The sequence below is a fragment of the Engystomops pustulosus genome, chromosome 3 (assembly GCF_040894005.1).
Source record: "Engystomops pustulosus chromosome 3, aEngPut4.maternal, whole genome shotgun sequence".
Classification (NCBI taxonomy): domain Eukaryota; kingdom Metazoa; phylum Chordata; class Amphibia; order Anura; family Leptodactylidae; genus Engystomops; species Engystomops pustulosus.
The window spans coordinates 176,842,186-176,914,274 of record NC_092413.1 but is presented as its reverse complement, the minus strand read 5'-3'; the positions used below and the strand labels follow the sequence as shown (position 1 = coordinate 176,914,274).

The 72,089-nt window shown below is 41.7% G+C and overlaps 1 protein-coding gene across 1 annotated transcript; it reads left to right on the top strand.

Moving 5' to 3' along the window:
* The first annotated feature begins 39,509 nt into the window (after positions 1 to 39,509).
* LOC140122332 (phospholipid scramblase 2-like) lies at positions 39,510 to 66,340 on the top strand. Its single transcript, XM_072143087.1, has 9 exons — positions 39,510 to 39,770; positions 57,873 to 57,911; positions 59,231 to 59,404; positions 61,673 to 61,869; positions 62,063 to 62,105; positions 63,822 to 64,042; positions 64,453 to 64,614; positions 65,559 to 65,720; positions 66,010 to 66,340. The coding sequence occupies exons 2-9, from the start codon at positions 57,899 to 57,901 to the stop codon at positions 66,046 to 66,048; spliced, it is 1,011 nt and encodes a 336-aa protein (XP_071999188.1). The 5' UTR covers positions 39,510 to 39,770; positions 57,873 to 57,898; the 3' UTR covers positions 66,049 to 66,340.
* Positions 66,341 to 72,089: the final 5,749 nt, after the last annotated feature.

Below are 72,089 nucleotides of genomic sequence, written 5' to 3'. Positions count from 1 at the left end.
TGTAGGCATGCTTAAAATTAATTAGCGGTAGAGCATATTTTGCATGTTGCATATTTAAAAAAGCTTTTTTCTACTCAATGCGGTGGTTCTAAAACATACTAAAATAAGTTTATTGCTGGCCAATCAAGCACAGTGAAAATGTGATTATTAGACCAGGTATTTGTAGTTTCGGCAGTGTGGACAGTTGACAAGTCATGCTGGAAAATTAAAATTCCATCTCCAATAAGCTTGTTGGAAGAGGGAAGCATAAAATTTCCTGGTAGATGGCTGCACTGACTTTGGTCTTGATAAAACACAGAGGACCTATACCAGCAGATGACACGGCTCCTCAAACCATAACTGATTGTGGAAACTTCACACTAGACCTCAAGCAGCTTGGATTGTGCCCTTCCACTCTTCCTCTAGACTCTGGGATCTTGATTTCGAAATGGAATGAAAACATCACCTTGGACCACTGAGCAGTGAATTGAACAGTCCATTTTTTATCTCCTTGGCCCAGGTAAGATCCTTCTGGCATTGTCTATTGGCCAGGAGTGGTTTGACACATGGAATGTGTCACTTTTAGCCCATTTTCTGGATTGAATTTTTGAATGGCCTTTTCTATACAATACTATCAAGGCTGTGGTTATCTCCATTGCTTAGGTATCTTTTTCTACCACACCTTTTCCTTACACTCAACTTTCCATTAATATGCTTTCATACAGCACTTAGCAATGACCTTTTGTGGCTTACCCTCCTTGTGGGATAAGTCAGTCACTTCCTTATGGACATCTGTTAAGTCTTCCCCATGATTTTGGGTTGATTATTCAGATTTTCTGAGAGAATGACTTTAGGGTTTTCCTTGGCTGTAAGCCGTAATCATCAACATTAACATAAATAAACACTCGAGTTTTACTTTTTGAATTGAATTACTGGAGAAATATCTTTTTTAAGATATTCTCCCTTATCCTGTGATTAGAGCATACATGTCTTTAGTAAATAAAACTCCTTTAAATTACTTGAACCCCTGATGACGCACATAAAAGCTCATTCAAGTTCGAGGCTCTGATTGACAGCTTTTTAAATATAGATTTCAAAACTATACTAATAGCCTAAAGAAGAGCTTTGTGAAACACTGCAAAATGTGTCATGAGAAATATTTTACATCAAGCATGTATGTTAAACATATTTTCTAAGAATAATTGGTGATGCATTCTTACATTTTCTACATCAATATCTATATATGAAAAATATTTTTAAAATTCCAGTTCTCATTCAATCAATTAAAACTAATAAAACAAATACCTACAAATACAGATAAAGGTATATATTGCACACATATATAGTTTACATATTTATACACAGTACACATATATACATAAAAACACTGGGGCTGGGTCGGCACTTAAGTTGGATTTTCCGACATTTTTGGGGATTGCGCAGCTGTGACAGGTAATTAGCAAGGGATTTTGCGCACGTTATCGGATTTTGGCGTAGTTGCGCCGGCTTTCATGAGACAGAAATCGGGGGCTGTGGCATCAGACGATGTGACTGATTCGGACTGATTGCAGGATTTAACTTTCAAATTGTGTTGCAAGACAATGCACTTACATGCAGCAGGAAGAAGATGGTGAACTCCAGCGGACCTGAGCGAGGAAGCGACACATCCAGGATATCGGGTGCACGATTTTAGTGATTTGCGGCACAGTGCATTATCGTCGGACAATGCACTTTCAGGGAACTCCTCCGGTAAGTGAATGTGCCCCATTGTGCACACACATGTATTCATTACACAAGTATAAATTAAGCACACAGGTACACATTAGGCATACATACAAACACCCTAAGCAAACATAAAAATAAACTTTGTAAATATACAACATTTGGCAAATCGGGGGGGGGGGTTCATTAAAATAAATCAGGACAGTCTTTAGAATGAGGGTCTGTCTCCATATAAATTCCTTACCATTGGCAACTGTTCATAACAGCATTAATACCCTATTACTATATCTTCCGGAAAACCAGATCTTAGACCCTGTCAAATCAATATTCTACCCCAGTGGTGGTAAACCTGTGGCATGGTGCCAAAGGTGGCTTTATGGTGCCAAAGGTGGCTTTATTCTGTGGGCAAGCAGGCTGTTGACCCAGCACAGAATTTGCCACATAGGCCTCAATTCATCCTACAAGGCAGACCTGTACATGCCACACTCGATATGTGTAATATTTTAGTATCAAACACATCAATTTATTGAGAGTATGGACTAGAAGATATAGGGGAACACAAAACGCAGGAGACTCAAGTGCAGGTGATAGATAGCTTATTACGACAAGAGATAGTAGAATGCTCACCTTCTAATGTAGGTTATATAAACATATAATAGGTGAAGTCTTGTTCTGAGGGAAGAGCAGCTCACATGGTTGTATCAGCACGGGTTAGAACCGTTTAGCAGTAGAATCCAATGAATAGCAAGCAAGGACAGTGCACTTTAAAAGCGCATCTTCCAGAAATCAAAGCGTTTTTTATTTTTTGGTACAAAAGGTATATAAGAGGTATATAAAACAATGGGGGTCATTTACTAAGGGCCCGATTTGCATTTTCCCGATGTGTTACCCGAATATTTCCGATTAGCGCCGATTTCCCCTGTATTGCCCCGGGATTTTGGCGCGCGCGATCGGATTGTGGCGCATCGGCGCCGGCATGCGCGTGACGGAAATGGGGGGGGGCGTGGCCGAACCAAAACCCGACGTATTCGGAAAAACCGCCGCATTTAAAAACGGAAAATGTGTCACTTGGGACGCGCTTACCTTCATTTGGTCCGGGTCGGTGAACAGCACAGCAGCACCACCTGGTGGACGGCGGAGGAACTACCTTGATGAATCCCGGCCGGACCCGAATCCACCGTAGAGAACGCGCCGCTGGATCGCGAACGGACCAGGTAAGTAAATATGCCCCAAAGTGTTTCTGCATTGAACTAATGCCTTCATCAGGTTAAAAATCAATATATGTACAACAAGTAGTATAGTCAATTCTCCTTTATACAAACAAACATAACCTCATTTTCACCCTAGGAAGTACTTCAGAGCCCCAGCTTAGGGATACTGCATTATAATAGGATGAACAACATGTCCATCTAGATGTTTAGTTGGTCTGAGCGAGGTAAAATGTATCAAATTAGGCATTCTATATTCAAAAATATATATTATACATCATGTGTAAACTTATATCTGTAGATGATGATATATAGAATAAAGGTAGATAATAAAAAGACATAAATATAAAAAATATATAAAAAATGGCCAAAAGATATAGAACGAGGGAAATTATCCTACATCACATAAGACCAATGTGTACATTGGTCTTATGTGATGTAGGATAATTTCCCTCGTTCTATATCTTTTGGCCATTTTTTATATTTTTTTTTGTACATTGGGCGGCACGGTGGCTGAGTGAGTAGCACATCTGCCTTGCAGCACTGGGGTCCTGGGTTCGAATCCCACCCAGGTCAACATCTGCAAAGAGTTTGTATGTTCTCTCCGTGTTTGCGTGGGTTTCCTCTGGGTACTCCAGTTTCCTCCCACACCTCAAAACATACTGTTAGGTTGTTTAGATTGTGAGCCCCATGGGGACAGGGACCAATTTGCCTGTGCAGCGCTGCGTAATCTGTGTGTGCTATATAAATAAAGAATTATTACATTATTATTATTACATTCCTATAAATAAATGGACAAGTGAGGATGCATACCATGAGGCACTCAGATGACAAAAATGTATATAATACTATAAATAAATTATATATATATATGTGTATATATATATATATATATATATATACACATATATATATATATATATATATATATATATATATATATATATATATATAAAAACCTTATTATAATGGTGTTGGGAAGTGGTATGTGGTTGCGATGTCAGGTCCGGAATAGTAGCGATTGCGTTGCTTATGGAAGCCGAGATGTTACAATTTTCTCAATGTTACGTGGTCCGGGCTTGCTGTAGATTCATACTCAAGAGTGATTGTGGAAGCCGACGCTGAGCCAATACTAATTCCCCATTGTGATGTAGCTATGTGATGGGTCTTTTTTTTCTTTCTCTCCTACCTCCTCTGGTTGTGGACCAGGTAAGTACTGCTGTAGATTGGAGATCTTGGCTTAGTTTACCGCAGTTTCAATGGCCTCATCGAGGCCTTCAGGAGTTAAGGTGTGTAGTTTATAAATCCAGTAGGCTTCTTTTTTGTTTAGTGCACCATCTCAATCTTTTACTTCTGCATGCATTTGTTCGATCGGGACAACTGAGATGTTATTGAGGTCTCTATTATGGGCTAAAAGTAGATGTTTGGATACACTCTGGTTTAAGAAACCTATTTTTGCTTTGTGTCTATGCCCATTCAGTCTTAGTCTGAGGGACTGTGTGGTACATCCCACATACTGCAAACCACATATGCAATTGATTAAATATATCACGAAAGATGTCATGTCATGCATTGTTTGATGGGGAAGGATTCCTTTGTGATATTCAATAAATAATGAGTCCATTTATCAATTATGGTTGTGCATAGGCCTGGTTGTTAAGCGGTTAAAACCAGGGCATAAGAAGCTAAAAAACCAATAGTGCCCCGGTATCAAATACACAAACACAGCTCTCAACAATTTAAATAGTTAATATCAGCGAGAAAAGAGCTAAGCGAGTCATTACTTGAAGAAAATACATATCTTTTTATTCATAGTATTCCAAGTCAAACACATATCAATATACAAATCATATTAAAAATATACCAAGGGAACCAGGTGTCCCAGATGACAATTGGGACCACACAGAATACCAAAACGGCCCCCCTCCGTCTAGAGCCCCATAGGTGAAAACATGTAAAAATTGTTAGTGACAGTGCCCAAAAATAGGGCCAATGGAATTAAGAAGGGTAAATAGCAATGCAGTTCTAGCCTCTTTAGTACCCCGGAGGGGACGAAGCATCAGCGAAACGCGCGTCGGGGTGTACCTGCTCGGCCTTCCTCCTGTCCAGCCCTCTGCCTGTTTTTACCATGCCTGCGGGTAAGTGCAATATGTAAAGCCAATAACTGTATACACCGGAAGGTACCTCCGGGGTACTAAAGAGGCTAGAACTGCATTGCTATTTACCCTTCTTTATTCCATTGGCCCTATTTTTGGGCACTGTCACTAACAATTTTTACATGTTTTCACCTATGGGGCTCTAGACGGAGGGGGGCCGTTTTGGTATTCTGTGTGGTCCCAATTGTCATCTGGGACACCTGGTTCCCTTGGTATATTTTTAATATGATTTGTATATTGATATGTGTTTGACTTGGAATACTATGAATAAAAAGATATGTATTTTCTTCAAGTAATGACTCGCTTAGCTCTTTTCTCGCCCATAAGAAGCTAAAAGCCAGAGCCAATCCTGCCAGAGGGGGCACATATTAGTATGTCAGTGTACTTGCTTTACAATTCTTTATCCTGGTGGTAAATGTCCTTTAAAGAGGACCTATCACCCCAAAATAGCCCCCCACCAAATGGGCGCCGGGCTTATTGACAGTGCCGGCCGAATGTTATATATATTCGGCCGGCACTGTCAATAGGCCCAGCGCGGCCGGCCATGTGAATAAGCCCTGCACGGCCGCATCGCAGAGAGCCGGCAGCAATACATGCTGCCGGCTTCTCCTATTGGTCCTAGGTGACAGGGGGCGTACTGGGGGAGTGTCGGCCGGACCCCTTATGAATAACGCCGACTACAGCTCACCAGATATGAGGATCCGACCTCTTATTTTGTAAGAGGTCGGATCTGTTTAAACCATGTTTCTGACCATAGATTTAAAAAAAAAAAATTTCTGGGGAGAAAGGGGCTAGGGAGAGGGTTATGGTGGGCCCATTTGTTGGGGGGCTATTTTGGGGTGACAGGTCCGCTTTAAGTCGGTGGCTCCCGGTATATGTAAATAGTCCCCTGGGTCAGATAATCCATGCACACATACTGTATGTATAGAAACAAACAAACAAAATAGAATCAGAAAATATAAACAGGTTACAAAGAGTAATATGCTTCACTTTAGGTCTTACAAAACCACAAATACTTAGAAGTGCCTGGTATGCAGTTGTTCCTCTATTGTGTCTATGACCTTTCCATGGATCTGTTATAACACGTCTCTTGTGAAAGCTCCGTAAATGTTCACTTATAAAGCTATAGAAATAGCAAAGTGAAAATATATATAGATCCAAACTAATGCAAAAAAACAATATATTTTTACGGCATTATTTTCTGAAGACCTACATTTTATATCTCCTGAAGTATGTATGGACTTTGAATATAACATTACAACCTATTGACTTTTTTATCGCATGTGCTTGCAGATAACAGGCTGTAGATAACCTGTAGTATATATAATAGAGTACTCAAGTGCATTGAAGTGTAATTCAATGTGCCTATTTATTCATTCCTGAGTATCTTTTCATTTTTGGATGGGACTGTAATGAAAAAGTACTGCAACAGAGAAAAACTGTTTTTTAGAGACATTAAAAAGTGCTGTCACAAGCATCGGCAGCAGCCAGTGATTTCCAGTGACAATGTTCAGAGTATTTCCCTAGTGATGTCACTGTTTTTATATGGACGGTGACATCACTAGTGACCTCCCATTAGCGTACACTCAGTGTAGGCTGGGGATGGATACAATTCTTTGCATCCATCTCCCATAGGCTCCAATGGCCTACACTAAGCATATACGTCGCTCAGCAGGAGCTAGTGCGGTTGAAAGACATAGCTCACTTTGTACTTCCCGCTTTATACGATTTACACTGTGCAGATGGAATCAAAAAGGAGGCCTCTGTCCATTAATACACTTCTATGGACACATTCAGTGTACACAACAGAAGCTTTCCTGGCATAAATGCTGAATGTAAACATAAAGCATGGTATGAAGGTAGTCGTGCAGTCAGTTGACCATTGAATAATTATATAAACTGAGTAGACACGCTGCCAGAAATAGAAAAACAAATACATGGAAGCACTAAACATGCACTAATGTAATTGGACCTGCACCTTCTGACAACGTGGCTGTGTACATTACTAACCATATTAAAAACTGAATCATTTTATTAAAGGGGTTGTCTGAGACTTCTTTAAAAAAACAAAAGGTGGACATGAGGGGGCTGCTTAAAAATATAAAGCTGTACTTACCTTCTGGCACCCTCCGGGTGTCCCGCACTGCTGTCACTCTGGTCCGTGAGCCATGCAAACAAACATGGTCGCGGGAGCAGTGCTGGATTCAGCTTCCGTCCGGACCCGACATACAATGCTACGATTAGGGACGGGTGGCCACGGCCATGTTTGTTTACATGGCATGCAGACCAGAGCGACATCAGCGCGGGACACCCGGAGGCACCGGAAGTTAAGTACTTATTTATTTATTTAAGCAGCCCCCTTCCGGCCATCTTTTGTGTTTTTAAGAAGTCTCGGACAACCCCTTTAATTTCTATAGCGCCAACAAATTCTTCAGTGCTGTACAGTGATTGCCATCACTCACATCTTTGTTTGGTCTCATTGGGCCTTAGAATCTAAACTTCCAATTATTCGATCAGTATGTTTGTGGAAGGTGGGCGGAATCTGGAATACCGAAGGACACTCACACTAATGCATTTGCAGGAATTTCCTAACATGTCTGTACAGAAAGAATTGCACCTGAAAAAAGGACATACTGTACCTTGAAAAATATGTGACCAAGGAAACATCACTAAAAGGAACACATGGAAGAAAAAACACTTGACAATGAAGAATTACAAGCACAATACTTGCACATAGAAAGTCACAGTACAGTCATGGCCAAAAGTTTTGAGAATGATACAAATGTTAATTTTTATAAAGTCTACTGCATCAGGTTTTATAATGGCAATTTGCATATACTACAGAATGTTATAAAGAGTGATCATCTTAACAGCAATTAATTGCAAAGTCAATATTTGCCTAGAAAATGAACTTTTTCCTGCCTTAAAAGGAGCTGCTAATATCGTTTCTCCATTGATTGCTCCATTAACACGGGTGTGGGTGTTGATGAGGACAGGGCTGGAGATCAATCTGTCATGATTAAGTAAGAATCACACCACTGGTGCTTGGCATCATTGTTTCTCTTATGTTAACCATGGTTATCTCTAAAGAGACACGTGCAGTCATCATTGCACTGCACAAAACTGGCCTAACAGGGAAAAGTATCGCAGTTGAAAGATTGCACCTCAGTCAACAATCTATCACATCATCAAGGAATTCAAGGAGAAGTGTTCCATTGTTGCTAAAAAGGCTTCAGGGCGCCCAAGAAGGACCAGCAAGTGCCAGGACCGTCTCTTAAAAGTGTTTCAGCTTTGGGATCGGACTACCAGCAGTGCAGAGCTTGCTCAGGAATGGCAGTAGGCAGGTGTGCGTGCATCTGCACGCACTGTGAGACTGCGGAGACTCTTTGAGCAAGGCCTTGTGTCAAGGAGGGCAGCAGAGATGCAAATTCTCTCAAGAAAAAACATCAGGTACAGACTGCTATTCTGCAAAAGGTACAGGGATATAAACCTATTGTTCATCTATGTGAAAAGGATGAGAAATCCAACAAAAGAAAATTGTAGGCAAGGAAATGTATGAAAAAATGTAAATACTTTATTTTACGCAAATTAATAATAACACACTGATTAAAAATGATATTGGCCTAAGTGAGACACAAAAAGAGACTTGTATTCCAAGCGTGTTGTCACTTGACTGCGATCATGTGGCGCATCATGTGATGGGTACTATCACATGATCGGCGCAGGAAATACCCTTTGGTTGTTAAGGTACATTTATTGTGGCTCGTCGCCCTAATGACTCCACCCTCAGACGAAAGCTGTATAACAGCCACAACGTACGTCGGGGCGGTTGTGTCTCCAGGCAGTGACTCGCAATACCATGGGTGAGTTTGTTTTCTCTCTTTGAATTATGAGATCTTCGGATATTACTATGTACTAATATACCCGCATTGTACCTCTCCCATGTATACTTATTACAAACACCATGGCCAGTGATGCCTATACATATTTATATTTTATATTGTAATATTGCTTCTTGGAATACAGCTCTCTTTTTGTGTCTCACTTGGGACAATATCATTTTTAATCAGTGTGTTATTATTAATTTGGGTAAAATAAAGTATTTACATTTTTTCATACATTTCCTTGCCTACAATTTTCTTTTGTTGGATTCCTCATCCTTTTCATATGGATGAACAATAGGTTTATATATTTGTTAGCCAACTAACACTATGGTAAAATAAGATATAGGGACATACATACTGACCAAAGTTCTTGATCATAGAACTAGTGTATCCTACTTTTCCCTATCTCTAGTGTGTTTGATTGTATTTCTAATAAAAGCTACAGGGAGTGGACTGCTGAGGACTGGGGTAAAGTCATTTTCTCTGATGAATCCCTTTTCCGATTGTTTGGAACATCTGGAAAACCGCTTGTTTGGAGAAGACAAGGTGAGCGATACCAGCAGTCTTGTCTCATGCCATGTGTGGGGTTGCTTCTCAGCCAAGGGAATCGGCTCTCTCACAGTCTTTATCCAATCTGTATTCATGGATGTGTTTTTACATCCATGAATAAAGAATGGTAACAGGATGTCCTCAAAAAGCAACTTCTCCAAACCGTCCAAGAGCAGTTTGGTGATCAGCAATGCCTTTTCCAGCATGATGGAGCACCTTGCCATAAAGCAAAGGTGATAACTAAATGGCTAAGGGAAGAAGACATAGAGATTTTGAGTCAATGGCCTGGAAACTCCCCAGATCTTAATCCCATTGAGAATTTTTGGTCAATCATCAAGAGACGAGTGGACAAACAAAAACCAACAAATTGTGACAAAATGCAAGCATTGATTGTGCAAGAATGAACTGCTATCAGTCAGGATTTGGTCCAGAAGTAGATTGAGAGCTGCCAGGGAGAATTGCAGAGGTCCTGAAGAAGAAGGGTCAACACTGCAAATATTGACTTGCTGCATTAACTCATTCTAACTGTCAATAAAAACTTTTGTTACTCATAATATGATTGCACTTGTATTTCTGTATGTGATAAAAACATCTGACAAACACACATAAAAACCAGAGGGCAACAGATCATGTGAAAATATAATATTTATGTCATTCTTAAAACTTTTGGCCATGACTGTAGAGCTAAGACTTAACAGTTGCTGTTTGTGCTGGTCCTTTAAATCAACAAATTTGAAGGCTCCATTAGAACATGTAGCATTGCATCAGTATTCAGATGCTTTTAAAGATCACTCTGCAGCATGGAAATGGCAAGAGGTCATTAATGTCACTCTACAGGCATGTCTTAAAAAGCCATAAATCACAGATAAGATTGAACAGAGCCTTGAGATCAATAAAAATCAAATTGAGACTTGTATTTAAATATCATAGACAATGCCTACACTATAACACAATGTTATAAAAATAAACCCAGGCAGAAATAGCAAGATTCTATACATACCATACATAGGAAATATGATAATATCTACTGGATTTTTTGTAACTCTTTAAGTCACATATCTATTGCATATCTTCTTACTCCCCAACCCTTTTAAAGGAAATCTGTCACTGCTAAATGAATTCAATATCTTGGCTTAGCATAGCATTTTAGCATGAAGAATATATTAAGCAGAGGTCTAGTAACGCATATCCTTGGGCAGAATTTTATTGCTTGTTTCCATCAACATGTATAACCTACCACTTCTACCAAATCCCCTTCTACCCTGGAATGGAAAAACATATCAAGAGACCAGACAAACGACCAAAACATTTGAAAAAAAGGGAATATATATAATCAACTGGACAACATACATTTAACATCACCATTTAGTTAAGCTTGTATGGAGACGGCTCATGGGCCAAACCTTCTCCTTACAGGAAAGGTGTTATATTACACAGCAGACACCTGCTGTTAACTGTAGTGACCATGATCAAAACTGACCAGGAAACCCGAACTGTGTCATATTGCCATTACGTCATCTGCATCTGATGTAAGTGATAGGCATATGGCTTTATTTGCAATGCAAAGTTTCGCAAGCCTAAGCCTTCAAAAAAAGCCTTAAAAAAAAAAAGGTTGTAAACTTATCTGCAACTCACCTGACGTCCAATTATAGAAATGGACAGATAGAATGATAGAAAATGCACTGCCCTTTCTCCCTAGTCCTGATTGACCTGAATCACTGCTACCAATACTTAGTGACCACATGCCAATATTTAACTACAGACAAATACAGCTCTGTAGTAAATATTGTGTCATGGAATGTTAAGAGAGAGCTCTATTACATCATTCAGTACTTCATGTCATGTGACCAGGGTGATGTCATTTAAGGTCTTTCACCCCCTAACATTTGCAAAATCTACATATATATGTATGATTGCTTGAAATCACAGCATACCTCCATGGAATTTTAGTTCTCCCCATGCCTCCGTAGAGGCATGCCGAAATTTCATGTGATCGGACACATACATGGGGTAGCCATAAGCCATCATAAGGCTCTGTAAAATTAAAAAAAAAGATATGGCTTTTGAAATGGGGGGAGTAAATAAACGGAAAAGCAGAAACTAAAAAGGCGTTGTGAATTTGTGTATCGCCAACATATTCTGCAGCACTTGATCTTTTTCACTCACATTGCTATTTGTTCTCATTGGTCACATGTCAGTATGTTCAAGGAATGTAGAGTACATGAAGAGTACATGAAGGACACCCACACTAACACAAAGGGAACAAACAAACTCTGTATAAATGTTGCTGTTGGTTGGAATCCAACACAGAACCGCAGTGTATTCAGTAACAATGCTATCTACATAGCCATCATGTTTTGACTTTAAAACTTCCAAGAAAATCCTAGCTGACCTACAACTAGTTAATTTGCATAAAGTTCAAGAAAGTGTAAAGGAAATATGAGAATTAGGAAATCAAAGAATATTTAACAATAGTAACAGTGTAAATGTAGACAGACTGTCTGCACATGGGCCTGATGTATCACAGAGGCTAAAGTTGCTTGATAAATCAAGGGCATAGACTGCGTGACTAAGTTTAGTTGGCGTATTATTATTATTATTCTTATTATTTTTTTTTATAAAACTTCCATAGTGCTATTAATTAAAAAATTTGGGAAAATAAAACGATACATCTGAATCCCTGTACATAGGATATCTCCCTATAGTCAATCAGCATTGCTATAAAGAAGACAGCTGTTTTCACTAAAAATAGGAGAGCTATACGTGTATTCGTCAACCAGCACGGATTTCACTTTCAGTATTTACATACAGTACTCATTACAATTCCTCAAATCTCCTGATCAGGGGTGCTGCCTAGGTGCTGGGTGAAAGATAAAGCAGGAACATTGTAAATCTCAACAATAAAGGGGGAAAATTTAAGGATTCACCTCTATATCTTACTCACTTATTGTCAGTTAATTAAGTGTATTATTTTAAATAAAGACCTTTAAAAAGACCCTGGTTTTTGCCCAAGTCATGCTTCTTCAAGGGCAGCCCCTGCTACTTCAATTGACTACAGGAATATGCGGTCTTATTCCATCTGCAGAGTACATCTGAAAGACGCTTCACACATTGTATAAATATTACAAAGCAAAAAAACTAGACTGAATTGGCATAAGTAGAATATAGATCCTGCTGTGAGGGCTCTATTGGAGTGGCTTTGGCAAATATAAACAGGTGGGGTTTAAGGTTACGTGTAGAGATTTGGTAAATGGGGGACAGTTTGATGTGTTTTGGTAGAGTTTGAAAATATTTTGTGTGAGAAATACTAACATTTTATGCCAAATACAATATTTCTACATATGTTAATGTTTTAACAATACGAGTGGATTAAACACTGTAGTGAAGAAAGCCTTTTTAAAGTTGCAAGTGCTGTCGCACAGGCAGGAATTGCGAATATTTCCCGCCTTATACCTACTTAGCGTGAATGGGCTTGTAGCGGGCAGTGCCCAGCCGCAGACTTGTCTCTCGCTTGTACACTAGCCCTAGCCTCTGCCATTTCCTGGGCCCGCTGGGCCTGGCATAGAATTGTCCAACATTGCAGCCGTCAATATACAAAAAAAACGGAGGCTTTTAATATATTTACCAAGAGGAAAGGGACAGATTTACATCAAACGTTGGAGAACAATGCACCAGTGCTAGATTCATCATCCTCTAAAAGTCTTTACAACCTGTTAAGAAGACTACCTTGAATATAACCATATTACTTTACTCTATTGTACTGGTAGTTTAATAACATTTTAAATATTTTTTCTTCATATAGAGCTGGAAAACTTAAATACGATTGTGTACATATTGTGGGGAATGTAAGAAATGAGAACTTCTAGGACTGTTACTCTTCCCCACCAAATAAGAGTATGGAGAGGAGAGGGGCTGTGTCAGGAAATACGCATTTTGTCAAGCATTGTGGTCCTTGTGTGGCGAGAGAGAATATATTTTTGATATATCACCAATGACTATGGTCGGTATATACCTCTAAATAAATAATAAGATTCAAAAATACAACTCAACCAAATCCCTTAAAGCCTTTTTCGTTTTTGCCTTTCTATTTTTAACTCCCCACCTTCAAAAATGAATAACTTTTTTATTTTTCCATGCAAACACAGTGAAAAACAGTTATTATATTTTGATAGATCGGTCATTTTCGCGTGTGGCAATACCTAATGTGTTTCTGATTTTTACTGTTTATTTATATTTATATGACTTCTTGGGAAGCTGCCACTTTGCCGGCGGCGATCGAAGGGTTAACAACCACGATCGGTGCCAGCACTGTTCGTGGGTGTTACCAGTAAGTGTTTGCAGCAATATGCAGAAAAGACTTACTGGTTAACGAGATGGCTCAGCCCGTGAGCACTCTCCATTCACCTGCAGTCGACGTGTGACGTCACGTGTCGGTAAGGGGTTAATAAAGTAATAGATTTAGGATTTAAACCATATGCAGACAAATTAAATTACATCATCTTTTCGGACAAAGTGTATTCACAGGTGACTCAATTCCTGGTTCCCAATGGTTTGATGCCAAGTATATGGTGTTGAGTTGTCATTTATCTGTTACTCTTGTGAAATTTTACAATCAAGAAGCCTTATGAAATCAGTAACTAATTTGCCTACAAAATTTGCATTTGTGTTGTAGGTCAGCACATAGAAAGCCTTATAGAAGTCTATGTAATAGTAAAGTGGATTGGTCATCCTCAAATATAAGGTCACATAAGAGTATACAAAATAAGAATGAAATATTTGCAGTCTAAGCTCCCACACAAATCCAAAGGTGATCATGTCATATCATGGATGGTCAAACTGATCAGCAACGCCCAATGAGATGTATAAGAATAAGATTTTGATGCAGAATATCCACAGAATTGTAAAATCGGGTGTCCAAGCATGTCCTTACACAAAGGATTGTCACAATCTCGGGGAATAGTCCCTTAGGACTAAAGTCTTGTGGACTCCCTGGACCACCGCAGCCCCAGGGGACTCCTGGTCTTCGACAGTATAAAGTATAGTGAGCTGGAGGGAATGAACCCTATAAAAGCTGTATAAGGTCTGTACCCTGTGCACAGCATGAAGGTGGCCGCTGGGATGTGAATCCAGTACACCAGGGCCCCTTAATAAAGCTACCAGTTCTTACCTATTATTCGGGATATTGCTCCACTGTCCGGGAAGACCACCTCCCCGGTATATACTTTATATACATATGTATCAGCTGCACATCGTCCGGTGCTAGACCGCCCTTTTTGTTTCTGTGTCTCGCCACTCAATATTGTGTTGTATCCTGTGGACATCCTCAACGGTGAGACCACATTTTTGTCTCCATGGTTTTTAAAAAATTGGAATATGCATTGTAGTAATAATAAAGATTTTGATATTTTTAGACTAACTACCTGTGTATTGTATTAGTGTCTTCTCTCCCTTCTCCTTCAAGGGTAATTTTGGATCATATTTGAGTATTGTGTCCGGCACTAAGTGCGTGATTATTAAGTAGGGGGCCATATCGTGTTAGCAGACAGGACACATATGCTATGTGATTGGACCTTTTAGGCCTCCCTTGTACCTGAGCCCACTCATTAGATTGTATAGGCTTTCTCTTCAGTAGACTGACCTGAAGATTCGGCAGGGGATGCTGGGAGTCGCCAAGCTATATAGCTGAGCCGAAAATGCCAGCGCCAATAAGGAGGACGCTGGCCCTTTAAATTCTTGAAGAGTTGGGCGCACGCGCCCTAGAGAGGGGGGACACGTGCGGCCTAGTCTGCGAGCAGGAGCAGGACTGGAGCCAGGGACTGGAGCCATCAGGAGCCGGGACAGGTAAGTACCGAACCAGGGGAGCTGGGCAGTGGCAGCAGAGCACGGGTGCACCCGCGATAGATGGATCGTGGGGACACCCGTGACAAAGATATTGTCAACTGTACATTTACAGCTGCTTTAGATCTAGTCATAAATTGTCCTTGCATATTAAGAGGCTAAGATACTTGGTGTTTCTTGAAACATAAAAGTCCTAGAAGCTCCCTAATCTATAAGTGGTGGTAAAACCGATCAAAACATGTATCCGGCGCTTTGGCATCTCTTTAATCACCTTTACACGATGCTCAGGTATTACCTTATCCAGACTGGTTGATTATTAACGCACAGATGTAATATCTGGTGGCACTCCCTGATCTGAATGACAGAGCATAAAAATAGCAAGATTTACAGAGGAAAGAATTGAGTCCACCTTTCCACTGACACACCTCTGTGATGTAACAGGCAGCAGATATCCTGGAGGCTTGTGTTTCTTGTCCATGTAACACTTTCCACCAAGACGTAAAATAAAGCTAATCTGGAGATATAAAGGTGTGGTGGCAGATGTGAATAAGTGTGCACATAACAATGAACTAATATAGTACTATAACCTTCCATTACAGGTGGAATGTAAACTGCCCTCACAAATGTGTATCTGCCAAAGCCACAAATTCCAATAAGACAGGAGGCCACTGGTATGTATGGTATCTTTAAGTCTCATCCTTAAAGGGAACCTGTCAGCAGACATCCATTTTTATCTTTTATATCCCCACAGAAAATATATAGCACACCCCCAAACACTTTTTATAAGACTTCTGGCATTTGTGATTAAAACTATAACTTTTATTAAAGTTTACTTGGCTCCCTGCCAGCCTGGGTCATGGATCCCCGAAGCATGTTCAGCATGGAGCAGAGCCCCCTAAGCCTCCTTTGAAAATGCTCGTCACTCCATCCTCAGAGTCACTCTTTGCCCCTGCCACTACTTCTTCTTGCTGACCGCAGAAAACGATGAAGACAGCTCGTACGACTTCACATGCAGGCTCCCGAGGCGCCAGCAGGTAAGCAAACTCCATAGCGAGTTGTGTTCCTGGCTCACTGCCTAGCAAACCTGAATGTGATGCGGCACATGCGAAGACAGCGTATGGAGACATCCTGGCTATCAAACATTTTACCATAGTCTTCACAACATAAAAATACAAAAAAAGCCTATATATAAACAAACCCATATATCTGACATTCAGAATGTATCTTGTTTGGTGTAATACCTAACAATAAAATGTCTTTATTCTTCAATTACTTACCCTGCCATGTGGCTCTGGTCCCATATTTATACTTTTTCTATCTCAGTGTGCTTTTTTTGTCACTAGTATTTTTATATATTACCATGTATTACTAGACTTATTAAAGTTGTTGTTTTTTAAACAAACCGTCATACACAAGCTTTCTCTATTGGCGCCTGGTGGATAACAGACATTTTCTACTACATATCTTACAGAATAAGGAGTTAAAGAGAACCTCTTTTATATAAAATCACACCTGTTAACCTATAAAAAAATTGCCTCCAAAGTTAGGTAAATATGACTCTTCTCACTTCATTTTCACATGAGATGAGTCAAAATTTGATGGTTGCAAGTGTAGTCACTTTAGACATCCCTATCGTCTGTTGTATAACACCTAAAAAAATCGTGTTGTCTCATATGAAAGATAGGGATCTCATCTTTCATCAGGGATGAAATGCAAGCTGCAAGTAATGATCCAGTCGATGTCCAATTTTAACTGCCTGCATGTCCAGTTCTGTAGCTCACAAAACTATAAGATTTATGTGCTCTGAAAGATGAGATTCTTATCTTTAATATGAAATGAGCAGAATCTTGTGCTATAGAACAGAAGACAGAGGGTTCTGAAGTGAAACCCCCTATGGGGAAGATGTTTTTTATAGGGAAAGGTGTGAGAAAAGATGGAATTGTAGAAAGGACATTTCCTACACTACCTGTGGGTGCTAGTAGTTTAGCAGGGTAAATCTTGGTGACAAGTTCCCTTTAACTATTGCTTTCAAGAGTAAGACAATAATTGACATGTGAATAAAAATATGGTCATGTCATGCCCTAAAGACCAACAATGGTAGAAAACAATTGGCTTAGAGTTGTGCTTCATTCTCTCTCCTTTCAAAGGCCTACACTTCAATCTAAGGTAAAGTCATATTTATTATCTAGCTCTTCAAAAAAGTATTTCCCCCCCATTGCACATTCCATGTGATTTTAAAGCCATGATAGTGATCCCTATCTTTTCTGACCCAAGCAGGGGCGTAACTTGAGGGGGTGCAGAGGTTGTGGTCGCACCCGGGCCCAAGAGGTTTAGGGGGCCCTTATGGTGTCACTTTCCCATATGAAAAGACTATTACTATAAACCATACATTATAGTCGGGGCCTGGCACAGACTTTGCACTGGGGCCCATCAGCTTCTAGTTACGCCACTGGACCCAAGACATCACTATTGTGACCTGAAAGACCTGTTACCTCATATCTAGTTTCTTACATTTGTGCTTGTGTTTGAGCAATTTCTTCCTTGCTGTCAATCACAATTTGAACACTTTACACTATATAAACAGCTTAGGCTAACTGTGTCACTATTACACAGCTATTTTGTCATTTTCATGCCAAAAGTTTCCCTCACCCTTAGAGTATAGACTAAAGACTCCTATAAAAATTACATCAAAATCACGTACATCCACTAATTTTAGAGAGAGATATTGGGAGCGATAAGTTTTAGACAAGCTGAAATTAATCTGCCCTATCCTGTTTTTTGGAGATAAGTCTCTGCAGAGGTATCTGACATCTGAACTTTAGGCCAAGTAGATTAGGTATGTCCATAGATGGGTCACAAGAGATTTCTGTCAATCAGTCCACAGTAATCTAATATGCATGTGGCAGGCAACAGGGTGCCATACTGTAAGGTTGTACTAACCCATGATGAGTAATGGCAGCAATTAAAGGCAAAAACATGGACTAGAGAACTTGGTAGTGTTTCTACAAAATAGTTCTACTTTGGTTTTATCTGACCATATGACAGTCTCTCCCAATACTCTTCTGGAACATCCAAATGCTCTCTAGCAAACATCAGAAGGGCCCGGATATGTACTGGCTTAAGCAGGAGGACACGTATTAGCCTTTGTTACGTTGATCCAAGCTTTCTTTTTGCTCAGATTTTTGCTCACCGTTCTTGTGATCATTTTGACCCCACAGGGTAAGACCATGCACGGAGCCTCTAACTTTAGGCCGATTAGATTAGTCATGTCTGTAGACGGGTAACAAAAGACTGTTGTCACTCAGCCAACAGTAATCTAATATGATAAAATATGGTACCATACTGCAAGATTGTACTAATCCATGATGAATAATGGCAGAGGGCAAGTAGCAATGAAAGGCAAAAAACATGGACTAAAGAACCTTCTTGCTCAAGTCTAAAAAAAATGAGATCAGCCAGAGACTTAAAGGGGTGTTCCCATTTCAGAAAATGTATGTTATTGTTTGAATAATGAAAAGTTATACAATTTTCCAATATACTTTCTGTATCAATTCCTCATGGTTTTCTCAGCTTGCTGTCATTCTACAAAAAGCTTCTATGTTACTTCCAGTGGATAGAAATCTGACCATGGTCACACAGGTGCACAGCTCGTTATATCATAGACAGTAATCAGAGCTGTGAGATATAACGCGCTGTGCACCTGTGTGACCATGGTCAGATTTCTGTCCACCTGTCCACTAAAAGTAAACATAGAAGCTTTCTATAGAATGACAGCAAGCAGAGATCTAGACAACAATGAGGAATTGATACAGAAAGTATATAGGAAAATTGTACAACTTTTCATTATTCAAACACTAACATTTACTAGTCGAAATGGGAAAACCCCCTTAACATAAAAGCCTAGACATGTGCTTACTTTGTAAATCCCAATGGCCAAAATCCCAAATCCCAGATCCCATATGGGAAAAAGCATAAGAAGAGCAAGAAAAAGCCAATGTGGCTAACTAGTCTTGTAAGGAAAGCAATAAGCAGGAAAGATAAGGTGTTTAAGGTGCTAAAACGTGAAGGTAGCTATGAGGCATTACAGTTTTATAGAGAGGAAAATAAATCCTGTAAAAAGCAGATTAAGGTACAGCGCCACCTTGCAACCACTAAGATAGATAAATCACTGGGGCCAGGTGGCATACACCCCCGGGTTCTGCATGTACCGTGATAGACAGACCGTTATTTTTAATATTTGAAGATTCACTGAGGACTGGATATGTTCCACAGGACTGGCGCATAGCAAATCTGGTACCAATATACAAAAAAGGATCAAAAAGCGATGACATTCGGAGGAGCGGCGATCTCAATAAAGATGGAGGTGCCCATGTGGCGGCATGTTTTAAATGCTACAAGCGTCTTAACACCAGCGATCGGTGCAAGCACCATCTGCGGGTGTTAGCGATGGGTCTGCAAAGCCCATCTCTGTATGAAGAGGGCTCAGCCCTTGAGCCCTCTTCATACATCCTTCATCGCTCTGTGGCGTTTATGTCTGTCGCAGGGCGTAAAGGGGCTAAGTACCAATGAAAATAACAGAAAGCAAAAACTGAAATGCACCCACAAATGCAGCAAAATACACTTATGCATTAGACAACGATGTCATCATCTGTGTCATCATCTCTGTGTTTCTGACCTCCAGTAAGTAGTGGGGGAGAGAAATTGCACTCTATATATAGCATTCAAAAGGATTTATGCCTAAAGCAAACAAACAGAATAAAAAATACATTGATAACCAATGTCCCTCTTCCTCTTCTGCAATGGCAATTATTATGCCACTGCTTGCCCAACAGTGAAATTACACACAGATGTCATAACTTTACAGACCACATTATAACATAAAAGCTCCACAAAAGGCATATCCTAGTGACATAAGTAGACTCAATGACATATGGTGGCCTTCTGCAACCTCACAGTAGACATAAGGGAAAATGGTGATTAGTTGGTGGGATTTCAACATGTTCAATCCATTGTTCTGTAAGGAGATTGTTAAATGGGGATTGTTAAAATTATAGATTTGACCACTATGGGGTTTTGATCATCCCTAGCATCATATTTATGTTTTTCTTTTTGCTTTCCCTTATGCTTTTCACCTTTTATCTTAATTTATGTCCACCTAATCCTTGATATTCATGCTCTGTATAAAGCGGGTGAAATATTGGTCTTCATTTCCTTTAAAAAAAGTTTTTTCCAAATGTTGTTGCTTCTTTTTTCCTCTATCACCCAGTAGGTCTGAGGGGAACAAAATGTTTGTAAAAGTAATATATTGGGGTTTATTTACTAATCGTCCGCAGTTGCATTTCCTTCAGACTTTTTCAGGATTTGCTACGCTGTGACAGGTATTTAGAAGGGGATTGTGTCGCACGCGATCAGATTTTGCCACAGTAAGCCATTTTTTTATGCGACAGAAATTGGGGGACATGACGTCGGACGTTCCGACTGATTCGGACTGAGCGCGGGATTTAAGATTAAAATTGTGTAGCAACCAATGCACTTACATACACCGGGAAGAAGAAGGTGAACTCTGTCGGACATGAGCGGGGAAGTGACAGATGCGGGATATTGGGTGCACGATCGCGGCACAGTGCATTATTCGGGAAAGTTTTTACTTTTTTGCCTCCTTTCAACAATAAAGTATAGATTGAAATACAGTGATATTGGTTATATTATTTACCTCAAGACTTCCAACATATTAGTGTTGGAAACTTGCAACAAAGCTTGATAAGAAAAAAAGCAGTCTAAGGACTCACACGTCCGCTATGGGGATTTGCGACCAGGTCAAGGTGTGGTGAGCACACGGTGGATCACCACACCACAACCGTGTCTGGCCTGATCACAAATCAGCACAGCTGCTCTTATGCGTATGGTCGGAGGAGGAGTGACGGGCGCTCACCCCTCCTCCTCCCGGTCCTGTGTTCGCCGGGATCTAGTCTGGACAAGCACACGCCATGGGAATGCCCCCTTAAGAGGACAAACTAAATCAATATTGCCTACACAGCATATTAGACCCCCTCAACATATGATGTCAGGGATTGGGAAATCTCCACTTTTCAACTCTTTTGAGCTGGTGAATGTGGTAGTGAAATAACTGGGCAGCTTGAAGTCTGACATAGCACTCTATGTATTGGATACAACTTTGACCATGAAAGAAAGCTCTCAAATTTTAATCCCCTGGTGATGTTTACACAATAAATCCCATTTTAACCCACTTTTTAGTCAGTTGTATTGCTGCTGTGTTACAGGGTGTGGGCAAGGACTCTCTAAGCAGACACTTCATGATCCATCTAGTCCTGTGAGATGCTGTGTGCTGACAATGTGGTTACATTATCAGGGTAGATGTTTATATACACTTTCATTTACCTTCTTAACAATCTACTGGTCTATAACACATAGAAAGAGAGATGAGATCCATGAGATGTATATAACCAATGGTTGTATACTGTCAGCTTTGCCTCCCTCCACTGGATAAAGATCTTACTTATCTGTTGTACAGTAAACTCTGTAGCTGCATACCGGCAGGAAGTGTCTATGTGTGAGCTGGTCTTGTAATGGAGGAGCTATTTATGAGAAGAATCTGCCTTGCCCTACCATAGTCAGAAGATTTACGGTCAAAGCCTAGGGCAACAAAAATTGTAAACACCAACCTCCCTGATACAGACAGGTTGGAATTATATCTGTGAAATGCTATATTTTTGTTTATAGTATTGAATTAGAGAATGTGTTATTTTGTTATTCTGTGTATGCTTAATAATCTTGTGCAAATACCCCTTCAAGGTGTCAAGGCTGTGACACACATTCAACTACTGAACCCTCCATAGCTAAGCTGCTTTATGTAGGAAGCTTGAGACTAGAAAGCCTTTACTGTAATCAGGTAAAATGATCAATTTCAGAACTATACAGGCAGTCCATGACTTAAAGATGACCCCTAGGCAATTGGAAAATTGTATAACTTTTCCTTACACAAACCATATCAATTATTTGCTGAAAGTGGACAACCCCTTTAAGGGAAATTGATATGGGAAGGCATTTACCAGTAAAAGGTGAGGACAGATCTTCCCACTACATTTTCTAGTTTACGAAAAATAGCTTATCAGACAACTTGCTAAAACTTTATTTCAAGATTTGCAGATAGTCTTGTTTTTAGTTAGCATTATTTTATTGCACATTATGGTTAATGTTGAAAATGGTAAAAATCCACATTTTTCAACTTAGGTTGATCTTACAGGGAACCTGTTACTAAAGAACTCCCTCTCCCCCACACACCTCACACAGTACCTTTTATACTTTTATACATGTTTTACTGATAACTCTAACCACTGGATCAAAGTCACCATTCTTCTAAAAAAAATACTTTTATAAACGCTCTCTGTTACTGAAGATCCAGTTTTGGAGATGTGCAGCTTCAGCATACAGTCAACCTACCCCGCCACCTAACTGCCACTGACACTAACCCAGCCCCCTCATGAATGAGTGTGTTGAGAGAGATCCTGGGTGAGGGTGACTTCCTGAAGAGAATTTCATTAAACCCTCCCTTAGGAGGGTGCTCAAAAATATTAGTTTGGTTCTCTCTAACCTGCTTTATTCTTGCCAACATCAGGGTTACCTACAGTCTCATGGTAGTTTTTTTTTTTTTATTTTGTGTTCTGCAGAGTTTCAACTGCAAAAATTATTTCAGTAGTTTTACATGCATCTGGTAAGAATTTAACATGATCCAGCTGATATTTGCATGGATGACATTTTGACTAAGTGAAAATTCCCTTTCAAGGCAAATTTGTGAAACATTGTTACGTAATTTGATCAGATCTGTGATGAAAGTTCTACTGTCAAGGCCAAAAGCTCATCATTTGCCCATCACTCACACTACTGGAATTAGTCCTTACACAGCAGTGGCATACTGGCCCACATGCAAGTCAAAGTTCTGGCAGACAAACAATGTAAATACAGCAACATCTAATTGATTTATGTATTAGGAACTACCATTGTTTCTCAACTGAATTCTCTTCAAAATTCCCAAAGCACCTAGAGGCCTGAGACTACTTTTAGGCCCTTTTCAACTGTGGAGCCCCCGAAGGGCCTTATTGTTACTACATGTTGAATATTGTTTAAAAATAATGTAAATGGGGCGTGGCCGAGGTGATGTCAGGCTAGGACACACGTTTAATGTGCTCTGCTCCGAACACGAGTAACTGTCAGGATGAGGGGTAGTGGACCCACTGCATTACCGAATAAGATGATGCAAGGACACCTGGCAGCAGAGTCTAAGTGGCAGCCGGTTTTCACTAGAGCCCGCCACAAAGTGGGTTGGACTTGTTGCAGCGTGGTACCACCAGGTCCCTCCACAGGCACAACTTTGTCCGCGGTGACGGCCAAGGTGAGGTACAGAGTCGTGAGGCAGAATAGTGGTCTGGGACAGGCAGGAGGTCAAGACAGGCATCGCAGGATCAAGGTCAGGGGTAGAGCAAGAGGTTGGGGCAGGCAGAAGGAGAACAGAGTCAGGAATGGAACCAGGGTCACAACAGGAATTCTCACTACAGGAACAAGCTTTCTCAATGGCACGAGGCACAAAGATCCGTCAGGAGACGCAGGAAATCATACCTCCTGCGGACGGTAATATTGTGGGGATTAACAGATGGAGTGATGCTAAACCATGGGCTCAAAAGTTTTTGGGCAACTTGCTACAAATATATCCTTACAAGTAGATAGAAATGGACTGCATCCACTGGACCCTGGGTCCCCGGTCCTCGGAATGTCAAGTCCGCCTGAGATGGGAACTTCTTCCTGCCTAATGGAGATGTGGGCCTGCGCCTGCCACACCTGAGATCGCCTCAATGTAGATACTCCCTGGGAAATCTGCTGCATGTCCTTCTAGGGCACAATGGGAGACCTTGAACCATATCATGAGGATGGAGGAGATGATAGCAACGGAGCTCTTGGCAGACCTTCTGATTTCAAGATTTGGTCCCCATGGATCAACTTCCTCTGCTCTCCAAGTTCGGCCCCTGGGTCACAGGGGATTTTACATGCCTTAGGTTTAAAGAAAGTACCCTACTGATAATTTTCAACCTCTAAGCTCTGTGATCATGGCATTGATTACCTCTCTCCGCTCCCCTTTTTTTCTGTCCCTCCTATTCATCTCCTTTTGTCTTTGCCTTAACCCTACACAGTAATTCACTTCCACTTGTTCCTATATTGTGTTTCTCCCTGTCTTTCTCATGTATTTGATGTCCCTGTGTGCTCTATATTTACCTATATGAGTGGGCATTTGCCTCAACATTGTAGTTTTATGTTATTTGCATAATGAGAAGTTTGCATTGTCTGATGATTGCTTTATTGTTTACTACAACCAATGCTACTATGATGACATCCTCTCTGCAGTTGTGTTTTTTCTCAATTATTGTAAACACTTTATCTTCATTCTTGTTGCAAATTAATATTATACCTTTCAATGAAAGTTTCTTGAACAGAAAAATGATGTAGAGAAGAACAAACATTTTGAATACACTTTATTCACCGCATTATGTTCACTGAAAAATATAACATACATTGTAAAAAATAACTCCTACTTTGACGAAAAAAAAGGTATTGCTCATCAAAGGACTAAATGAGAAAGAAAGTCGCCCTGGCTGTGACTGTAACAGTATTACTTCTGGAGACATTACCTATATATATATATCTATGTATCGCCTACATACAGATATGAGAGAGAACTATGTTGCACGTGATCAGCACGTGATGACACAGTTGCCCTGCAGGGAATATCTGACATTTCCTGCAGATATAGCAGATGATAACCATAGTTTAAGGCGTCTAGGAGAGGTTGTCATTACCTCTTTAATATGATGGAAATCAAACAATTGCTTAATAACCTCCAAGTCCAGGTGCACATCTCTTGAGGGCTTGACAGTAGGCTTTTTATTTTACGTTGATTTCTGGAACGTAAACAAGCTCCTTAGGTCTTTGTCTGTGATCCAGCTGTCATTGGCAGTAAAAAAGACAGTCTGTCTTTGGGCAGGAATAGGACCGGCTCTATCTTTGAAGACCTGGGGGTCGGTTCATCCTTCTGGATGAGAAAACAATGGTCATGAGGATGTTACCATTCAATATAAAGTGGACATGTGGGAACTGTTAAAAAAAATTGGCTACCACATAGCCAAAAACAATGGTTGTGTGCAGGAGGGCTTACCTGTACTCCACATTCAGAACAGAATTTCTTAGGTTTTCATAACAGAAAAGCCATCAGGTCTTACTGTTTACAGAAACGCTGTCATCTATTTGTGGCAATGCATGGCTTCGTTCAATTTCACTGGGAATAATGACTCATGTAAGCATGGTGTTCAAGCACCATGACAAACTAGTTTTACAAGTTATTTTACAGCACCCTAGTACTGCCTTCATATGAAGTCTTTAAAGGTCGTTGCTGGTAAAGAGTTCTTACATCATTCCAGTTTCATCAAGAGGAAGTGGCAGCAATAGAAAGGGTCCCACAGGATGTACAACCTTCCCGGGTGACAGAAGACAGCTTGTTTAGCAATGATATTTAGCACCATTCATATATCCAAGCTTAAAACTGAAAAAATATTGTGACTTTAGAGATTATTTGTTTAAAATACCCATTCTTTTCATTCTTCTGCTGGCAGAGGTGCCCATCTGTGGGATCTATGTTAAGCCAAATTGAGCTCACATGTGAAAAAAATCAGGTGACAAATTGTTAATCAAATTAATTGTTAGCCACCAGTTATCTAATATATATGGCCATTTAAAAAGGTTTTCCATGTTAGTTGAATTGATAATCTATCCATATTCCTTTTAAAGTTTCTATTAAGCTTGATACAGACTGCTGAAGAATTGACTGTCAGATCTGCTGATGAATATCTCCCCGATTTCATGTCCTCAACATTAATTTTTTTCGTTCATCAAGTGATCGATTTGTCAATATGAATGGAAATCTTCATCTCCTAAGCGCAGAATAAAAATATTTACAAAGAAATTCAATCTAAACCCATAAAAGATTGATGCAAAGGTTTGTTTGAGTAAGTAAAAGAATATGGGGTAAAGAAAAAACAGATACTGGGGCTTATTTACTAAGGCTCCACGGATCGCATTTCCGTTGGACTGTTCATGTTATTCAGGATTTGTGCCGCTGGGACAGGTATTTATGAGGGGATTGTGTCGAATTTTGGCGCAGCTGCAGTGGCTTTCATGCTGTCAGAGGATCCGACTGATTCAGACTGAGAGTGGGATTTAAAGGGAACCCGTCACCACTATTTTCACAAATACAGGTAGTGGCAGGTTCCTATAGAGCTCTAGTAACTATCTGACAACCTGCTTGTAGCTAAAAGTAGTTCCCCTCAGATCCCCATAAAATCAGAGTTATAATCTTGCCTGGTATCTATGCAGCTTTGGAGCGAGTCCACGGGGGGCGTGGCCTAATGTCGTGTGACATGTGCTGTGTGCATGCAGGCTGCTGTGATTTCATGTGATAAAATATGCTGTGATTTCATGACAAATATGCTTAGTGTACAGTTCCTAATGCAACAAAAGCTATAGGACCTGCGATGATGTCACCCTGGTCACATGACATTATAGCAGCATAGAGATATAGGATGGGGAGGAGCTGATGGATTCAGCCCGAGGAGGCCATGCCCACCTGGACTCCATGTAGCCATGCTTAGTTACCAGATAAAACTATAAAGTTGAATATATGGGGATCTCAGGGGAATATTTTTTAGCTACAAGCAGGGTGTCAGATAGTTACTGGAGCTCTATAAGAACCTGTCACTACCTGTATTTGTGAAAATAGTGGTGACGGGTTCCCTTTAAGATTAAAATTTTGTCGCACCATGCACTGGGAAGAAGAAGGTGAACTCCGGCGGATCGAAGCAGGGAAGCGACACATGTAAGATATCGGGCGCATGATCTTAGTGAATCGTGGCACAGTGCATTATAGTCAGACAATGCACTTTCGGGAAGATAAGATGACTGTTTATGACCTGGCAATGATGCGGACAGGTAAGTAATGGATATGTTGGAAGGTGACATGGATGTTTTAGCTATTTTGCTGACCATACACATTAGAGCACTCTATCTCTCCCCGGAAATCCTCAGACACATGGACTCCTGGATCTGCTGAGTGTGCATATTAGTAGGTGGAGAGGGAGTACAGTGTTTCCAGACCTCTTCAGACAGAATCCCATTTTCCAAAGAATCATTTGATATGTATGTTATGTATATATTATATTATTATATATTACACAGTGATATCATAACCCTCTTCATAACTAGTGCACTTGCATTTGGTGACATTTATTTTGATAGAAGATCAGCACAAAAAAACATCTACCATAATAAATGAGGTGTGAGGTTCTGCTGACAACAGTCATACATTGTCCAACCACAAGAAAAGTACAGGACGTCAAGTCTGAAGGCCATTATATTAGCCATTGTTATTGTAATGAGCTGGTACACTGGAGATCACTGGTTTCCAAGGTTTCATGGTTGTATACACTTACTGTATACAGCAATGGTCCCAACAATCAGAAAAAGGCACCAGACTCTCACAAAATCGCACTTAAAATTGTCTAGAATCGTTTGTTCTATACCCATTCTGAGTCTTTACCCACACTTTGCCTACCACAATCCTTTGTATGGCTTATTCGAAGAAAATGCATTTAACAGTGGCGTAACTAGAGTCCTCTGGGCCCCAGGGCAAAATTCCCAACAGGGACCCCCCCCAGTATGCATAAAAACATTGAACACCATCCACCAGTAGCAGTAATCAATGCCCCCCCCCCACCACCAGAAGCCATAATCAATGTCCCGCCTCACCAGAAGCCATAATTAAAGTCCCCCCTCACCAGTAGCCATAATCAATGTCCCCCCCACCAGTAGCCATAATTAAAGTCCCCCCCAGCAGTAGCTATAATTAATGTCCCCCCCTCCAGCAGTAGCCATAATTAATGTCCCCCCCACCAGTAGCCATAATTAATGTCCCCCCCAGCAGTAGCCATAATTAATGTCCCCCCCAGCAGTAGCTATAATTAATGTCCCCCCTCCAGTAGCCATAATTAATGTCCCCCCCAGCAGTAGCCATGATTAATGCCCCCCCCCTCCAGTAGCCATAATTAATGTCCCCCTCACCAGTAGCCATAATTAATGTCCCCCCCAGCAGTAGCTATAATTAATGTCCCCCCTCCAGTAACCATAATTAATGTCCCCCCCAGCAGTAGCCATGATTAATGCCCCCCCCTCCAGTAGCCATAATTAATGTCCCCCCTCACCAGTAGCTATAATTAATGTCCCCCCTCCAGTAGCCATAATTAATGTCCCCCCCAGCAGTAGCCATGATTAATGCCCCCCCCCTCCAGTAGCCATAATTAATGTCCCCCCCAGCAGTAGCCATAATTAATGTCCCCCCCAGCAGTAGCCATAATTAATGTCCCCCCCAGCAGTAGCTATAATTAATGTCCCCCCTCCAGTAGCCATAATTAATGTCCCCCCCAGCAGTAGCCATGATTAATGCCCCCCCCCCTCCAGTAGCCATAATTAATATCCCCCCAGCAGTAGCCGTGATTAATGTCCCCCATAGGTAATATCCCCCCAAATTTCCTAACTTTCACCTATGCCCCCCCAAATAGAAACAGGGCCCCATATACTTAAGCAAGATAAAAAATAAAACTCTTACCTAGTTATCCCGCTCCTCTTCGCGCTCTCCCTTCTGCAGATCGGCGCAGGCGACGGCTGATGACGCGTCTGCCAGGTCAGGTGCCGGGTCATGGACCTCAGCAGACCCGGCGCAGGCAGACGTGTCGGCGTCTATGGATGCGATGGGTGGGAACGGCCGCTGAGGTGGGTGGGACGGTGGGCGGATCGGGGGCCCGTTCTTATTTTGAATTGGGACAGCTCCGGGCCCTCCCTGATCCAGCGCACGGACCAGATACAGAACAGTCCGTGCGCTGTAACGGGAAGGCCCGCGGCTGTCACAATTTAAAACATCTGCCCGCTGGGCTGCGCCGAGTTATCAGCGCAGCGCAGGGGTCAGGTGCGGGCCTCTGACTGACCATGGGCCCGGTCTCAGTCGCGACCCCTGCGACCGCGATCGGTACGCCACTGGCATTTAATGTGAAATCTGTGGCAAATCCGCAATATTTACAAATTTGGATATCTGGACACGTCATGGAGGTGTCTGGATTGTCATGAAGGAAAACACAATTAGATCTAAACAGAATATACAGTTTTTATGCCTGCGTGTGATTTTAAAAGTAAATCTACCATCAAAATCAGGCATGATAAACCAGGGACACTTACTCATAGATCAAGGCACTGTGGTAATCTTCTATTTGTTATCCATGGCCACCTTTCTAAAATCAACTTTTAATTTTATGCTAACGAGCCAGAAGGGCTCTGGGGGCGTTTCCAGGGCCCCTCCTGCTGAGGGAGCAGAAGGGAAGGGAATGGCAGTCTAACATCTGTGAATTTGCACCACTGAAGGGCTCTGTCCAGTAGCCTGATTAACATAATTTCAATAGTTGATTTTAGAAGGAAGAATGGCATTAATAACACATATAAGAAGATAACCACAGTATCAGTGCGTGTATCTATGAGTAAGTGCTTGATTCTGATTTCCTTTAAGCAGTTTTTCTACCTGTAATCTTTCCTGAAAAAATCTGCATGACATCTGCATCAATACAAAGTAGTTGTATAAATAATATACAGAATTCATGCAGATTTTCATTAGCCTAAAGACTTAAACACAAACATTTTCAAAGCCTCAGCAACAAAGTGATGTGATCATTTATTTTCTGCATGATAAAAAATGCATCATTTACAATACTTTTTCATAATCACATTCACTGTCATGCTATTGTATTATGCAAGAAAATCTGTGCTGTCCTTTGTTATGAGTGGATGGCACATCACCCATCAGCACATGTGCCAGGCTCTCTGCCCACTTCATTCTTTTGTTATTGGTGCCTATACTCTGCTGACATCACCTGTAAGCTGAATTGTATGCGTGCCAAGCAATGATTCAAGAAAACTATAGGACAAATGTTCCCTTACACGGTGATTCGCTCCAGGACCTGAGTGCCGCGCCTGCTGCTGGGACACCCCCTATTTCCATTATCTGGGCTGTTCTTTTTAGATAGAGCAAGTCACATGATGGAAAGCACAAACTTATCTCAGTAATGATTAGTCATCACTAATGAGGGAGATTCTGCAGGGAGGTATAAAGTCCACACCAGCACGGACTGGAAATATGCAGCCAGTTACGACTATAGTACGACAAGGAAAGTGTGTCAAGTACAATGTATCTTACTGAATAATCTTATGCTCTTTACCATACACCCAATTCTGATCAGAATAATCACTTAGGCAGCAGTTCAGAACAGCATGCCCCAAAGACCTGACAAACCAATGTGTATAGAACAGAACCAGCATGCCCCAAAGACCTGACAAACCAATGTGTATAGAACAGAACCAGCATGCCCCAAAGACCTGACAAACCCTTGTGTAAGGAACAGAACCAGGATGCCCCAAAGACCTGACAAACCCTTGTGTAAAGAACAGAACCAGGATGCCCCAAAGACCTGACAAACCCTTGTGTATAAAACAGAACCAGCATCCCCAAAAACCTGACAAACCCTTGTGTACAGAACAGAACCAGCATGCCCCAAAGAACTGACAAACCATTGTGTATAGAACAGAACCAGGATGGCCCAAAGACCTGACAAACCCTTGTGTATAGAACAGAACCAGCATACCCCAAAGACCTGACAAACCCTTGTGTATAGAACAGAACCAGCATGCCCCAAAGAACTGACAAACCCTTGTGTATAGAACAGAACCAAGATGCCCCAAAGACCTGACAAACCCTTGTGTATAGAACAGAACCAGCATACCCCAAAGACTTGACAAACCCTTGTGTATAGAATAGAACCAGGATGCCCCAAACAACTGACAAACCCTTGTGTATAGAACAGAACCAGCATGCCCCAAAGAACTGACAAATCCTTGTGTAAGGAACAGAACCAGCATGCCCCAAAGAACTGACAAACCCTTGTGTATAGAACAGAACCAGCATGCCCCAAAGAACTGACAAACTCTTGTGTACAGAACAGAACCAGTATGCCCCAAAGACCTGACAAACCCTTGTGTATAGAACAGAACCAGCATACCCCAAAGACTTGACAAACCCTTGTGTATAGAACAGAACCAGGGTGCCCCAAAGAACTGACAAACCCTTGTGTATAGAACAGAACCAGCATGCCCCAAAGACCTGACAAACCCTTGTGTACAGAACAGAACCAGCATGCCCCAAAGAACTGACAAACCCTTGTGTATAGAACAGAACCAGCATGCCCCAAAGAACTGACAAACCCTTGTGTAAGGAACAGAACCAGCATGCCCCAAAGAACTGACAAACCCTTGTGTATAGAACAGAACCAGCATGCCCCAAAGACCTGACAAACCCTTGTGTACAGAACAGAACCAGCATGCCCCAAAGACCTGACAAACCCTTGTGTATAGAACAGAACCAGCATACCCCAAAGACCTGACAAACCCTTGTGTATAGCACAGAACCAGCATGCCCCAAAGAACTGACAAACCCTTGTGTAAGGAACAGAACCAGCATGCCCCAAAGAACTGACAAACCCATGTGTATAGAACAGAACCAGCATGCCCCAAAGAACTGACAAACTCTTGTGTAAGGAACAGAACCAGCATGCCCCAAAGAACTGACAAACCCTTGTGTATAAAACAGAACCAGGATGCCCCAAAGACCTGACAAACCCTTGTGTATAGAACAGAACCAGCATGCCCCAAAGAACTGACAAACCCATGTGTATAGAACAGAACTAGCATGCCCCAAAGACCTGACAAACCCTTGTGTATAGAACAGAACCAGCATGCCCCAAAGAACTGACAAACCCTTGTGTATAGAACAGAACCAGCATGCCCCAAAGAACTGACAAACCCTTGTGTATAGAACAGAACCAGCATGCCCAAAAGACCTGACAAACCCTTGTGTACAGAACAGAACCAGCATGCCCCAAAGAACTGACAAACCCTTGTGTATAGAACAGAACCAGCATGCCCCAAAGAACTGACAATACCTTGTGTACAGAACAGAACCAGCATGCCCCAATGAACTGACAAACCCTTGTGTATAGAACAGAACCAGCATGCCCCAAAGAACTGCCAAACCCTTGTGTACAGAACAGAACCAGCATGCCCCAAAGAACTGACAAACCCATGTGTATAGAACAGAACCAGCATGCCCCAAAGAACTGACAAACTCTTGTGTAAGGAACAGAACCAGCATGCCCCAAAGAACTGACAAACCCATGTGTATAAAACAGAACCAGCATGCCCCAAAGAACTGACAAACCCTTGTGTATAGGACAGAACCAGTATGCCCCAAAGAACTGACAAACCCTTGTGTACAGAACAGAACCAGCATGCCCCAAAGAACTGACAAACCCTTGTGTATAGAACAGAACCAGCATGCCCCAAAGACCTGACAAACCCTTGTGTACAGAACAGAACCAGCATGCCCCAAAGAACTGACAAACCCTTGTGTATAGAACAGAACCAGCATACCCCAAAGACCTGACAAACCCTTGTGTATAGAATAGAACCAGCATGCCCTAAAGTACTGACATACCCTAGTGTACAGAACAGAACCAGCATGCCCTAAAGTACTTACAAACCCTTGTGTACAGAACAGAACCAGCATGCCCCAATGAACTGACAAACCCTTGTGTACAGAACAGAACCAGCATGCCCCAAAGAACTGACAAACCCTTGTGTATAGAATAGAACCAGGGTGCCCCAAAGAACTGACAAACCCTTGTGTACAGAACAGAACCAGCATGCCCCAATGAACTGACAAACCCTTGTGTACAGAACAGAACCAGCATGCCCCAAAGAACTGACAAACCCTTGTGTATAGAACAGAACCAGCATGCCCCAAAGACCTGACAAACCCTTGTGTACAGAACAGAACCAGCATGCCCCAAAGAACTGACAAACCCTTGTGTACAGAACAGAACCAGCATGCCCCAATGAACTGACAAACCCTTGTGTACAGAACAGAACCAGCATGCCCCAAAGAACTGACAAACCTTTGTGTATAGAACAGAACCAGCATGCCCCAAAGACCTGACAAACCCTTGTGTACAGAACAGAACCAGCATGCCCCAAAGAACTGAAAAACCCTTGTGTACAGAACAGAACCAGCATGCCCCAATGAACTGACAAACCCTTGTGTACAGAACAGAACCAGCATGCCCCAATGAACTGACACACCCTTGTGTACAGAACAGAACCAGCATGCCCCAAAGAACTGACAAACCCTTGTGTACAGAACAGAACCAGCATTCCCCAAAGAACTGACAAACCCTTGTGTACAGAACAGAACCAGCATGCCCCAAAGAACTGAAAAACCCTTGTGTACAGAACAGAACCAGCATGCCCCAAAGAACTGAAAAACCCTTGTGTACAGAACAGAACCAGCATGCCCCAATGAACTGACAAACCCTTGTGTACAGAACAGAACCAGCATGCCCCAATGAACTGACACACCCTTGTGTACAGAACAGAACCAGCATGCCCCAAAGAACTGACAAACCCTTGTGTACAGAACAGAACCAGCATGCCCCAAAGAACTGACAAACCCTTGTGTACAGAACAGAACCAGCATGCCCCAAAGAACTGTAAAACCCTTGTGTACAGAACAGAACCAGCATGCCCCAATGAACTGTAAAACCCTTGTGTATAGAACAGAACCAGCATGCCCCAAAGAACTGACAAACTCTTGTGTAAGGAACAGAACCAGCATGCCCCAAAGAACTGTAAAACCCTTGTGTACAGAACAGAACCAGCATGCCCCAAAGAACTGTAAAACCCTTGTGTATAGAACAGAACCAGCATGCCCCAAAGAACTGAAAAACCCTTGTGTACAGAACAGAACCAGCATGCCCCAATGAACTGACAAACCCTTGTGTACAGAACAGAACCAGCATGCCCCAAAGAACTGACAAACCCTTGTGTATAGAACAGAACCAGCATACCCCAAAAAACTGACAATCTCTGATGTGCAGAACAGAACCAGCATTCGCCAAAGAACTGAAAATCCCTGATCAGTAGAAACATTGTTTACTGCAAGACACTTGCTCAAACATGTTGCACTAACCGAGGTCGTAGAGATATTCACCCTCATTATCTGTATAATGGCAGGAACTAAACATGGACAACGCGATTTAAAGGGGTAGTGACAAGTGGATGATGGGGGTTTCTAACCCACACCATTTGTAAACATAGAAGTTTCTTTTCACCTGTCTGAATGTTGCTTTAAATTCATCTGTATAGGATGGCTATAAAGAAAAGTGAGTGAAGCTTTAAGAACTCTCCCATAGAACTGACTGGAGAAAAAATGGGGAGTGGGGAATCAATCAATTCTGGCGCAAGGTCCATGTTTTTGGCAAGTAAATTGGGCAGTAGTTTTCACTGGGATGTTAAATTGTGGCGCAAGGGCTTAGCTTTACTTTAATCATGTACAAGCAAATAATTGATATTGTTTGTGTGATGAATTCTCCACAGTTTTCTCGATCTCTGCTTGCTTTCTTCTTGCTTCATCTTTAATTCCAGTAGATAAACACCGGTCCATGGTCATGTGATATCACACAGGAGCACAGCTCGTTAGCATCACACAGCTTTGATTACAATGTGTGTAATAACGAGCAGTGCATCTGTGTGACATCACATGACATGGGACCAGTGTTTATCTACAGGAAGTAAAGATGAAGATTCTTGTTGCATGACAGCAAGAAGACAGCAAGCAGAGATCTTGGAAACCACGAAGAATTGATACAGAAAGTGTATTGGAAACTTTTAGAACTTTTCATTATAACAAACCATATTTGCTGGAATGTGCTTAAAGTGGACAACCCCTTTAATAAACTGTCACACGAACGAAAAGGTTCTGAACTGTCTCCACATTACTGAAAGTGAAATATAACGTAGTAACTTAGTAGGCAGGATAAAGCACTCTTAAGCACAAAACGGGCTGTCGTCTCTAGTGGGCTCCTGCATTGTCCTTCTCTCCCGCAGCAAAGTTTTAGCAAAATGGAATAAAAGACTATGGGGGTCATTTACTAAGGGCCCGATTCGCGTTTTCCCGACGTGTTACCCGAATATTTCCGATTTGCGCCGATTGTACCTGAATTGCCCCGGGTTTTTGGCGCACGCGATCGGAATTTGGCGCATCGGCGCCGGTATGCACGCGACGGAAATCGGGGGGCGTGGCCTAACGAAAACCCGACGTATTCGGAAAAACCGCCGCATTTAAAAAAAAAATTGTGTCGCGAAAATTTCACTCACCTTCATCCTGGATAGGCCGGTGTATTTCGAGGCATTCCAGCGGACTTCAGCGCAGCAGCGCCACCTGGTGGACGTCGGAGGAACTGCTTTGATGAATCCCGGCCGGACCCGAATCCAGTGCAGAGAACGCGCCGCTGGATCACGAACGGACCGGGTAAGTAAATCTGCCCCTATGTTTTAACGCTAGCGGTGAGTGCCAGCTTTTTCTCCTTCTCCGCACATAACTTTGTAAACCAGCTTTTATTTGTGCACCAAAATAAATGCTGTGAACCTAGAAGCGCACTGAAAGTATTGGGGTACTAAGCTACTCTAAAATTGAGAGTGGGAAAAGGAGCAATATTGTGGTGCAGACACTTCATAAATATGGCACACAGGGGACAGCAAGGGAAAAAAGCTGCCAAACACTGGCAGAAAGCCTATAACGTGCTTGTAGAAGAGATCCCGGTACTTGAGATCAGTGGTTTGTAGTTGTCAGTGAGACACTTACCTGTCCTGTCCTTGAGTGCTGCAGCCAAACAGCTGAAAGGTCTCTTGCCATGTACAGGCTGAGCGCAGTAGTGGATTATAATATAGGCGGTTTGGGCGGTTGCCCGGGGCCCAAGCCTTCTAGGGGGCCCATTGCCACTCAAATAGCTCACCAAATTTTATACTGAGAAGGACCTTCGCCCAGGAAATCCTCATACATCTGTTCTCAATACACATGTACACAAGAGCCATTTCAGGACTTTTGAAGGATCTCCAAAGGTCCTGAAACGGCAGATTGAAAGAAGACAGAAGGGACACATCCTCCATTCACCAAGAAGCTGATACAAGTACCATATGTAGGAAGCGGGCTGCCATCTTGCCTGAGCTCAGTACCAGTATTTAGTGATATTATTTACAGCAGCCTCCTGGCCATGGACCCATTGAGGTGTATGGAGAGTTTCCTAGGCATGCTCCGTGCAAATAGGAAGTGCAGATAAAGTGACATAATCTTTTGGCAGCGGTGATGTAATAATGGTGTTTCCCAGAGAGATGTTATCTCCTATTGTATTCCGGTCTGTCTTGTTTGTGATGCATATGAGCTGACAGTTGCATATAAATCACCCAAATGTTTGACTACTGCCACACGCCTATAAATGTCCTAATACACCACATACCCCATGCAAAAGGATGTGCATAGATGTCATGGCAGGGGCACACTTCTAATGGTTATACCTTCTGGACTGTGGCACCTAGACACACAGTTCTAGAGAATCTTCCCTTGATTAGCAGACCAGGATTGTGTTTCTAGGTGTCACAGAACAGGATATATCCACTGTTAGGGCTGGAGGGTGGATCTGTATTGAAAAATCATCTTTTTGACTGTAACAGTGGATATATCCAGGTCTGTGGCACCTAGAAACCCGATCCTGGTTTAATATTAAAAGGGAGATTCTCCACGGTTCAGATATTTTAACCATTTGAACTGTATCCCCAGCAGTCTGTCGGTCAAAGGCAGAATGGAGAAAGAACCACAGGGCGGGGGTAAAAGTTTGAAGAAGTGCATGCACCCTCTGCATCTGAACCTGGGGAAGGGTGACGGATTGCTGGCGTACATATTTTTATTTATATTTTAGTAAAGGTTTATTAAGTTTTACTTTAATGGGAAAAAAGACAAACAAAGTGTAAAATAAATTATGTAACTAACATGTTAATAATAAAACTATCAAGTTAAAGACTCACATGTCATGAAAAAACCAAAGTATAAAGGGTATAGACCTTGCGCTATGGCTGAAAAAAAATCTGTAGTCGACTGCATGCGATTCTCCCGCTGATATGTCCCTGACCCATTATTCCTCCTGGAAATGTAAGAATATGGCTGTGTATTTTGGGGAGGCCAGCAGCCATCTCCAGGACACTTATCACTGTGTGATAGTGGAAAAAGCATTTTCCTATGTGCTATGCAGTGTCCTAATGGGTAATGCCATAAAATATATGGGATCGCTACAATCTTACCATAAAACTACACAGTTATAAAATATGAAGATAAGATTTTGTTTTATTATTATAATTATGATTGTTCAATGCTCTCAGATTCCACATTATCAGCAGGGGAAGGTATGACTGATGCGTCCCACTTGCAGTATGGGGTAAACATATTCATGTATGACCACCAAAACCATCAAGTGGTGCATGTCAGCTTTCTAGGTCTCTTTTTAAGGAGTACAAGCACACTTTTTTTTCCATCTGAGTGCTATCCGTTTTGTAAAAAGGACATCTACCACCAGGATGAAGGATTGTAAAACCAGTACACCGACATACTGGTGTGTACCTCCTCCGACAGGATACACTTTCCTTTAAGCTTATTATGCCATTGTAATGAAGAATAAAAGGCTTTAAAAATGATGCAAATGAGCCCGAGGGGCTCCAGGTTCCATTAAAACCCCTGGGCGAATTTGCATAATTGTTAAAGCCTTTTTTTTGTAAAAACCAGTGAATAGGGAGATTAAACAACGGCATATCCTGCTAGAAGGGGCACACACCTGTATGTCAGTGTGCTTGGTTTACAATCCTTAATCCTGGTGGTAATGGCCCTTTTTAAAAAAAACAAACGGATAGCACACAGACAGAGAAAGTGATTTAACACTGACATATTGATTACAATAAATACTTTTGCATAGATCTCAGTGGAGGCTGTAACAGTGCAGGTCTTATTTCTATCCGTTCCTTGCCCTTCCTATTAAAGTCTTTGGAAACATGAAAAACGTGGTTGCCACATGGGTGAGTGGTCCATGTTTGAGGATGACTTCCTAGATGTCACAATCATCTGACCTTTTCAGAGGCTGGGAGAAGCTTGTCACAAAATCTGCCAGCATTCCTCATCTTTTTTGCAGAATTGCAAAAACGGATGACAAGGGAATGACACACGGACCGTTACAGCTCAGAAATGGATGGATTGCACATTGATGATGCAAGGCCGCAAAAGTACAACACAGAGTCATTGTTTGCAGCCAGCAAATTGCACATGGGTAGTATTAGGATGTGTTCACACGTGGCGGTCTGACGTATGTGTCTAAAACGCATTCGTTTTCATGTTACTATGCGTTTGGCTGCTTCATACTGCTACATTTCAACACACCCTTAGGCTGCATTCACACTACCGTATGGTTGATGTATGAAACGCATGTGTTTCATTGCAAACGCATATGCGTTTTGGCCAAACCCCCTCCCACTTGCGTTTTGGATACGTTTAAAAACGTGACAAAAATGTCACGTGGGAAAACGGCCTTAGGTACATGTAATGGCCGCTCTGCTGCTGCTTTTGCCCGACACAGACTCAAGGGGCGACTAAACTGCGGCAGAAAATGGGAGATAAATGTACCACAAATATGGGGACGTATTTCAGTTCTTTTCAAAATTGTTTTCCAGAGTTGCACCCGTTTTATATGTAATATATATATATATAAAATGTGTCAGCGATTGTGTAGTGTGTGAACTTATTCAGGATCTGATGTATGGTAATATTAATATTGTTAGGCTAAAAATTTTCATCCAAAATATTGGAAAAACCGGGAAACTATCTGAAAAGTGAACCTCTTCAAAGATAAGAACATCTTGTACCCCTGTGCTGTTGATACAGGTTTACACAGGTTACTTAGGATTTATGACAGGATTAGTCAATGACGTAAAACGCTGTTAAATTGTGTTTTCCTGAAAAATTCTTTGTGTGAAACCAGCCCAAACCAGACATAGGGGGTCTATGAGAGCAGAGTGATGCCCACACCCCCGGCAGTCACTGCCCCCGGTATATTGTGGTGGACGCTGGTTTCATGTTACGGATTCCTGGATTTGTCTCCCTCTTCCCATCCCCCAGACTGATGGAGATGGATGTTGTGCTCCCCCCGTGCTGCTAATGATCCCTGGGTTTCCCGCCCTCCTCCTCCTGTGTGACGCAGGAGCCTCCGCCCGCAGCCCTGTTATTACTATCACTACTACCTGCTCCGCCACTACTCAGGGAGAGGACAGCTCCACCACTCAGAGAGAAGACAGGACGGGTGAGTACCTGGCGCTCACACTACTATGTCAGGCTCCATTCACACCTGCAGGTTTTGTTTAGGTTGTTTTTAAATTTCGTATTGGATCCACGATCAGGAGTGTGTGGAGAAGGAGAGAAAGTGTTATGGAGATGATAAGATGTACGGGAGTATACAGCGCTGTGTAAGATGTACGGAGTATACAGCGCTGTGTGCAGGGAGAAGGACCTGTTGCAATTTACTGAGAGGATGGGTTTCCTGCTTAGGCTAAGTTCACACTACCGTCCTTACCTCCTTTTGAAAAAAGTAAAGAGCAGAGGTTTACGGTAATTTATCAGTTAAAAATCCCAGTGACATGAATGTAACTTTACTGTTTTACCTGCCAAACTGATCGTAATGTATCCGTTACCCATGCGTTTTTTTTCAGACAGAGGAAAAATACTGAAGCCAATGTTTTTTTTCTGTCCAAAAACGCATGGATAACGGATCCCTGCCTAAACGGGTGACATAAAATTTACATTGATGTTAATGGGATGTTTTTATTGATAGGTTAAACCTCCTTTCTTTACTTTTTTTAACGGAGGTAAGGAACTGATGTTTGAATGATAGTGTGAACTTGGCCTTAGCTGTCTATTGTGACGTGGGACTGCCTCGCGCCGGGCTGCCGCTGACGTGGGACTGCCTCGCGCCGGGCTAACGTGGGACTGCCTCGCGCCGGGCTGCCGCTGACGTGGGACTGCCTCGCGCCGGGCTGCCGCTGACGTGGGGCTGCTGTATACCAGGTTACTGTTTGCATGATTAATTTGGCTTCATAGAGATGTCAAAATCTTTCCTTTTCTTCAAAATGTGATTTGAAGAACATCGCGGGATCCCTGGCCGTACTGCTGTGTGTGAACGCACCCTGAGTTTGCCATCCTCGCCATCATGCTGGATCTACATGAGGATATACATTGTTATTTTTCTTGTGCATGTTTACCAGGAGTAGATCCAGCAGAAAGGAGAAGTACAGCTCTTACTTCTATATTTCCCATTTCTTTTGAATCCACTTTTGACTTTTACAGCGCAGAATCTTTTGGAAAAACGGATGCATGCACTTCTCACAGCTCCTGTTATGAAACTTCAGTGAAAAAGCATTGGATTTTATGTTTTTTTTTTTTAATGCAGTTTCGACCACATCAAACCGGTGCGTCCGGATGGTACAGCACTCACTAGGGGGCAGTATACACGCTGCATATGTTCACATGGTGTATTCTCGCACTGAGAGGACATGTGGATTAGAGAGGGGCAGCTCTCAATCTGAGTTGTCAGTGATTTTTCTCAACAAAAGCACCAATTGTCCCGTATCATTGGGGTCAAGGGGCCTATTGAGATTCCTCTGCATTAATAATGTGTCGTGCTGTAACCTCGCAGCGCAGGTTCTTTTTCACTTTCGGGATTTTTTTGTACATGTAACGTTGTTGCTCCAAACCTGCAGGAGTAATGCATTGCGATTAATAGGGATAATCAGGAGATTTAGCAACTTCTGAATTTACCAGAAAGGAAGTAGAGCGGTTCTTCATTCACTTATATTTAAATGATCCCTGTTGTCATGGAGCTACTCTATGTAAGGGCTTCAGGTTTTTCCCATTTTCCTTCATTCTACATCTCACCTGATCTATTTGAAGGAAGAGATGTCTAAAATGCCGCACCCTGGTAATGGTTCCCCTGTGCGATGTATGTGAGGATAGTCCGCTCTGATAACCTTCAGCCTAATGAAAAAGGGAAGGGTCAGACACAGATGGAAGCGGAGGGATGGCTGCTTAGGTGTGGTCTGACCATTGAGAGGTCTTACATCATGGCTATACATTGGCTTGCTGTCAGATATCGGAGTATAATGTAGTTCCTGTCTATAGTGTCCACTGGGATATACAATATGTGCACATGTCACAGCCACTACTCAGAATCCCTTGTGTATTGGTGGGATCACCCTACATGGGTATATTCTGCTCCTCTCCTCTAAAATCCAGTGTGGTCATCATGGCATGTCACACTAGCCGGAATGTGAGCAGCATCCTCCCTTCTGCTCTAGTTTTACTAAATTGATCCCATAATGTGCCCCTTCAAGAGGGAATTTCTGGACTTCTTTCATCATAATGATGCGATTCATGTGAAGGAAGTGCGCTCAGATCGGAATTTTCCCTCAAGAAACTCAGTATTTTATTGTGACTAATGAAAACCAGGTTCTTGGTCTCCAACATTGAGCAGGGAAGGAGCGGGAATTTGGAGGCGTTTTTTCTATATTTACATTGAATTTTTTTTTTTCATGCTCAGAAATGTACGTTTTCACCAAGCTCTTCCTTGCATTCTGTATTCTGTGAGGGGCATTTATCTGAACAGTCATTGTTCACACCGGTGTTAATATCCCCATATCTGGAATGGTTGAAGATGCTTCTAAATATAACAAGACACATGCCTCCTGTCTCCATACGCCAGCCCTGATGTAAAACATGATAAATGTGCGTGAACAGAGAATTTATAGGACTCCTACCACCACATTTAGGGGTGGTAGACTGTCCCCAAACGTATGCTCGTTACCTTAGGGGTGATGGGGGACCGCTGCTGTCATGCTCCGGGGCTGTCTTCTATACTGAAATATGCATTTATGCAAATTAGCCGTAGGTGCTCACCGTTCGTCTGGCCAAGCTCCTCATTGCTCCGTTGGAACTTAATTTATTCATATTTCATTATATAGCTTCCCAAATCGGTCCCTGTCCCCAATGGGGATCACAATCTAATCAACCTACCAGTATGTTTTTTTTGGAGTGTTGGAGGAAACCAGAGTACCCAGTGGGAAACCGATGCAAACACGGAGAGAACATACAAACTCTTTGCAGATGTTGACCTGTATGGGTCTCGAACCCAGGTCCCCAGCGCTGCAAGGCAACAGTGCTAGCCACTGAGCCACCATGCTTTACAATTGGACTCTGTTTTATTGATGTTTATCAGCTCCTATTACTCGGTGATGGTCAGGGTGCCATCACACGCAACATTTTGGTTCTGTCAGAATGCATGCGTTTTTAAATGCTGCAACGTGTTTGGTGACTCTGGAAGCGTTTTCTTCATTGCTGTAAGAGTATGAAAATGTTTACACAGCTGCTTATACTTCCAGCAATGAAGAAAAATGCTTTAGAAGTAGGCAAACGCATAGTAACATTTAACAATGCATGCATTCTGACGCCCGCGACCTGATGCAACCAAAACGCCACGTGTGAATGTAGCCTCAGTACACGGACACTTTATGATCCTTCTAGTTCTGTGAGACCCTGAGTGCTTACAATGTGGTTACATTATCAGGGTACAGGGTATAGCTACACTCTTTTATTTGGCTTCTAACCATTCTACTAGTATCTGAAACTGAGAAAGAGAGATGAGGCAAATCTGAGGAGAGATAATGAGATCCACAAGATGCATCTAACACACAATGACACTTGGCTCTGCTACATCTGAGCTATAACACAGAGTGCCTCCCCCCTGGATAAAGATCTTCTCTTGCCTGTAGAGTAAGTCTCTGCAAGCTGCTTGCTGGCAGGAAGTGTCTGTGTGTGACCTCTTGTTGTAATGGAGGGGCAGGAAGCAGACAGGAGAAGCAATTAATGAGAGGAATCTGCCTGTTCATAATCAAGTTTATGGTTGGATCTCGGGCAACAAAATTGTGTACACCAGGACACAACAGGTTGCATTTATATCTGTGAAATGCTGTTTTTTGGTGTATAACAGAGAATGTGTTATTTTGTTATCCTGAGTATATTTAACCCCTTAAGGACGGAGGGTTTTCCGGCTCATTTCTCGCTCTCCAACTTCAAAAATCCATAACTTTTTCATTTTTCCGTGTACAGACCTGTGTGAGGGCTTATTTTGTGCGTAACAAATTTTACTTTCCCGTAATGTTATTTATTTTAACATGCCGTGTACTGCGAAGCTGAAAAAAAATTCCAAATGTGGAAAAATTGAAAAAAAACTGCACGTGCGTCACGTTCTTGTGGGCTCAGTTTTTACGACTTTCACTCTTCGCTCCAAATAATACGCCTACTTTATTCTTTGGTTCGGTGCGATCGCGGTGATACCAAATTTATATAGGTTTTATTGTGTTTTAATACATTTTAAAAAATTAAACGAATGTGTACAAAAAAGAAAAATTTTTGCCATCTTCTGACGCTAATAACTTTTTCATACTTTGGCGCACGGAGCTGGGGGAGGGGTCATTTTTTGCGAAATGAGGCGACGTTTTCATTGCTACCATTTTGAGGTCTGTGCGACATTTTGATCATTTTTTATGTTATGTAAAAAGGTGTAAAAGTCGCATTTCGGACATTTGGGCGCCATTTCCCGCCTCGGAGGTCACCGCCGCCTGTAACCGTTTTTATATTTTGATAGATCGGGCATTTTGGGATATGATACCTAATATGTCTGTGATTTTTACTGTTTGTTATGTTTTATATCCGTTCTAGGGAAAGGGGGGTGATTTGAACTTTTAATATTTTATTAATTTTTTTTATTTTTTAAACTTTTTTTTTTATTTTTTTTTTTCACTATCTTTTAGACCATCTAGGGTACATTAACCCTAGATAGTCAGATCGCTCCTACCATATACTGCAATACTTCTGTATTGCAATATATGGCATTTTTGCAGCACATTCATTACAATGAGCCACTGGCTCATTGTAACGAATCTGCAGCTGCCAGATAGCCTCGTGTCAAAAGAAGACACGAGGCTACCATGGCAACCGATCGCCGCCCCTCCGATGATGTTCGGGGGCGTGGCGATCGGAAAAAAGATGGCGGCGCCCGCGCGCCGCCGTCCCTTAAATGCCGCCGGCGACTTTGCCGGCGGTGTTGAAGGGGTTAATAGCCGCGATCGGTGCAAGCACCGACCGCGGTTATTAGCGGTGGGGGTTTTGTGCAATATGCAAAAACCCCCACCTCTGTATGAAGAGGACTCAGAGGACGGCGCAGAGCGTTAAGGGGTTAAGAATCTTGTCTTCTTGGGAATACCCCTTTAACATGCTTGTTTTGCGTGGTTGAGTGTGCGTGTTGATTCAGTTTACATTTTCTTGGAAAACAGAACAGGAATTATTCTGCATACACTATTCTCGTTTTCCTCAAAAATCTCTTGTGCTGTCAATACGTTCTTTTATGTACAAGATTGAGGTCAGATCCTGCCTATAGCGCAAAGACAGATATAGAAATCTTACCCATTTGCATGACAAAAGGTGCACAGTCTAACACGTCTTGCGTCGTATTTAGAAAAGTTGTTAGATCCTCTTTTTTTTTTTTTTTTTTTTTTTTTTTTTTTTTATACAATATGATAAAGCTTTATTTATCCCCAAAGGGAAATTACTATGTTATAGCACTTCAGCAACATAGTACATATCACAATAGTTCAAAACAAACCTTATGCCTTGATGCTCAGCAGAAAATGTGTTCATTTCTGGTATAAACTAAATCTAAAAGGTGTAAAATAAGTGGAAGTCACTACTGAGACCATGCATTACGTCAGGAACACCTCACTGGCCTCTGGTATCATGAATGTTGCTATTTTGCTTGTTTTATAACATGGTAATTCTTTTTAGATGTATATGTCTGGACAGGCCCTTTAATGTAGAACAGTTATATAAAGCAGTGAGAAGAGTAGTTTTTCATGTCATTAATTAACAACTAGACAGCAATGAATGGATGAGGTGCCAGACACCCCAGTACCTGGGAGTGACACCATAGGCTTGTAATGAATATGCAATTCTACAGCTTTCCTTCTGCGTTCCGGGAAATGATGTAGAATTATGGTGGATGGAAAGAGTTGTCCTTCTGTGACTTGTATCGGACAAGGTTATTTAGTATTGTCAAGGAGATATTAAGCGTGAATGTACAGTATAAGATTTGTTTAACTATAGGACAAATACTAACTTTGTTGAACTATATGACAATTGACCCTGTGAACTAAGTAATGAATGGGAGGTTCTGAAACCTGAACTAAGCAGAGAACTCCTAAAACAATATGAGATAGAGCAAATGGTGTTCGGTTTATGGGGGCTGCCTGACAAGCTGAGTGTGTTCCATATTTCTCCTACCTCCAGGGAATCAGGATTTACTTTTACCTTGTAAGTTTGTGTTATTTTTCTCCCTTTTATTTTATAACTGTTTTGCCGTGTTGTGTGTCATTTTATTTTGTAATTCTTTTGAACAACTTTTTGTCAATAAAGCTTTTCACTTTAATTTTGGTCCCTGTATGCTCTGCGAACTCATAGCCTTGTAAAGTGTGGTTAGCTGTGTGACTGCTAGAGTGCTGAGTGTGCATGTCTAGTGGTGTGACAAGGTGACTGCTTGAGAAGCAGGAGTTTATGTAGAGTGAGATACTTATTGGTCCCGGTATAAACAATAAGTAGTTGCAGCGGATCTGGAGCGCTGGAGCTGTATGAGGTGTGATTTATGCTCAATTTGTGTCCTGAGTGAAAAGTGAGCCCAAGTTTGAGTAGGCTAAATTAACCTGTACAGTTGCACCCCACGTCACGTGGCGAGGAGGTGGCGCCCTTGCCGTGACAAGAATATTTTTCTACTTTCTTATTTTTTGATAAGCGTCTCAAACTGCACACCTTCTAAGGGTACATTCACACAAACGTGTGCCCGCACATCAGCGTGCTGGAGTGGAAGAGCACTGCCCACCCCTCCCCTCTCCATAGAGCAGCACAGGGTAGCTTCTGTAATATGGCAAAATAAAGGACATTTCCTATATTTTGCCATGCACGGTCACTGTGCGGTGAGACAACGGGTGCTCACCGCACAGTGCCTGGACACCATGGACATCAATGGGGACTGTTACGCTGTTGCTAATGGTGCAGCCACATATCGGCCCCATTACGTTTGTGTGAATGGGGCCTTAGAGCAGTTGTCAGGACATGCAGAGGGTTGTAGCTTGTGATAGTCTGAAGCCCCAAGCTGCAGATTATCTACATGTTGAAGAACAGTCACATTGTATACTGCCCCTAATAATCACGTTTGTTCCTGGCCTAGGGCTGGAGTTTAAAGGCTGATATCTATAATCTATTTATTTGGTCATACTACACTGGTGAAAATAGATCTGTATAACCCTGTGTGTATGGATATATGTATATATATTTGACAGGAGCTACACATGGGAGGCTGTGGGCTGCTTTATAGCAGGACACCTCATGGTATCCGATTCCTGCAGTTCCCCGTTCTATCTAATAACATCCTTTGTCTGTAGTTTTATTATTTGGCATCAGACTGGTGTTTCAGAAAGTATTGGCAGACGGCTGATTCTTTCTACTGTAGAGGCTCCTTCCCACAGCACTGATAACTAGAACAATGAGAAACTTTTTATGTTTGTTGAATGACAGGTGCAGAAAATTAAAAAAAAATAAAAATTCCCTTTATATAATCCTGCCAATTTTTCAATGGAATCTGTCTCTAAAAATAGCTTACATTTTTTAAACAGATTTCATTTCGTTTCCATATTTTAAAAAAACACACAACCTCTTGTTATTTTTACGTTGACAATTGGGTTTTATATCAAGCAGTTACCTTATTTACATTAGAAAGGATTATAATGTAGGACAAACCCTCTATAGAAAACACTGTTATCTCGTATCTCTACAACATCCATTGCGAGTAGTGATCTCTATAGAGCACGCCTAGAAAACTCTTCTTAGACCTCAATGAGTTGGCTCCAATCCATTGCTACTTAAGGAGGTTGCCGGAGTATACAGATTATGTTTTAATGTTTTAAATACCCATTCTTTTCATTCTTCTGTTGGCAGAGATGCCCATCTGTGTGAAAAAAAAAATCGGGTGACAAATTGTTAATCAAATTAATTGTTAGCCACCAGTTATCTAATATACACTCACCGGCCACTTTATTGGGTACACCTGTCCAACTGCTCGTTAACACTTAATTTCTAATCAGCCAATCACATGGCGGCAACTCAGTGCATTTAGGCATGTAGACATGGTCAAGACAATCTCCTGCAGTTCAAACCGAGCATCAGTATGGGGAAGAAAGGTGATTTGAGGCCTTTGAACGTGGCATGGTTGTTGGTACCAGAAGGGCTGGTCTGAGTATTTCAGAAACTGCTGATCTACTGGGATTTTCACGCACAACTATCTCTAGGGTTTACAGAGAATGGTCCGAAAAAGAAAAAAATCCAGTGAGCGGCAGTTCTGTGGGCGGAAATGCCTTGTTGATGCCAGAGGTCAGAGGAGAATGGGCAGACTGGTTCGAGCTGATAGAAAGGCAACAGTGACTCAAATCGCCACCGGTTACAACCAAGGTAGGCAGAAGAGCATCTCTGAACGCACAGTACGTCGAACTTTGAGGCAGATGGGCTACAGCAGCAGAAGACCACACCGAGTGCCACTCCTTTCAGCTAAGAATAGGAAACTGAGGCTACAATTTGCACAAGCTCATCGAAATTGGACAGTAGAAGATTGGAAAAACGTTGCCTGGTCTGATGAGTCTCGATTTCTGCTGCGCCATTCGGATGGTAGGGTCAGAATTTGGCATCAACAACATGAAAGCATGGATCCATCCTGCCTTGTATGAACGGTTCAGGCTGGTGGTGGTGTCATGGTGTGGGGAATATTTTCTTGGCACTCTTTGGGCCCCTTGGTACCAATTGAGCATCGTTCCAACACCACAGCCTACCTGAGTATTGTTGCTGACCATGTCCATCTCTTTATGACCACAATGTACCCTGTAACATCTGATGGCTACTTTCAGCAGGATAATGCGCCATGTCATAAAGCTGGAATCATCTCAGACTGGTTTCTTGAACATGACAATGAGGTCACTGTACTCAAATGGGCTCCACAGTCACCAGATCTCAATCCAATAGAGCATCTTTGGGATGTGGTGGAACGGGAGATTCGCATCATGGATGTGCAGCCGACAAATCTGCGGCAACTGTGTGATGCCATCATGTCAATATGGACCAAAATCTCTGAGGAATGCTTCCAGCCCCTTGTTGAATCTATGCCACAAAGAATTGAGGCAGTTCTGAAGGCAAAAGGGGGTCCAACCCGTTACTAGCATGGTGTACCTAATAAAGTGGCCGGTGAGTGTATATCTCTATACTTGCTTTTTATGGTCCTCCTGGTCTCCCGTGTCGGCATCCGACAACTTCAACCGCCTAGCGCGCCCACCCATCCCCTGTCCCAGGTTGTATACATATATTTTTAATAATAATATTTATTATTTATTTAACATACTCAGACCATACTTAAGGCCATGAGGTTGCTGTATGTCACTAAAAGTTACCAGATCTCAGGTGAAATGGCAGCCCCCATAATCATAGGCAATAACAAGAAGGTAGAAATAAATATATACAATCTGAAAATAAAAACTGATTAGAGTAATAATAAAAAAGTGATACATCTTGTCAAACCGTCAACACATTTTCTTTAAAATGACACTTGGGGGAAGTGTGGCACGCCTGTACTTACAGGGGAAGATGGAGCAAAATGGGCATATTGCTCATTCAAAGACATGTAAACGTATGCAACCCGTACTGCAACGGTACAGTACTGGTTGCATAAGGCCGTATTCCCACGTTTGTGTGAATCTACCCTAAGCCTTCACCATTATCTGCACAGCCAGGTTGTGACCTATAAGAAGTGGCAGTGACCACATGCATAAGGTAAAGGCCTATATCTCCTGAGCCAATGCAGAGGCGATGAAGATGCAAAATGATGGGCAGCGCATTGCCTTGTGCTCCCCCAGTATAAAAAGGCAATGTTTCCTTGTAATGTTATTACTGAGGTCAGTCCCACAAGCTGTGTTTGACTGTACTTCTTTTTTTCCCGTTTATGTAAGAAACCACTTGTGGGTTTCTGCTGTTGCATGTGCCGGTCTCGCCTTGGCCCTTCCTAGCTGTAACTATGTGTTTTATTTTGGATCTTTACATCTGTTACTAGTGATGGTAAAATGTATTCTTTAATTCCTAAGAAAATCAGATTTGTGCAACTTTCTTGTGGTAATCTAGAAGGTAGGTCCTCAATATTTGATTAATGAGGGCTCATACCCCCAGTCATCAGTGGTTCTCAGTAACTAATAAACCGAGTATGGAACACGAATTGGACAGCTCTGTGCTCTGAGTAGTGGTCAGACCAGGTTACTGCAGATTAGCTGCAGCCACTTTTCTGCATACAGACTAGATATGTAATTTCACAAGCCATCAAAGACTGTTAAGAGGGTGATAATGAGGAGGAAATTGTGCTCATCATTGAAGGTTAATGGGATCAGCTGTACCAGACATGGATGGATGTACCATAGATGACTATACATTAAGCACATATGTGTAGTGTGTAGTGCTTGTACTGCAGATCATGGTCACTCTGTTGTGCTGTCCGAGAGGTTGGACCTCCACAAAATCATTCTGTAGGCTCCTATGAACCTCTTGTGAGTACTTAGAGTACGATGCATCTTGTGAGTATTGACAGTAGGACGCGTCTAGCTGACATAGCATAGATGAAATAGCAACAAGCTCTGCGGCCAAGAATAGCGATGCCTGGAGTCCCTGCACGCTCTGTCATCCCTTTGCACGTGAGTGTTGATTACTTGCATTCCATTCATTTGTTCCATTAAAAATTTTGTAAAACAATGCAAAAACATGGAGGGGGGGGGTGGTGTTTGTTTTTATCATTAGAAATGTTGTTACGATACAAATTTTTTGGACTAAAATATAAAAAAAACTTGAGTATTAGAGGTCACTTGGTTAAATGAAATCTACCATCATGATAAACACTTAGATCAAGGCAACTGTGACTGTGGTAATCATATATTTGTTATAATATGGCCTCCTTCCTTCTAAAATAGTTTTTTTTTACTATTCTGCTAATAAGCCTGAGGGCTACTGGGGTGGTTCCCAGAGCCCCTTCAAGCTGCAGATTCGCAAGCTGTTACAATGCATCCCCTCCCCCTGTTAATACTCGGCACTTGCCTCCCCCATTTCTGCCTCACCCTGATGTAATCTCACTGTAGCACAGGAAGTGTCAGCACACAGTGTAGCAGCCTATAAGTCTGCACAGAGGGGCTCTGGGAACCACCCCAGATATATAAGATTACCACAGTCAGTGTCTGGATGTCATATTTTTGTAGGCTCTGTGTTATAGCTTTCACTGTGCACTCCAAATGATGCCTTCCCTTTTTATCCTATGGGTCAGGACAATTATGGAGATGCCGTATTTGGAAATTAATTCATTTCCGAAAAATGAATTTTACCACCATATTATAGCACCCATAATGTTTTTCATACTTTGGTATGTTTAGGGGTATGTAAGGGGAGACAAGCTGACATTTTAATTGATAGCATTTTGGGCGCAGTATAACTTTAATGATCACTTTCTGTTAAAATGTTTACATTTATTATTATTATTATTATTATTAGTATTATTTTTAATCTATTTTCTTCCTTTTTCTTTACTTGAATACACCTGTATTGCAGTATATTGTGATTTTACAGCATCTGAAGACCCAGACTTTGGACTGTTCTAGCAATGAATTGCCACTCCTCGATGATGCCATGAGGGGCGACAATCCGAGTCAGTATGGCACTTAACCTTTTTTTTTCCCCACAGCACTTAATCGCCAGTGCTCAGTTTCCTGCATTATCACAGGCTGCCATATTGGCTTGGATAGGCGCCCCTCATGGGATCAGCAAGTAGCGGTTTCTGTTGCTATCACAGTCAGAAGTCCGGGTATTTTTCATATGATGTTAAAATAACAATATACTGCAATACATTTCCAAAGTGTTCCAATATTTGCTGCAATTAGTGGTTATTATTATCCTTACATTGTTCTGTTCGTTATTACTTGTCTCTTTAACAATAGTGTTAAACGGCATGTGTGTACTTCTTCTGTTCAGGTGTCTCCATCAGGCATGGTATAAGTCATGAGTAGTGTACAAATTGTCATTAACCTTTTTAGTTGGCCAATAAAAGGTATCAACAAATGAGGACTCAATTTGTAAATATCTAACCACTGGCCAACACAATACAAAGAATCTGTTGGCTACCAAAGTTTCCAAGACACACAAGATAGTGGTGTACAATGCTCAAAAAAATAAAGGGAACACTTTAAATGTCACTACAGGCGGTCCCCTACTTAAGGACACCCGACTTACAGACAACCCATAGTTACAGACGGACCCCTCTGCCCCATGTGACCTCTGGTGAAGCTCTCTGGATGCTTTACTATAGTCCCAGACTGCAATGATCAGCTGTAAGATGTCTGTAATGAAGCTTTATTGATAATTCTTGGTCCAATTACACCAAAAATTTTTAAACTCCAATTGTCACTGGGGCAAAAGAAAAAAAATTGTCTAAAACTTCCATTATAAAATATACAGTTTCGACTTACATACAAATTCAACTTAAGAACAAACCTCCAGACCCTATCTTGTATGTAACCCGGGGACTGCCTGTACTGTAAAATCCGGTCCAGTTATGATTGTGAATTTATTAAATACCGTTAAAATGGAACAGAAAACAGGTGGACATGATTAAAACAAGACAACCCCTATAAAGTAGTTGTTCTATATGTGGTGGCTGCAGACCATTTCACAGTTCTCATCCATTTTGGTTGTTATTTTGGTCACTTTTGCATTTTGTTATTGCTTTCGTTCCTAGAGGTATCATAGTATATAAGGCTGGAAAAAGACGCAAGTCCATCAAGTCCAACCTTTAAGAATTAAATAAATGTTTTATCCCCATAACCCGTGATATTTTTTGTCCCCAGAAAGTCATCCAGGCCTCTCTTGAACATGTACATAGAGTCCGCCATAACAACCTCCTGCGGCAGAGAGTTCCACAGTCTCACTGCTCGTACAGTAAAGAACCTTTGTCTATGGTGATGGTAGAATCACCTCTCCTCTAGGCGTAGAGGATGCCCCCTTGTCCTGGTCACAGGCCTAGGTATAAAAAGATCTTTGGAGAGCTGTCTGCAACCTACAGAAGTTGCTCAGGTAGTGCATCACCTCCAGGGTGACACATCAATGTGAGCTGTGGCAAGAAGTCTAGATGGGTTTGTCACCACAGTGTCCAAAATTGGCAAATTCAACGTTGATGTCTTGTGCTCTTCACGGATGATAACAGGTTCATAGTGAGCACGTTTGAGTCTGGAGATAACATGGAGAACATTCTGCTTCCTTCAACATCCTCCAGCATGACCAGTTTGGCAGTGAGATAGTAGTGGTACCAGGATGAGACCTCAGACCCAGACCATCTGCAGATGCCTTTCGTGTGTGAGCAGTTCCTGCATGATAATGGTAGTGATGCTATGGATTGGCCTGCCCATTCCTCAGACCTGAATCCAATTTAGCACATCTGGGAAATCATGTCCCCTTACATCCGCCACAGTCTGACTAGGTCTGGGAAAAGATCCCTTAGGAGAACATCAGCCGGCTCATCGGGGACTGCCCCCCAGTTGTAAGGAGGTCCTAAGGACACGTGGAGGCCTCACGCTACTGAGCCTCGTTTCCTAGTATTGAGGCATTTCCACTGAAGTTGGATCAGCCAGAAATATAATTTTCTTGAGTATCATTCCATATCCAGACCGCTATGGTATATTAATTTTTATTGATCATTTTTATGCTTTATTGTTCCCCTATGTAATGAATATTGAGCTGCAACTGGAATATTTCAATCATTGTGATTTAGAATGTGGAGTCTTAGAATTCGGTAAAAAAAAATTGAGCAGTGTATTGTGTCACCAGGGAGCCTTCTCTCCCAAATCCCTCATACACATGTGGGAATTGGCAGAATTACAGGTACATTTGCCTTTTTGTGCCCACACCTATGACTCCAAAGATCTGACTTTACATCTAATACATCAAAACTTCTCATTACAGAGTTCAGGTATTCAAAACCACACCTAATGCACATAAGGCCATACAATCTCTTAAGGCAAACATTGGCAGGAGTATGAATGGGTTGTTTGCACAATTGAGATTTTTTTTTGGGGGGGGGATGGGGTAAAGGTGTTAAAGTACACAAAAATCATGGCATCCCATGCTAGAGCCACTAGCTATGAGGTTGGTGACTAGTTATACATTGGGAACATGCATCAGGGTACAGGGGTATCAAGAGCAGCAGGAAAGATGTGCAACATCCCCCACCGGGGCCTAGCCTTTTCTTGGGGCCTAGAGACAGCCGGGGCCTGGAATACCTGAGTGGCTGGCGGTTGCGGCCTAGGCACGCTAGTGTCATGGTGCTTTCTATGGGGACCGGTGGGCCATCCTACAGCCTGGCAGGTCTCCAGCAGGTGGTGTGTGCAAGAAATGATGAGGGAGAGGCTGCTATAGCGGTTCTCCCTGGGGCAACCCTTTGGTGTCTGGAGTATGAGTCCCTGTGTGGTGGATAGGGTGCCCGTGATGGTGACAGCCGTAGTAGCAGGGACCAGACTGAGGCAGACATTGAACAAAAGTAATTTACAGTTCTTTATTGGAACCGACAGGAACAGTAGGTAACGTGCCTTGACAAAAAGGTAGAATGCTGGGGCTGCAGTTGGAGATGGAACCACAGGAATGGATCATCAGCCTGGATGCAAGGGCAGGCTGGGAGGTAGCTGTTTCCTAGTAGGATTCTTCAGCTTGTCCGGGGTTGCTTCAGATATCACCCTTGAAGGTAGGATGATACCCCTTTCTCTCAGTAACTAGCTCCTCAGAGCTGCTCAGGCAGGGAGCTGAGCTCTGGCTGCACTCTGACCAACTGGTCTGATCTGGTCTGTCTTACTGCACTGACTTTTTCACTCCAGACTAAAAAGTCTGACTCTGACTCTTCTGAGTCTCTAATCCACCAACTAGAACTTTCCTGACCCGGGGTTTTATTACTCCCACTGGTCAGGTGGTGGTTCCTCCTCCAAACGCATCCCAGCTCACAGATACAATATATAACACATGTGATTGGTCAACACAAATTACATCACATAAAAAATTTACTCCTGCCTTACCAGGCAGACTCTACCGCTGCAGTGCTCCCCCTGTGTTATGTAGTGACCTGCTGTGGGGTTGATCAGACCCTACACAGGCTGCAAGCTACATGGTGGGGCGTATTCGCAACAACCCCTCTGCCTTGCAGCGGCAGGGGTGTTGCAGATGCCAGTCTTTATATATTTGCTTCAGTAGGAATGGAGTGACAATCTCTTGATGATTGATGCTGGATCTTGTTGCCTATTTTTGTCCTGGAGATGGTGGTTGTGAAGTGGTTAAATAAGTCGCTCTCACAGGTGATGCCTTAAGCATAATTCTAATCTTAAAATGATGACCTCAGATTATGAGCTTTGTGTATGGGTTTCCGTGATGGCGCTGGGAGACGTGCAGCACTTTTGGTGAACTCTTGTATTTGCATGTTCTTCCTGTACATTGCGGGAGGCTCGGGATGACGGACTTCTTATCACATAATGTTCTTCCTAGTATAACCACAACTAAATTATAGCTGGCAGCACAGAAAATAGATGGCGTGCAGTGCGGTAATTATCAGCCTCTTCCTATGTATATTGTAAGAAGAAACTCCACTTTGTAACTTCATTGTAAAAGGAGAATAACTACCAGGGAAGAATAGCAAGCCAAATCCAAGTGCAGACATGCAGAGCTAAACCAGTTAGGATAAGTTAGGTTAAGTTTTCATTTTTTTGTTGAGGGAAAAACTTTTTCTACAAATTGTATTGTAATGTAGAAAGATTTTAACCACATGTCAGACCGTTCATTAAGATCAATGCATTCATGATCTGTGCTGGGATCCTCCGGAGGGGGACACCTGGGGGCCACAGTGCATAACAAATAAGTCCATGGGAAAAACCAGATAAGCAGCATATTAAGGGTATTTAGGATGTTAGTTGTCTCAAATGGTGTTGTGTATGGATAGGGAAGGTGTGGGGCACAGGACAAAAGTAGCAGGTTTGATTGAAGACCCGGGAAGGTGGGTGCTCTGCTCTCATTGGGCTCATTTGCAGCTGTGCGTCTGGTCCTAGGACCCCTGCTCTTAGTGGGAGAGTAGAAGCCCTGTGTGAAGCCGGAGCCATATTGTTAAAAAATGTGTAACGTGTTAAAGTGCCTCTTGATAACCCCGACACAAAATATGCTACAAAATTTACCAAGAGTGGTGTGTGATTTGCTGGTAGAGTCATTCAGAAGTGTGAATGTAATGAAGAGCTGCACCTGTCGGAGTATCAAAAGTACCTACCTACCGGTGGTCCTGGTCATCCGGGGCCTGTGTGTGTGTAACCACTGCTACCAACAGTTAACCTTATAACGGTTTGGTGGTCTGTCTATTAGCCAAAAGTCTTGTTGTACCAAAAGTATCATGAGCGCCTTCCTATAGAGCAGGACTTATAACAAGTCCCAGGATCTTATTACTACATACCTATAATCATTTGAGGTATGTGAAGCAATTCTACCTTTCTAACTGTGTGCATTATTTATTTTTGTCCAGTCTATATATGTCATCAAAAACATAATATGCATATTTTTCCTATGTTAATGATAATTGTACGTATTTCTTTTAATAACATTTTTGAAATAACCTTTTGCCAAAAATTAGATGACCTGGAAGTTCTCTTAGCTCCCAGTAAATACAGTATATTGGACTTTGCTTTGAACTATTGGCTATCATGTTGTCTATGAGGGTTGATGTACAAATACAATTAGTTCTTTATGGTTATTGTCACTGATGGAGCACATTTATCTCTGGTTACATGGTTATATACAGAGGTCGCATTAACGCCTCACCACGCGTCATAGACGCGTGATGAGGCGCCATTACCCCCCAAAATAATTGCCATGCGTAAAGTTACGCTTGACAATTATTCCTTGCAGCGCGCAGGCTGAGCGGCTCGGCGCGCGCTGCAAAAGAGGTAAATGTCGCGCGATCACAGCGCGCGCCGGACCGCTCAGCGCGACACTTGACACAGTGATCTGTGTCATCAGCGCTCCGGAGAGAGAGCGCAGGCCCCGCGATACCTGTGGACAGCGGGGCTGCTGCTCCCTGTCCTGCTCCATCTCTACCTGCCCGCAGATCCGGACGGGTGAGTGTGTAATTGTAGGTGTAATGTTCTGTGTGTGTGTGTGAGTGTAGTGTGTGCTGTGTTCTGTATGTGTGTGTAGTGTGTGCTGTGTTCTGTATGTGTGTGTAGTGTGTGCTGTGTTCTGTATGTGAGTGTAGTGTGTGCTGTGTTCTGTATGTGTGAGTGTAGTGTGTGCTGTGTTCTGTGTGTGTGTGTGTAGTGTGTGATGTGTTCTGTATGTGTGAGTAGTGTGTGCTGTGTTCTGTATGTGTGTGTAGTGTGTGCTGTGTTCTGTATGTGTGAGTACTGTGTGCTGTGTTCTGTATGTGTGAGTAGTGTGTGCTGTGTTGTGTGTGGTGTGTGCGCAGTGTGGTGTGTGTGGTGTGTGCGCAGTGTGGTGTGTGCGCAGTGTGGTGTGTGCGCAGTGTGGTGTGTGCGCAGTGTGGTGTGTGCGCAGTGTGCGAGTGTAGTGTGCGCAGTGTGCGAGTGTAGTGTGCGCAGTGTGCGAGTGTAGTGTGCGCAGTGTGCTACCGAAATTTTCATACTCCTCCTCGGGTAAAAATACTCCTCAAAAATGGTGAGAGGAGTATTTTTACCCTTCTGGAAAAATGTTAGTGCGACCTCTGGTTATATATAAACAGATGCAGCTAAGTAGTTAACCAATTCATTATCCTGTAGATGCAGATGACTAATTTTAGATTTGGTGCTAGCAACCGGAGGCTGGTGACAAGTGTCCTGACTCTTCTTTCTATGTCTCATACGTAAATGCAGCAGCGCGTGTCCCCTGTGTGCGCTCTCCAGAGCTACGCAGGAAGGAGAAGCGGAAAAGTCTGGTTTTTTTTTTTTAACCTTTTCCATTGCAATCTGAGAAAATTTGCTTAAACATGTATCTGCTGTGAGCACAGGCTTTGTGATTTGATGCGTGATGTTTTTTAGTCTTTCCTGTTTCTTGTTTTCCCCCAGGCACTGTGGCGCACTGATACTAGTTCCATTTTCGTTTCCTCAGATTCTTTGTATGTTGCATTACATTACACTTCCTCGCTTGCTCTTCTTAAACACTTGTTTCTTCATTTCAGGAACGTGAGCTTTGCCTACTGCCACCATGGAAATGAAAGGTAATGAGGATTGTTAATCTGTATCTGGATTATATTAATCTCCTTTCTAAGAACAGAATGTGAATGGTTGTTAAGTGTTAATCAGTTATATAACATTGTAATTGGGGTCGTTGATGACTGTAGATTAGTCTTTGCTGGAGTACACATGTGAATCTGTCTAGTGATGTGATGATACCTATAGGAGACCTGCATCTAAGCGATCGTGTGATCTAATGAGTAGTAGCATTTGCTAGTCATGGATCACTCGAGGAGAATAGGCCCGGTCATGGGCATCTAGCCTAAATCCTGACAGGACTCCTAGAATAGACGGCAGTGATAATGAGAGTCCTGATTACTCCAACCACTCAGGATGATTGACAGAGCTGCGTGTTCACATAAAGCTGTCAATCTGTCAGTGTGGTAATTGGGTAACACTTAAGCGACATTCCCACCACTTTTTTGCATCCAATGTAAGGATAAAACAAGTGGATTCCTGGTGTACCCTTAGAACGGAGGGCTCGGGTGGCAGCAGTGATGTTACTGTCCTCTTTATGCACATTTACATCACTGGGGACCTCCCAGAGCGTGCGATCAGTGGAGGATGGAGATGGATGCCAAACAATTGAATTCATCCCCCATAGGCTATGATGTGCTCTGCTGAGTGTATAGGCCACTCAGAAGGAGTGAGCAGTATGGAAAGGCGCAGCTTCCACATCTTCCCATTCCGTGTTTCTTGTAGAATCCACCATATACTGTGCAGAAGGATGCAAAAAGCATAACTCTGCCTGCCAGTTTGTTTGTGGATACTTTCAGCATATGTATAAATAAAACCTGGTGTGAATGTAGAGTAAGGCCCCTACGCCGGGCCGGCCGGAGAAGGGCAGGGGGAGCGCTCCGTGCCCCTGGCCACTCCGTAGGGAGTCATGCAGGTGCTTTTGTATTTCCGGCATAAGAGAGAGCATGCTGTATCTTTTTTCCGGCCACAATGCACTTGTATGGCAGCCATATGCTATCTAGTGTCCGTACGACTGGCATATAGCCATCATATACATTTGTGTGTAAGGGGTGCGTTCTCCTTGGACCATCATCCCCTTCATATAAATGGGCCAAATCTTTAATACAGCGCATTGCCGTGACTATATGAGGGACTGAGATAAACCTTGATGGGGCAGTAACACTTGTGGTGACCGTCTGATGGCGCAGCAACACATCAGGTGGTGACCGTCTGTCTCCAACTCATCTGACATGGACAGCCTCTCATAACCATAACCACAATTATAGGGATTTACTATTTATTTATTGTTTGATTGGCTCTTAAATGGATCTTTTGTAATTTTTAGATGGAAACATTGGAAACGAGCCAAATTCTGGTACTGGATACCCTCCTGCAACAAACCCAGGTCCAGGCTACCAAGCTCCAGGTTATCCACCTATGAATTATCCTGCTCCAGGATACCCACCAACTGCACCCGGCCCTTATGGATATGGACAGCCCCAACCAGGGGCTTATCAAGGTAAAATGTGGCTGCCGATCACATGACTTTGAATGCCTTTAAACTGCAAACCATTAATCCCTATCCCGGGTACGGCACTTTATCATTAATGTGACATGGGTCGTGTTAGCTCAACTACCAACAAGCAAATCATCTAGAAAAAAAGGGTAATAATGATCATGTTATTGATGTTCAAAAACATCTAAAAATAGATACAAGGTTTGTTTCTGCAAGTCCCTATTATCAAGAAGGTTCTTATCTCATGTATTAAACATTATAGTGTTGTTTCATTTAATAACTTAGTTGTCAAGTCCATTTTTTCCTAGTTTGTTACTAATGCTGCTGGATTCGTCTACTGTAATTGCATAAAACATCCGGAAAAATGGCCTGGGTTTGTAAAATGAGTGTAATATCCTATGGATGGTGCAGCCGCTTTCCTAGGTAATCACTAATGGCCTGGATCCATACTTGGCTGTTAATGCTGTGTATTGTGGCTAAGGGATTGTATTTCCAATCTTCATATAGTAGATGCAATGCAATTATGTTTTATCTTCAATTACAGCAAGTGCTTTTCCTGGGAGTCTTCTCTTGTTAGTCTTTATCTACTTTGTTTTATAAAGTAATAATCTGTCAAATCTAAAGGACTTTTCCACTGGTGAGGAATGAATTCCAAACAGGATTTTTCTTCTCTATAGTCTTTAATGATACCTCTATATGGATACAGGTTTTGGGTTTCAAAGCTTCAATGGGGTCAGGGGTCGGTGTCTAAAAGCAGTGCTGTGCTAGTCATAGGATACACTTGTATATACTCATTAGTCATGTTGTCCGTCACTAACCTAATGCGTGCAAGAATTTACAAAATGTATATTTTAAAAAATTCTCTCTCGGGTTATGATGAGGAAACAGCTGAAAAAAAACTAAAGGCACAAACTCTCTGTCTGTTAACATATATGGGCTTAAAAATAAAAAAAAAACTTCCCAGTAATTTTCATAGGCCCAAATTTATCAGACAGAAGGCAAAAGTGTTGTCTGCGTGTTATAGTTTTCTTCATATACATTGGACTACAGTCTGTCAGTTGAATAGGAAAGTACAGAGGACTGAGGGCATCGCTATGTGCTGTGCATATATATACATTTTCTTATTATAGGATCCTGTTGGTGATGAATGTCAAGGCAGGGCGTCCAATAATGCGTTGCCTTTGCTGTGAAAGTGTAAATGCTGGACTGCAGGCTTGAATGCAATCGGACACATTTACTAAGGCCCTTACACCAGTTTTCTGTCTGACTTTACACTTTCTTTTACGTGCAAACTGCTTGCACAGGTATTTAAGAAGTGTCCGTGCCACGTATTTTATTACATATTTTATGTCGCGGCTGCATTGTTCTTCATACTACACAAATTTAGCCATTGAAATGGGCGTTCCTGTGCAAAGGCGGACCGTGCGCTACATTTATCATGCATAATCTGACAGAATTGTGTCACCCGCCCCATGTTAAAGGTGCACCAAAAAAAAGTTGGTGCAATGTGACGGGGCAGCACAGGGAGCGCCAGATCCGTGAAGAACGTGTGCCAAAATTCATGGATCTGACACACCCAATGTATATATACAAAGCCTTACAATGTTTATACATGCAAACTCTTTAGTGATAAAATATTAAGGGACTTACAACCACACTCTAAGAATGTCCACTTCTAAAAAGGACAGAAAAGTCTCAAAATGACTGAGGAAAAAGTATTTTGTTCTTCTTCTTGTGCTTCTGTTTGTTAACCATTTCATCCCTTAATTCACCTACCATTAAGCATGGCTTAACCACAGACACTTAATCATAGATCAAGGCACAGTGTGGGGTAATATTCTTAGATTTGTTAGCATTGGCCTCCTTTCTTCTAAACTAAACTTTTTAAATTATGCTAATGGGGCTCCTATACCTTAGCCCCTTCGTGCTCTAGCTTCACAGGCTGTTACATTGTGCAGAATCACTCCCCCCTCCCCTACTACAGAAGGCAGAGGGAGGGGAAGTGCTGATCAGAAGCAGAAGGGAAGGTATATCTGTAGCTTGGAGGGGCTCGGGGAACCACCCCATCAACCACAATAGCAAAAATTGATAGATAAGAAGATTACTGCAGTCACGGTGCCTGGATCTATGAGTAAGTGTCCCTGGTTCATCATGATGGGTTTTGTGTATGGAAACTATCTGAAATTGAAACCTAGAATTTTTTTTTATGTATGTAATTGGAAATTCTAAAGATTTTTTTCTCAACTTTGATTTGTTTTTAATGAATTTTAGTTCCACCGGGCCAGCCAAACTACGGTCCACCAGGCCAGCCAAACTACGGTCCACCGGGCCAGCCAAACTATGGTCCATATACAGGAGTCCCACCTGTTCAAAACCAGCCAATGGGTCCAGGTGGCCCACAATCTGCATGGATGCCCGCACCTCCTGCCGATCCCAACTGCCCACCAGGATTGGAATATCTGTGCCAGGTAACTTATGAGCCATATTTTGGACGGGGAGCTGCATCTGTTTGTTATATTGCATTTGAAAGTACATGGAATGTACTTCTTATGGAATGTTGGTACTAATTGGCCGATATTTTTCCATTCCTTAATCCCAACTAGCATCTGATAAATCCTTGCTGATACGTTTACTGATGACTTTATTCTTTGGTTTTGGCAGATAGACCAACTTCTTGTACATCAACAAGTAGAGCTACTGGAAGGTAGGTTATACAGACCTCAATATACAGTATAGTAAGGGATAGTAAAGCAGCAATGTATTTCCATGTTTCACACTATTATAAGATTCTGATAAAACTTCTCTGAGCCCCTGTACAAAATATTGGAAACCTAATCCAGTCACACGTAGAAGCTTTCTCCAGAACAAACATGTCAAAACTTACAATACGTTGCGGTCTTTAGGTGTTAACCACAAATACTTTGGCATATTGACAACTTTAACTCGTTTGTCCTGAGAAAAGTTACATAGAAAAGTTGCCAGAGTGTTAAGGATACTGTACTGTCCCAAATATTTTCTGTATATGGGGAACCCAGGAGTCACTTGTATAACTGGACAGGACTTTAAACATCATAGACATCTCTGATGCAAGGACTCCCTGCAGAATCCAGTACTGTAACCATGCATTTTTTTATGGGAAAGGATTTCTCTAATATGTCATTAGTCTCCACTCTGTAGTATCTGTGGTTTTTACACTACATAATTCAGCATTTAAGTAATGTTAAGAGTCTTCTACATAAAATGTAATAGTTTTGTAATATGTTTTCCATGTTGCAATGAACTATTATGTCTTCAGTACAGTTGTTATAGACTGTACCCACATCAAGAGCACAGGAAAGTGACATGTAGCTACATAAAGTAGATTTCCTGTGTGATATATCTATATGTGTGTATATATGTATATGTGTGTGTATATATATATATATATATATCTGTCCTCATTAATACATTTTAGTGCATTTTGATTTGTTCATCTTAAAGGACTTTACTGTATTTCTCAAACAAATAATGTCCTTGAAACAAAAACGGTAAACTGTCAAAAAGACCGTATAATGCTGCAGAATTTATCTATAGGAACTGAAGCTGCCCTGTTTCTGGCTAATCACTTTAAGTATCTCCTCTGAGACTGATACTTGGTGAGAGGGTGTGTGGAAGTTTGCGGTAACTTTCTGAGAAGCTGAACTGAAGTGACAAATACACAGGAGGGTCAAATTGGGGATGGAAAAATAAGAAAAGATTTTATAATAAAAGTTAGAGATGGCAGGGTCCACCTATGTTTACCAGTGCTCCACTTACAGAGGGACTTTCAGTCATTCCCACTTTCTCCCAATCACTTGGGGTACTATCAGTCAGACCCCCAGCAATCTTAAACTTCTTCCCTATACTGTGGACCCCTATAACTTATTTACTGACTAGTAGTCTACATATTCAGACTGACGGGTGTATAAGTGTATAGATTCTATTTTCTACTTTCTTGCTCAACAAACCTGCCAAAAAGACTTATGAGAACAACTGCTTTGCCCTTGCTTCACCCTATGTATGTTATAGGCAGATGCCATAAATGTTTCCCCTATGCTGACATCCAGTAACAAGTCTAATAACAATATATTGTGTATAGAGACCTCACAATTATCGAAACCTGGATTGGACCCTTTCCCTAAGACAGTCACAAACTATGTATAAGCGGAAATAACTGCTGGCTGAAAGTCTTATCTAGTGTATATGGGAGGATAAAGGCCGCATTTTTGTTACACAAATATCTGCAAAAGTTTCCATTACAGAAGGTTTCCGCTGCCTCTTTGTCTGATTCTCTTGCTGTACAGAAATGGTTACTACACGCCTGTGTTACCACTGCGATTTATCCCTGCGAGGACAAGTAGTAACTGATCTTCTTTTCTTTTTTTTATCTTTTTTTCTTAAGCTTTCACCGGCTTTGAAACCAATAACAAATATGAAATAAAAAATAGCATGGGTCAGAGAGTGTACTTCGCAGCCGAACAAAACGATTGCTGTACAAGGATGTGCTGCGGAGCCGCGCGGTCATTTGCTATGACGATTGGTGATAACGCAGGTCGTGAAATAATTCGGCTCGTTCGACCTTACAGATGTTCTTCGTGCTTTTTCCCCTGCTGTCTGCAGAAAGTACGTATAAAAATATTTATTGTTTTAAGAGCATGCATTACTTCTGCAAACTCCAAACCAGTGGGGGCCGGGAAAGGAGTGACCCCCCCCCCCCCCCAAAAGTGTACTTGCCCTACTTCCGATCACTGGCAATTCTGCCTTTCTGAAGCCATCGCTGTGATTCTCTTTACTATGAATATTGGTCACAGCGGCATCAACACCTCCCGGTCCCTACAAGAACCATTAGTTCCATCTACATGTCCTGCATTTACAGCTGATGAATTGGGGGTTAGCTATTGGGTCCTGTGACCAAATATTGGTGGTCTTTCCTGCAGCTAGGAAAAGTCATTCATTTCTTAAGAAGATACTGTATGCTCTATGCCTATACTTTCTATCATATTTGTCATTTGTAATATTTCTTCTCTCCGCAGCTTGAAGTACAGGCTCCTCCTGGAAATGTAGTAGGTTATGTGAAACAGAACTGGCACCCATGTCTACCCAAATTCACTATACAGAATGACCGAGAGGAGGATATTCTAAAACTGCATGGGCCCTGCATCCCCTGTAGCTGCTGTTCAGATGTGAACTTTGAGGTATTTCATGTCCATGTGAATTTTATGATTATATTGGGGAGTGGGAAGCTTTATCATCTCAGTGCAGATCACAAACCGAGAAAGAGTCTGACATCCACTGCTAAAGTTAGGCCCTATCCAAATGATAAGCCTACCTTGCTGATCAATGAGGGTCTCAGTGATGAGAACCCCACAGATAACAAACACGAGGAGTACCTCTGTCGGACCCCTCGTTGCTCCATCAGACTAATGGAGGAGATAGCCACATGTGACCGTTCTGCTCCATTAATCTCTATGGAGCTGACAGAAATTGCCGAGCGCTGCGCTCACCGATCTCGGAGCTGAATGGAGCAGAACGGTCATGCACGGCCGTCTGCTTCATTAGACTGACGGAGCGATGAGGGGTTGACGGACGACGTGGAACTCCATTGGACCCCTAGTTTTCGTGATCTCGGGGGGGTAGGTCTCCTCACTGAGGATGGACCTAAATTTTGTTCGTGGGAAAACCCCCTTTAAGAATGGAGTTCCACTCAAACATTATTCACAAGGTCTTAATTGTGGCCTTGATTTGGCCGCAGAATCTGCAGCCAGATCACAGCCATAATAAAAGTCTATGGGAACCTGGCCACAATGCGGTTAGCACATGGTGTCTCGGCTGTCAATAGAGTGGGGAGGGGTGAGTAGCGGTCACTCCCCCTCCCTTCTCTACCCGGCCGAGTGCTACACCCAGGAGTAGGCAGATGCAAAAGAATGGACAAAAATCATTGAACAAGGATAGGAATTGTGTAGTTCTGCGTAATTTGTGTGCACCATACAAATAAAGGAATGAATAATAATAATAATAATATCTTTGGTTGGTTTCTCTGGCAACCTGACTTTAAGTGCAAGGCTTGGAAGACGGTCTACATGGTTCTGCCTATAACTCCTCCTGTTGGTTTTTACAATTTTCTTACTATTCTCCGTAGCTGAAGTCACTTGACGAGAGCTCCGTAGTTGGAAGGATTTCTAAACAATGGTCTGGCGTTGCAAAGGAGTATTTTACAGATGCTGACAACTTTGGGGTTCAGTTCCCCATGGACCTTGATGTCAAGATGAAAGCTGTTGTTCTTGGTGCCCTATTCCTTATTGTAAGTATTTTTGTTTTTATGTTTGTGGGTTTTTTTTGTTGTGTTTTAATAATTGCCTTTAGGAGCTGATTCCTGGAAGGAAATGAGTATTGTCGACATTCCGTAGTTTGTTGCAGAATAGATAAGGAGGAGTTTTAATATACCATTTTAGCCATCCATTGACAGTACATTGCCCCCTACTGGTTGGTCAGTTTTAACAAATTCAGTTTAGTTACTGTGCATCATTCTAATACTGTATTCTGTAGGATGTAAAATCATTTTCTTATCCTTTTTTTTTTTTTTTCCACAGGATTTCATGTTTTTTGAAACCAGTGGAGAGAAACACTAGAAGGGAAAGATGAACAAAGAATAAAAAGACCACGTGGAAGTCCTGTCTTTTTAGTTTTTATGTAAATTGTTTTTTTTGTTTTTTTTTTTAAATCCATGTTTTAAATTTTTATTGCAATGTATTTTATATATTCATAAATCACACTGCAGTCTTGGAATATTTGCAGTTGAGGGTGTTTTGGATTTTCGAAAAAAATGTATCATCTACAGAAACGCACAAATCTAACGTGCAGAATGTTAGATTTGTCTGTACCTAGATTATGATGAGCCATGTAACATATTTTTTATGATCTACTGCAGTGATTTTCAACCTTTTTTGAGCCGCGGCACACTTTTTATACTTAGAAAATCCTGGGGCACACCACCAACCAAAATAGCACAAAATGACACTAAAACAGTCATATTATACATATAGTTAATAATATAGATTCTAAATTTATTTTACTCACTCATTGTGAAACCTGGGCCTGTTTCGATAAACACAAAAGGGATATCCTGGCAGGAATGGTGGAAAGACACACACGAAGCTCTTCCTCAACAGTTCTCAGTTTCTCCCTGTTTTTAGTATATGGTGCTGATTATTATGTGGCTCATATACTGCAATATAAAGGGGTACAATGAGAAGTACTATGGCCATGAGGCCAGAGGACAAGTGCCAGCTCATATACTCAGCATATGAGCTGGTACTTGTAGTACTCCAGCCTCATGACTATAGTATTTCTCATTTTACATTTCTCATTGTTATATGCAGTATACTGCTGGAGTACTAAAAGTACCAGCTCATATGCGGAGTATTCTGCCAACAGTTCATATACTCAGGCAAAAGCTCATATAGTCAGCGTTATTGGTGGGCATTACCTTGGCGGTGGGCAAATGCGAGAGTCTCTCCACTCTTAGGATGATGCGCCGGCCTTGGTGACGTCATTTTGTCGCACGAGGTTCAAAGCTTGCACATCTGTTATTGTACACGTCTCCTACATTGTAAGAAGCCGTGACTGCGCATCGCTGCCCATTGCCGGGAAACAAAACTCAGGGGGCACCATAGTTTGGGGAAATTTCCCCGCGGCACACCTGACCATGTGTCGCGGCACACTAGTGTGCCACGGCACACAGGTTGAAAATCACTGATCTACTGTATGAGGTTGGAAATAAAATTTCCTTTGAAGTCCTCTCCATCCTGCTAAGAGGCCTTGTCTGTGCTGACCAAACCTCCAGGGCTTATGATTTCCTATGAGAATATTCTGTAGATGTGAAATTTACTAAAAATTTCTGTTGTATCATAAATATTTTTTTATTTGTACAATGTTGTGGTTTTTGCCATTTCAGTTTTCACTTTTATAATTGTTTTTAATAACTTTGCCTTGAAGCAAGTCTACCTCCTATATAATGCTATAAAATGAATGTATGCTTGACCAGTTGCAGAAATAGAAGACGGCCCAACACTTCCCCATTGTTCTTTCCTCATCTCTTTGGTGGCCCCTGCCAGTCTTACAGCAAGGAGGTCATTGACCTCAGCACTGATGCCTTCATGTCCTGGCACTAGGCATGTAAAGGGAAATGGGGTGGCATGGAATTTAGCGGATAACTAATGACTAATGCACATTTAAGACAACCTATAAAATGTAAATTGTTGATTTTTTTTAAAGTGAACCGGTCACCAGGAATGTCATTTTAACTGGTGACATGTTCCGTTACCCTATGCTATGCTTTTGTCAGCATTCTGAATCATTTTAGTTCTTTATAAAACTTTATTTCAGATTACCTGGCTCCCTGCCAGCAGAATGTGGTGAGTCCCAGGAGCGGGGGGGGGAAGCTGCAGCAGTCTCTTCATGCATTCTTCCACTACTTTACTCTGTCCCTGTGCTTGCTCAATGCCCCCACTTTCTACAAGCTGCTTGCAGGGGGCTAGGTCATGTGAAATAAAGTTTTAGAAAGTACTGAAATGATTCAGAATGCTGACCAAGGCATTTAAAAAAAAAAAAAAATCTGCATAGCATAGGATATTGGAACCTGACACAAGCTAAAAATGACAAAAATGGTCCTGGTGACCGGTTCCCTTTAAGATCCTTGTGCCAAAAATATAAAGGAAATTTAGAAAAGCCATTCACTACATATAAGATTGTCACCAGGTTCAAATAAGGAGGGACGAAGCTAAAGTTAAAAAAATGCAATTTGGTGCAAATAAAACTAAAGCCTTATAATATAGTCTTATAATTATCTCTTTTTGGAACAAATCCTGGTATTGATGATAAATATATTTGAGCATTGAAGCTGCCCAGTGTGAATAATCCTCTATTTCTTGTCTAGTACTAATTTGGGTGATTAAATGGCAAAGTACAAACTGTGAAATCTATGCATGAATATCCTACATAATCTATTGCTATTGTTGTTCAAAAGTTGTGTTTTCTTCATTTCTGTTACCAGAGGTCCCTAACCTGTGGTTTTGGAATATTGCAAACCGCTGCTTTGTTACCTGTCATATAAGTCCTGAGTGTCAACTCCAGTGATACCTGCTTATAACATTTGTAATTTAATCTATAAATTAAAATGTTGCGCTCTCCACAATTTGTGTATTGACACTTCTGACTTGAATTTGGATCCCCAATACCAGAGTGTTGAATATGCTTTGGGGGTATAAAAGGTTGGGGACTTCAGCCTTATATTAGGGCAGTTGCACACAGGAAAGTTTGGTCAAACCAGCTTGGATATGCCTATCTAAACCCAGTACAGCTGAACTGACATGGTGGGCCCCATTTAGCTTTACAGGCTGCCCCCAAAATCTACCATCAAAATCAAGCATGGGTAGTCCAGGGACACTGGATCCAGGCACTGTGACTGTGGTAATCCATGGCCTCCTTCCTGCTAAAATAAACGTCAACATATGTTAATGATCCCTAGTGGCCCCAGGGGGTGTTTCCAGAGCCCCTTAGTGATTTCTTTTTTACTGGTTATTACAATCAGCAGAACATGGGGGGAAGACCTGCTCTGCTCATTGTAACAGCCTGTGAAAGGCATCAGTGAGGGGCTCTGGAAACAGAACTCCTCAGGCATAATTTTGAAAGTTTGCTTTAGAAGGAAGAAGGCAATGGATAACAAATACAAGCAGATTACCACAGTCACAGAGCCTGGATCTATGAGTAAGTGTCCCTGGTTTATCATGCTGGATTTTGTTGGTAGATTTTCTTTAAGAACACCCAACTTACAGATGACTCCTAGCTATAGCAATCTCAATGCTGGTGATTTATGATACGTACGCCCCAGGCTGCAATGACAAACTGACAGAATTACATTTTTTGACAAACAAATTCCACTTTAAGAGGTTGTGCAGAGTTTCTTCTAAAACTGGCGCCACACGCAATGATTAGTCTCTGATGTTGCATGTAAGCTTCAGCTTCATACAACTGAGATGCAATACTGCCCCAAACCATGGACACGTGTGGCACTGTTTTTAGAAGAAACCTACAGAGTCTATCCTGCACATAACCCGGGACTGCCTGTACTTGGTTTGGAACTGTAATTCAGCCCATACACAGACCAAGTTTGTTGTGCAACAGCCCTTATACTGTGCCTAAAGTCTATGCTTTATTCTAGCTTGTCCAAAAAACTGTAGAGCAAAGTAAGCCCTTATGTGCTGAACTTTGTAGTCTTTTCTAAACTTTGTATCTGGAATATCATCAATGTTCACATCCTGTCAATGTTAGGCAGCTGTTTTTAACATCTTACGGTGCTCCTACCTTACATAGTCACAATAACTTACATAATCTTTTTAAAAACTTTTAATACTTCTTTTTCAAACCAGTTTTTTTACCTCTTTTTAATCTTACATTGACATGAGACAGACTCCCTTTTGTAGCATTTACATACTGTACAATGACATCACTATGCTCATGAATATTTAACATCCTCAGGACTAAGTACATTAATGTGCTTTAGTTTTATTTTTAATATTTATGTACTGCAGGGCTCTGTTCTCTGTCTCTAATATGAATTTTTCATTTTCTGTATGTATGATAGAACACATCACAGACTATTTCATGCATTCATATAGGTGATATCAAGAGCATGACTTCTGTGATCCTTATTTCTATCAAAAGTATTTCCATAATGAATTTTTACATTTTTTTCTTTTTAGTCCTGGATAGTTGCCTATAGATTGTCAGAAGGTTAGGATGACCATGCATGGAATCCTTAATAATACGACCAGGTAGAGACAAACACATTAAAAGTACACGTATGCACCCACATCTTCTTGGTAATGAATCATTAACGTGGTGTTCCAATTTCAGCAAATAAATGTTATTGTTTGAATAATGAAAAGTTATTATCGAATATCCTCTCTGCATCAATTCCTCACGGTTTTCTAGATCTCCGCTTGCTGTCATTCTGTTGAAAACTTCTATATGTATTTTCAGTCGACAGAAATCTGACAATGGTCACAGCTAATTGTAACCCATTGCTTTGATTACGCTGTGATATTAACGAGATGTGCACCTGTGTGACCATGGACAGAGTTTCATAGTAAACCTACCTGCTTTCTATACAATGACAGCAAGCAGAGATCTAGAAACCTTACAGGAATTTGATACAGAAAGTGTATTTGAAAATTGTATAATTTTTCATAATACAAACAATAACATTAATTTGTCGAAATGTCAATATCCTTTTAAGCCTCTCGGAGACGCCTTCTACTGGAAAATGTGTCTGTACGCATTCAATGTTTTTAGGGAGATCCCTCTGTAGACTGATCAAATATTCTCCTCTCTAATGATTGTATATGAAGGAATTTTAGACAACTGATGGACATCTATGTAAGACCCCATACAGAACTCCTTAATACCACCAAGTTTAAAAAAAAAATTGTAAGGTTTCATTGTTGCATACATTTTGATCTCCTTCAAAAGAAATGTATTTATTTTTTTATTTTCTTCTCTACAACTGGGGTATTTTCATGCACAATCATTCCAGTCTGTTATTACATTACTGTATCTCTTTCCAAAACTGCACCAATATCCGTTTCTGTCCTCCAGTTACTCACATGTGTGATATTACTGAAGTGTTTCATAGCAAATGCACAGAATTTACACTTGCGAAGCAGAGGTTGACAAATGGTGATTTGTCAATGATATGGGGAAGCGATTTCAATGTGTTATCTGTGGTTTCCCACAGGACTAGGACATCTTCTGCGTTTCCCCATTACAATGTACAATGCACTTTATGAACCACTTAAGTACAGTCCGTTCAGGGTTTTTATCTTGTGTCATTGACAAGTGAAGTGCCTAAAGAACATTGGCGTCCATCTCTTCATTCAACTGCAGAGGATTTTCTATATAAAGTATTTAATCTCTATGGTCTATGTAGTGTATAAAGTCTCTGTAGAAATATATAACACTTTGTATAAAACGTGTAACCATATAATAAATGTGTGCGTTATAATCCAAGCTGCCAACATGAAATGTGTCTGATTTACTATGGCTTATAGTGATGTCTTCTTGTAGCATGTGTAGTAGGCAGAGAGGCCATTGCATAAGGACGGTTTGCTGCTGGTTTCATGAGAATGACATCATCATGGATGGTATATAGAAAGCATTTTCATCGGGTGGAATATGAAAGAATAACCAGCAGTTGTCAAGTGTCAGCCCACCGTAGTTTATCATGTACCCGTCATCTAAAAATGTCAGTCTCTGCTCAAAAACGCTAGATAGTCCCAAATTCGATAAATGTGTACATCTAATGTCCACAATCTGAAGTAGAAACTCACAAAAGAGTACCTTTAAAATAGAAAAGCTACAGACGCGCAATATCTCCTCCGGACCTCGGGCAGAGACTGTAGAGTTAGGGCTCATTCACATGGACGCAGTGGGAACCGATATGCGGCCGTACCATTTTCAGCCGCATATGACGTCTATGGCGCCTGGTCACGATGCGTTGAGCACACGTTGTCCCATTGTAACCGTGTATGGGGAAACATAGGACATGTCCTATATATCGCCGTGTTACTACACCAGCCGCTCACTTCTCTATGGAGAGAGGAGGGGGAGCAGC

Bases quoted from the DNA above. Each gene is read 5' to 3' on its own strand.
- LOC140122332 (XM_072143087.1), top strand. The intron at 64,043-64,452 runs GTACGTATAAAA...TTCTCTCCGCAG, and splicing joins TCCCCTGCTGTCTGCAGAAA to CTTGAAGTACAGGCTCCTCC. The intron at 65,721-66,009 runs GTAAGTATTTTT...TTTTTTCCACAG, and splicing joins TTGGTGCCCTATTCCTTATT to GATTTCATGTTTTTTGAAAC.